This window comes from Coptis chinensis, chromosome 8 (genome assembly GCF_015680905.1).
Source record: "Coptis chinensis isolate HL-2020 chromosome 8, ASM1568090v1, whole genome shotgun sequence".
In the NCBI taxonomy this organism is placed as follows: domain Eukaryota; kingdom Viridiplantae; phylum Streptophyta; class Magnoliopsida; order Ranunculales; family Ranunculaceae; genus Coptis; species Coptis chinensis.
The window spans coordinates 2,365,254-2,437,342 of NC_141463.1; the positions used below are offsets into that span (position 1 = coordinate 2,365,254).

The window sequence follows — 72,089 nt, forward strand, 5'->3', positions numbered from 1 at the left end:
TGTGTTGAAACAACAACACGTTAAAGACAGAAGGAACAATAACAACCAAGGCGTGTATGACACTGTCCTTAAGGAAAAATTTCTCCCCTTCCAACGGTGCAAAAAGGCTATAGTGGCGTCTTCCTCACTGGATACAATGGTTAAAAGAAGGCTGAATTGCACTAAACAGATTTCTCTTTAGAACGGCGGATAACTCTCTCTGGCGGCTAATAAGGAAGAAGAGAATAAGAAGCTAGGGTTATTTACAATCTTGTAAGTGAATAGATCTAGATGAAAGTCCTGTTCTTATACCAACCCGATTTGTCATGGTTAATGTCAAAATTTCATCGTATTAAAATCCTATTGTAATTAGAACATAGAAACGTGGAGAAGCAGAAAACACTTTAGGGAATTGGCCAAGCCCACTACCCACTAACCTATCACACAATAGAAGCCCAAGCCCAATCCCATACATGAACCCGACCCGAACGAAACTTGATTCGGTTGTTGTCTTTGCTGCTCCAAAAAGTCTGTGGCTTTGTGTGAGTACCCCCTCCTAACACAAAAGCCTTTGTACCCTAAAGGCACACCCTTATGCTAGTGGAAGTCCTTAAATACTTACAAAGTTAGTGGTGGCTTACCAATGTGGGACTATCAAGAAAGCACAAAAGTGGAGAGAACACTCAATGTTCTTCTCCTCCACTTTCCACACACATAAGTAACTTGAAATAACTTAAAGAGATTCCAACAGCGTATACTCTATTTGGCGGACAAACTCGGTTAACAAATTGATCATGTCGTTATCGCGGTATGCCGTGGATGTTGTATACGACCACAAGTAATCTTGTATAATATTCAACTGAAGTGCCCTCAGAATAGGCATTTAACTTCAAAGTCTTACAGGAACATACAGATCCTAGTTGAGCTTCTGTTGTCCATGGACCCACTTGATTCCATGCCGAGCCACTGAGCCACAATGCAAATAGGGAGTGACTCTCCAGGACAGATTAGGGGAAAAAGTAACTCTTAGAACCATTTTTTTTTAATCACTCACAAATACTGGATAGATTAAGGTTAAGTATACCCTTGACGCGAAATTAAAAATGGCTCAGGTAGATGAAAAGTCAAGTATACCCCTAGAGCGAAATAATAAACGACCCGGCCCAACCGAAATGATCCGGTGTATATAATATAAAAAATCACTGTTCATACCTATTTGGGGTATAAATAATCATTGTTCATACCTCAACATAAACTATGAACAATCATTGTTCGTATGAACAATCATTATTCATACGAATTTGGGGTATGAACAATCATTGTTCATACCTCAACATAATGTATGATCAGTAAAAACACTTATTGGAGTATGAACAATTATTGTTCATAGCTGTAAGGGGGGATTTCCCGTCATTGATTAGATGACACGTGTATGGGAAATGAACCAGGACTATAAATGTCCAGAATGAGATGAGGACCATTGGATCAATTCTATGAATAAGTGATCTCGTGTTTAGTAGGCATGTGCTAGACACGTGATTAACCACCTCTAAGCATAACAATTCTCCAAGTCATTAGGAACTGATATGGACAGTTCCTAAACAGAAGGAAACTGAAGAGGGCGATCTTTGATGATAAGGAAGGAATCAAAATGACATATCTTAAGAGTTACCTTTTAGATATAATCTTCCCATATACGATGGGACATTATGATCAACAAGGAAACCTACCTCTAACAAGATATGGTCTAGATTCAGACTTCCATAAAAAGAGGATTCCTAATAGGAAGGTAGAGTCCAAAGATGGAAGGGAACTCATAAGCGGTGAGGTTCACCCTAACCCTAGGACTCTCAAAGCTCTTCCTATATAAACCATAGGAATTCGCTCTTAGGAACTACGTAAAATAGGGTTTGATTCTCTTAAATAAACAAGGAGATACGTAGGCAACCGCTAGGCGGTTCAACCCTGAACTCTATATCATCTCATCCCTTCTCTATCAAGAAAAGAGCTCCTAAATCACAAGGCACAGAGGAAGATCAGGGGATACTCAAAAAATCCCCTACATCTTGCGGCGCCGTCAGTGGGGACGAAAGTAGGTAAACATTCGTTTCAAGCAACTGATTTCATTTAAAAACTCTTACCATTGTAATGGCAGGAGCAAAGAAAACAAAGGGTGGCGCTACCACACGCGGCCTGCCACCACGTCGGAAGAAGAGCATGAGTGCCGAAGGGGATAATGTCGGTCACCATGATGCGAATAATCCCCTCCAAGGACCTGTGACTAGCACGGACTAGTTGCTCCCCCATGCAGGCCCCTAGGAATAATGCTCAAGAGGAACGCGTCAAAATGGTGAGAATGCCGTTCTCACCAACCTAGAAATCTGTTCGAGCCAGCGGTGCGCTACGGAACAAAATAAAGAAGCAACCTTGAAGCGAGTTACACGATTCTTGAGGCATTTTAATCAATCTGACACAGGGAAGGAGCCACTCATCGATCTCGATGATGATGGCCTTCCAGAAGGCGTTCTTGTTAGGAACCCAAGGCGTGGGGATCAGTTCAACACGAACCATCAGAGTCAGAATACAGTAACTTAGATGAGGACTCGGATACAGCATTAGAGCTAGACTCAACTGACCAGGATCATGATGTCGACCCTTGACATCGAAAAAGAACCCAGAACAAGAAACTTTCTACCAAAGAAAGTGCATAGAAAACTGAGAAAAATGATCTGATCCGTCAGATGCATCGGATGATAGGCAAGGGGAGAAAAATGCAAGACTCCCTTGTCCAATCCGCCATAATGGAGGCAGGCAGATCTCCTTTCGCATCACGAGTAATGAGAAAGCCATAACCCCATGGTTACAGACAACCGAAGTTCAGTGTCCTCAGTGGCAAGTCAGATCTGGTAGATAACGTATTCAGATATCATGCCACTATGGGACAATATGAAAGGTATGACCACGTCATGTGTCAGGAGTTCAAAACTTCCCTGTTTGAATCTACGCTCCAGTGGTACCACATGTTACCTGAGCGACATATAAGGTCCGCAGAAGAACTATTTAGGACCTTCATAGATATGTACTCGTACAACAAGCACCAACCAAAATGGATCAATGCACTGTTCAACATCAAGAAAAAAGACAGAGAGGCATTGAGGTCCTACATGCAACGATTCATGGAAATTTTAATCCAGATAGAGTCTTGTGATGAATAGACTGCTATAATAGCTTTCAGACAAGGGTTGGATGAAAACAACGCCTTATTTGGGTCCCTCTCCAGGAAACCACCCCGTGATTTGGAGGAACTCTTAGACAGGGTTGAAACTCATGCAGGGTGGGAAAAGGATGTCCTGAACAGATGTCAGGAAGCAAAGAAGACTAATCGGACAACCCATGTGGTCCCACGAGAAGGGAATGGGAACTCTTCACCTCAAAAGCCAAAGAGAGACCGTCATCGTGGTCGCCAAAGGGCTGAATCCTTATTAAAAAGACGAATACCCAGAGGGCAGTACCAAACTGTAGCTAGCAATGGAGATGGAAAACCATAAAAGAAGCCCTAGATAGAAGGAGTTGAAGAAACACTTCCCTCGATGGATAGAAACTTTGCCCCTCTGAACAAAATGCCAGACGAGGTCCTGGACTCGATCAAGAACCAGAGCTACCTCAAATGGCCAGCTCCACTCAAACCAGGCTCCCTGGGTACCAGAGACCAGAGGACCTACTGCAAGTTCTATAAGAGTAAGGGTCACAATACCAGAGCCTGTAGGACCCTGAAAAATGAACTATAGGATTTGATTGAAAAAGGTAGTATTTGAAGCAGTTAGTAGCACATGAACAGGCAAATGCAGTACAACCCGAGGAGATCAGCACGTCAATTCAGGATCCCCCAGGTACTGAACCACTCAATGGCCGGCTCTAGATAAACATGATTTCAGGAAAGGCAAGCAAATGAAGTGGGCAGGTCACAGAAAAAGGGGCGCGATATCAAATGTGCATCGCCAAGCAAATGAGGATCATTAACAGCGAATTGACTATGGGTGCTCAAGTCAATGCATTACCCTAGAAAGATCCACTCATCCTCTTCACTGAAGCTAACTGTCTCAGCATCCAGAGTCCACATGAGGATGCATTGGTTCTTACACTCCCTTCTGGAGATTATGATTTGCATCGTATATTGGTTGATCCAGGAAGTTCAGCAGATACGTTATACTTTGACATATTAAAAAAGCTACAGATTCCTGACGCTGAGATGGTCGCCACCAACTCCAACCTGTATGGATTTAGTAGGGACAAAGCTCTAACAGTTGGGGAGATCCAACTACCCATAGCTACTGGTCCGGTAACTCTCATCATAAATTTTGTTGTGGTAAAACCTAACATACTCTATCACATGATCTTGGGCAGGACCTGGCTGCACAGACTCTGCGCTGTTCCCATCACCTATCACCAATGTCTAAAATTCCCACATAATGGGAAAATTGAGACAATCATAGGAGATCAAGTGGCTGCCAAAACATGCTACTTTCTAGCGACAAAGCAGTCCCTACTCCCTTTTGAACCAATGGAGGTGGGGTAACCTACCAAATAGCAATTACAGTTGGATACCCCTCTCTCGGACCTAGTCCCAAGAGAGAAAGAGGATCCCCCCTCACTGGAGCCAATAGAGGAAGTGGAAATTGTGGGAGGTAGCTCGCCAAAAACCACTTTCATCGGCACCTTATTGAGTTATGAATAGCGACAGGCTCTAATAAACTTCCTCCGAGAACACAAAGATGTGTTTGCTTGGTCATTCGAAGAAATGCCAGGAATTGACCCCAATGTGGCATGCCACCGGCTCAATGTCCGTAGTGATGCAGTAGTAGTCAAGCAGAAACCGAGAAAAATAGGTGTTGACAGATCCAAAGTGGTAAAAGTCGAAGTTGAAAAGCTAAAGGCAGCTAATTTTGTCAGGGAAATCAATTTTCCCACTTTGATTTCTAATATTTTCCTAGTACGTAAGAAGAATGGGTCATAGAGAATCTATATCGACTTCACTGATCTGAACCGCGTGTGTCCAAAAGACAGTTATCCTCTGCCACGGATTGACAAATTAGTAGTTGCAATAGCTGGACATGAACTGTTATCTTTCACAGATGGGTTGTTTGGCTACAACCAGATCCCATTGCATGAGGGTGACCACAAGCATGCTAGTTTCACAACTGAGGATGGCCTGTACTATTATCAGGTCATGCCATTCGGACTGAAAAATACGGGGGCCACGTACCAACGTTTGGTAAACAAAATGTTTGAACGATTGATAGGCGACATTATGGAAGTGTATATTGATGATCTCTTGATCAAAAGCCTAAGATGTGGAGATCATCTCTCCAACCTGAAACGTGCATTTGACATTCTCCGAGAGTATCGCATGAAACTCAACCCTATGAAATGTGTTTTCGGTTTCTCATCGGGAAGTTTTTAGGGTATCTGGTTACTAAGAGAGGAATCAAGGCAAACCCATATCAGATTCGTGCGCTCATAGAAATGCCTTCAACTAAAAACATGAAAGAGGTTCAAAAAGTTACGGGCATGTTAGCAGCTCTAAACAGGTTCATCTCCAAGAGTTCAGATATGTGCAAACCTCTGTTTCAGTTACTGTGAAAGAATACCTTATTTGCATGGACATAAGAATGCCAAAAAGCACCAATCCTTTCCAAACCAGTTGAGGGAGAAGTTTTGGGTCTTTATCTCTGTTCATCTAACTATGGTATCAGTTCTGTACTGATACGTCTGGACAAAAATAAGGTTGAAAAACCTGTCTATTTCTTGAGCCGAATGCTCCTACCAATAGAAATAAGGTACCCTAAACTCAAAATAGTCGCTTTAGCCCTTGTTTTTAAGACAGAGAATTTACGACCATACTTCCAATCCCACACTATCAGAGTAATTAAAGAGTACCAGTTACGATCAGTTCAGGAAAGGCCAAACAGATCAGGAAGGTTAGCTAAATGGTCCGTGCAACTTTCAGAGTTTGATATTATCTACGTCCCACGAATCTCAGAGAAAGGTCAGGCACTAGCAGAATTCTTGGGAGATTTCCCAATGACTTACACTGGGTATGACTCAACAATCCCCAATTTCGATGATGGCATCCTACCTGAATTCCAGAACACTCGTCCAGACCCTTGGGAGCTGAGCTCTAGATGGCGACTATTTGTCTATGGATCTTCACATGACAGAGGTACAGGAGTTGGAGCTATGTTAGTTACTCCTGACAACATGCGACTGGAGATATCCATCCGGTTAGGTTGGAATGCCTCTAACAATGAGGTAGCGTATGAGGCGACACTTGCTGGCCTCACAATGGCTCTCGACCTAGGCCTAACATACCTCACAGTTTTTAGTGACTCACAACTAGTTGAGTTTCAAGTTAATGGAGGATATGAGGCCAGGGATGAACGAATGGCCAAATGCCTGGAACTGGTAAGGGGTATTCAGGGCAATTTTGAGAATATTCAGTTTTATCAGTTGCCTCGATAAGAAAATTGACAAGCAGGTGCTTTGGCATATGTTGCCTCAATGTTGGGCAACAGCGAGTCTCGTTCCATCCCTATAGAGTTCCAAGACAAACCTAACATCCAAGCACTCACTGTTACAACAATTTATGTTATTCTAACCACTACACCAAACTGGATGGATCCATACAAGTCTTACCTCAAAGACAGAACACTCCCGACGGATAAGAACACAGCAAGACATCTACTTGCAAAGGTACCAAGATTCACCTTCATTGAAGATGATCTCTACAAGAAGTCTTTTTTGGGACCTCATCTCTAATGTCTCTCCCTAGACCTCGCTGAACAGGTCATGCGAGAATTTGTGGCAACCACGCTGGGGGCAGAACACTAGCTCTCAAGATCCTAAGGCAATGATACTTTTGGCCTTATATGCAAAAGGATGCACAAGTTTTTGCCTGCAAATGTGAAAAGTGTCAACGATATACCTCCACTTATCTATGCTCTACCAACAGAGTTGCACCCGTTGGTTAACCTTGGCCATTTGCACAGTGGGGAACTGACATTGTGGGACCCTTTCCATGAGCTCCCGGCAATGTCAGATTCTTACTGGTCATAACGGATTACTTCACCAAGTGGTTAGAAGCAGTTCCCCTTATCTTCATTCGGGAATAGGATGTCAGAAAGTTCATTTGGAATAACATTGTCTGCAGGTTTGGCATACCCAAAGTTATCATCTCATATAATGGGCAACAGTTCGCTGGTGGATTGGTCACTAAACTCTGTGAGGAGTTTTACATTACCCATCTGTTCTTAACTCTAAGGTATCCACAAGGCAATAGCCAGGCTGAAGCCTCTAATAGGATTATTTTGGATAACATGAAGCGCAAATTAGATGACGCAAAGGGTTTATGGGTCAAGGAACTACTTAAGGTCATATAGGCATACCGAACTACACCTAGACGATCAACTAGTGAGTCCCTATTTTCACTGACCTATAGAACTGAAGCGGTCATACCTCCCGAACTAGTAGCTCCCACTCAGAAGTCAGACATTGTGCTCACCCTGGACAATGAGGAAATATTATGCAGAGAAATGGATCTCCTATATGAAAAGCGAGAAGGCGTCGCACTGCGCTTGGCCGCCAACCAGCAGATTCTGAAAAGATCATACGACAAGAGAGTCCAAATTCAAGCTTTCAAATCTTGCGATCTAGTTCTGCTTGAGATCCCAGAGCATAACCGCAAGCTTGGCCCCAACTGGGAAGGACCATACATCATCGACAAGGTTGGCCGAACTGGTTTTTACTATCTACGTACTGTTGAAGGGGACGTTCTTGTCAAACCATGGAATGCACATCACCTTCGCAAGTACTATCAGTAAATTGTTATTTCATGTTTCTTTATGCATTGTTTATTCTCTCTAGTTATCAATAAAGTTTCTCACCTTGCAATCAAATTTATTCCTTGCGTCAGTTCTTTATTTATTATCCACAATAGACTAAGCCTTTAGGGAATTATCTTCTCACTATCTGGTCAAGAATATTGTATGCCAATTTAGAACCAGTGATACTGATTTTTGGGAAGTTGAACTGTATGCCAGTTCCTTTTCCATCCCCTTGCAGCCTGAATTGTACGCCAGTTCTTTCAGACTGCGATTATCCTCGATAGGTTAAGTCTTTAGGGAATCTAACCATACTAACTATTCAGTAAACTGTATGCCACTTTGACTTGGAACCAGAGATAGTGTTCTTGGGAGCCCAAATTGTATGCTAGTTCGTTGAGCTCTCATAACATCAAACATGGGGGTTTCTAGGAAGATCTGGGTTGGATCCAGATTCTAGCACGCAATCATTTGCCTGGAACTATATTGACATGATGGCACTGAGGAAGACTCCCCCACTATTGTTTTGGCGATAACCTATTTATTTTTGGGATATTTAGACTTTGGTCCTAACCATAGTTGGTTTATTAGGGTTTGGTCCAGAAAAGCTTGAATATTAGGGTTTAGTCCTAGTTTTGGTTTTTTACCGCCAGTCAACTGAGTTGACTGTGGTCAATCAGCTTATATTTTCAAAATGGCAATAATACCCCTCATGTGCAATATCACGTGTTTCTATTTATAAAATTTAGTCGACACATGTCAACATCTGATTTTGACTTTCGGTGTGGCCGTCAGATCTTAAATTTGCGCATCTCGAGAATACTGGTGTACTACAAACACATCTCAAGTTTCTTGCTGTTAGATGATAAGTCTACCTGAGGTATGCTTTCTGTCATAGCTTTTTTATATTCTGTCGAATTTAATCTAAGAGTAGAGTTGATATCTTTCACAGCATTGCTGAAGACAATATGGAATACTTCTGCTCTGATGAGATTTTCAAAGTTCAAACCAACTACAGAATTTCTCCATCCCCAAATCATTTCACGAAAAACAATTTCTTGCACATCCTGCTCTTTGAGGCCCTCCAAATTTTGGAATTGGTTGGAAGGAGAGTCTTCCATAAGATTGGCTTCATTTCTTCCCATAAGATACACTTTTGAGGCAAAACCACCATTTGCATCTTCTCTAATGTGGCTTTCAACATTATAACTTTCTATTTTATGGTTCCATTCCTTGACCATCTCCCTGAAGAAAACTTTAGAAACCTCATTCCTTATTTTGTTCATTATTCTTCAGAAACCTCATTCCTTATTTTTTTCATTGTGTCGTACTTGTGCAACTTGTAATGCAGGTTTTTCACCAAACTTTTGTGAAGTGTGACTGAAATATCATTCATTATAATAGATCTCATATCCGAATCTTCTTGTTCTTCTTTTAGTTGTCTTACCTCCTCACTTAAGGGCCTGCTGATTGAAGCGTTCTCATCAAAACATCTACTATCATCACAACTAGTATCCAGCTTAGCATTCTCTCTAATTACACTGTCCAATCTTGAAATAACGTCATCGATCCATTTCTTTATGGCATCACGACCCTTATCTTTTTTAAATTAAAGATGAACACCCATTTTATCTAAGAAGTTCTCCTTTCAACCAATTCAACTCTTCACTTTTCTGTCATATTATAGACTCATGATTCCTTATTATTGCCGCAATGAGACTAGCTTCCTTGCCCTTCTTGGTCCTCTTGAAAACCCTCCTCCAAATGGCCCTGTTCTTTAACCTCTGAGTAAGCACATCTGTATTCTCGAGATGCGCAAATTTAAGATCTGATGGTCACATCAAAAGTCAAAGTCATATGTCGACACGTGTCGACTAAATTTGATAAAATAGAAACACGTGATATTGCACGTGAGGGGTATTATTGTCATTTTGAAAATACAAACTGATTGACCACAGTCAACTCAGTTGACTGGCGGTCAAAAACCAAAACTAGGACTAAACCCTAATATTCAAGCTTTTCTGGACCAAACCCTAATAAACCAACTATGGTTAGGACCAAAGTCTAAATATCCCTTTATTTTTTAAATAAATATGACCTATTATTATTAAACACAGTGTTGTGCTCAAGGCACCCAATTACTTTTGCAAAGACACATGGCTCCTCTGGGACGCTGTGTCTCTATTGCGATCAAACTTTCAGTGACAATTAACTTGAACGGCTCCAATGATATCCTGCTCAGATTCTAGTTATGCCTCATTTTAACCTATTTAGCTTATTAGGGTCACCTATTATTGTTCCAAATGAACTTTTGGGGCATCAGGGGTAAAATATGTATAGTAGTACATGTCATTATATGCTATATAACATAAAATGCTTTAAATGCATACATAAGCTAGAAGAGCTGCAGAGCTCAGTAAATAAATAGTATGTTAGCTACACAACTCAATATTACAGACCCATATAATAAATGTTTTCTAAATCATGAACTGAATAGCTAAGTCTTTACTTAGCCTGTTGAGCAGGGGTAGAATCAAACTTTGGTTCAAAGATAAGTACTTGTTTGTTCTTTGCGCCAACTCAAAGAACTCTTGGATCACTTTCTGGAACTGACTGTGTGGATGCACTAGTTGGAACTGTTGAAGGCTGAACAGAACACTCACTTGAAACTGGCACAGGCAAAAATGGAAGTTGAACGGGAGGCATGTCATCATCGGTGTCTTCTTCAGAAGAGGAGGAGGCATTGGGCATAAGTTCATTCTAAATCACTAAGATACTGGTATTTAGATCAGGAAATAAGATGAAAGGGTTGGTCACCCGCCCCTGATCATCTAACTAAGAAACATACCCAGTAGCCTCAATAGTGTCATCAAACTTAACTTGTTTGGCTACATTGAAGGACTCTTCAGAAACATCAAGTACTCTAAGAGCAAAATGAATGGCATTTTCAGCTGACCTCTTCTTTACCTCCTAGACCACCTTGGAATAGAACTCAGAGGTCTTTGCCAAAAGATCACCAGCTTTCTTTTCAGAACGTAGACGCTTCTCCTTGAGAGCGTTCTCATAGCCTGTCATGACTTCATTGGCATGAGTAATGGCTTGGCCAAAGGTTCTCATTTCAGTATTCCTACGGTGAAGCTGCCCTTGAACTTGGTCATTCTTTGCTTACAGAGTGGTGAATTGAGAACACAGTTCCAAGAATTTCACTTTCCAAGAAGCAGCCTCGGTAGCTCCCCTTTGGGCTTTGTCTAAAGAATTTCGAAGGTTGGCAATGGTCTCTCTCATGTTCTTGAAACCAACGTCTGACTTCTTCTCTTTGGCCAAGAGCTGGTCAACCTGGGTTTGTAGCTCCTCAGCTCTTTTTTCAGCAACTTCTTTCGCCCAGATCAGCTCACCAGTAGCCATGTCATCGGCAGCTGTACTGGATGAGGTCGCAAAGATTGGTTCTTTCATGGCTAAGAAGTTATTTACCAAATGAAAAAGAATACAAGGTGTGTAAGTAACCTAATGAGAGAAACAGAACATTATACAGAGAAGGAAGTTTTACCTTAGCAAGATAAACGACAGATCTATGAAAGGACATATATAGACTACCAGCCATATTGGCTTCAACTTTATCAACAGGAAGTCGCACAGCTTCCAAAACTCCAAGCGCGATATCAACATCATTAATAGAGTGCTTGTTGGTGACGGAAAGCTCATCAGTTCGGCCCCAATGCCTCATCTCCACGATCATCTCCCTTTCAGGAGAATCTGGAGATTGTGGCGAGAAGGGAATGTCGTCACTCGCCCCCCTCCTATCTCGAGGAGTGGGGAGAGCAATAGTTACAACAGTTATTTGAGCAACGCTTTTCCCCTTTCGGTCACCGGGGAGGGAAGGATCAATAGTTAAAGGTACAACATCACCAGCCTATTCAAAACCTATGGGAGGGTCTGGAACTGGTAGGGGTACAACTACTTTCTCAAAAGACTTACTAGGATTGGGAATAGTCACAGGAATCTTGAAAAGTGTTTCCTTATTCATAGAGAGAGGATGAAATTTCATTTTCTTACCAGATGGGGCAACATCAGAAGCAAGAGTAAGATCAACTCTCTTCAGTCTTGAACGATTAGACGCACATACTTCCCCCTTAAAATTGCTAGTAGGCAGAAGTTCATGAGGCAGTTCAGGGCCCTCCCAGCCGATAATCACAATAATCATCAGCGACAATGTGCTCTCGAACCGAGCCCGATGTCGCAGCATCGCTGGATGTTGCCACAGAACTCTTCTCCTTGCGGTTTCCTCTTCTTCTAGTACTCAAAGAGGATTCATCTTGAACTGGAGAAGGAAGAAGTCCAGCATCCTGATCCACAGGAGGAGGAAGTACTATGTGCCCAAAATTCACTGTATTTATCCCAGAAGGGGAAAAGTCGGGGGCAAGTACCAGCAGTTCTTTAGCAGACATGTTGAAATTTTCAAAAAGACGGGTGAGGTCAGGAACTATCACCCAGGGCATCCTTTGATCCTTGGGGATCTTCTTGATGAAATCCACCGTAACAGCATCCGTTGCAATTAATTGGTTCCAAGGGGAAAAGTCATCTAAGGAAGAGTAGTAAAAGAACTCAGTCGAAAAAACTCTTATGATGATTGTAAAATTCATAAGAAAATATACTTACTAGTTGGAGCATGAGTGTGTTTTCTGGGAACTAGAATCCCCACTGGCTCACCATCAGCATCTAGAGGACGAACGTCCCACGCATCACCCAACACTCGAAGGTGCTGATCAGCCTAGCCCTTGTCACTCTCCTTTCCCTTGAAAAAGACGATAGGAGAATTCTTGTCTCTGGTCATGAGGTAGTAGTAAGATTGGTCCCTAATGCAGCGGACCTCATAGAAGTATCCAAACACCTAACGATTCAGAACGAATCCATGTTTCTTGGCCAGTATGGTAGAGTACATGACAATTCTGTCGAACAGGGGTGTTGATAAAAGGTAAAATGTAGTTTTACCTACACATAAATGATGAAACTTAAACGCAAGTAAAACTAAAACTAAACTTTACTTGTCTAATTTATCAAATTTTTTACTCTCGATTCTATAGCAATATAGTGGGAATAGAAGATTCGTTCCACTCCTAGTTCTTTAGTATTCAATATTTTCAATGACTATCGATCCTACCAAAGTCAATCAGAGTATGATGGGAAATATACTACGATGTCAATTCAAATACTAAACAAGATACGAATAGCGGAAATACTAAGGTGTGAATCTAGATAAAGAATTAGGGGGAATTGAATCCACCTTGAATCCAACTTAATAAACTAGTATAGATTGTTGTAATCCAATTCTTACGTTCTTACGATAAGAATTGGTCGTGCTAATCCCTAATCAATCATGACAATCTCTACCAAATAATGACTAGCATGTGAGAAAGTTCAACCCATTCTCATGGCGAATCAACTACCTTCTAGAGTGGAATAGACTCTTACAACTAGTTCTACACTACACAATCAAGTTTTCATCAAGGCTTCATCAAACCCCTCTAATGGAGGTTTAGCCTTGATTCATCAAACTATCATTTCCAATCGAATTCAAACAAGACATAATATAAAGATTCTAACTTTACTAATTTGAACTAATCAAGAATTCAAAACTAAATTAACACTAAGAAATGATTAACAACTAAGATATCAATTTAACAATACTAAAACTAAATAAGAATTTAATTAATAAGCTAAATTGAAATGAAAATGAATACTTTATTATGAAACTAATAATTGATTCTAAAATAATAATCTACTTGTTATAACACTAATTAATTGAAAGGTAAAACTAGATCTAAACAAGATATGAAAACTAATTAATGGAGTCTAAAACTAGATATAGAATTATTCTCTAATGGCTACTTGCTACCTAAAACTATGGATTTCTTAAGAGTTAAGTCTTGTGTGTTGAAATGGAGGAGACTTGATCCACATTTTCGTGCATGGGTTGAGGAGCCATGTTTTGGGCCCAAAACCCAATTTCTTCAGTCCACAGAGGCCTTTTCAGCTGGATTTTTCTTCAATAGACTTTTCGTCCACTTATGCTCCTCTGATTTGGTCAAAGCTTGGACCATTGGAAATCTCTTTCTGAGCCGGTCGTTTTGACATAAGGTAGGCCCAATTCCGAGGTCTGAGTCTAAAGATACGGTCTTCGGAAGTTCTGTTGACTTTTGTGCGATGTTTCTGCCCGCATTGACTTTGACTTTTCAACTTTGATCGAGCTTTAAAAAGGCTGTCTCCTTGAATCTTGGTCTTTAATCACAGAACTTCTTAGAAACCAACCCTTGCTCCTTTATCTCGCCAAAGTAACACATTTATGCACATAATTGACTCTAATGCCTGAAATACATAAAAACACGTAATCAGCATTAACTCTTATTTATTACTCGCATAATTGGTCTAAAAGCTAGTATTATTGTTAGAGGGTTTAAACAACAGTTTTGGGCTCTTATCAAACCACCCCCAAACAGCATTTTGCTTGTCCTCAAGTAAATATGAGAAATTAGAATAAGTGACCAAAAATGGAGTTCTAACTACTCTTGTTTCGCCGAGTGCGATTGCATGGACCATATGCAACAAGGTCTTAAACCACTAGAAATTTCCTAGTGAACGAGTTATAGCCTCGTGAGAGTTTTCTAGTGAAGGTACTCACAAACTTCATCTATACTACAACGAATAAGAAATAAAACTATTGTTTCCTTATTTATGCCTCAACTCTCTATACATCTCACTAGCAATGAATTCATAATAATCAAGTTGAAATATAAGCTAATATATGCATAATAATCAATCATCTACGAATAAACATATATACGATGAGTAATACTATGAAATGCACTAGCAGGTCCGTTTCTGAAAACTCGGAATAGTGTCCTTAAGTAGGTCCTCACATAAATGTCAAGACAAAAACAACTCTGATTTTTTCGCTCAAGTTTCGCTACTCCAGTGTGAAATGGGCACACTTTTACCTTACAATCTCAATGACACACAAGGAAGCCGGAGTCGATCAAACACATCTGCCACTTACTATCACACTAACCTATTCATAATTGAGCTAAAGGTCCTTATTAGGTGTTGCGGGGATTAGGAGATGGTTTAAGAAGGAAGGAAATGGATATTCAAAACGGACAAGTATGAGATAATAGAGTCTTCATATTATGTAACTAGAGGAAATCTTATTCTTTACTTTTGCTTCTACACTTTGTTTCCATCCTTAGCCGTATATATATTTTTTCTTTTTCTTTGGCTTTTGACTCTTTTGATTCTATTTTTTGGAGTTCTAACTCTTTATTTTCTTTTATTTATTTATTTATTTTTATTTGGATGGAAACTTTCTTTTCTTATCTGTAGCGACTAACAAATTCTTGATTTCAAATGTCTTTCTCTTTTCTATTCTTCATCTCTATTCTTAGACTCATTCAAAGAATGGGTAGGCTAATTTTTTTATTTTATTTTATTTTGTTTTGTTTTTGTAACATGATAAAGGATTTGCGGTTTATGAAAGGCTAAAGAAAGGCTCAAAAGGGGCGACTAGCGTAAAATAATTTCATAAGGTTTGAATTTTTGGCTATATCGATCCAAAAAGGGCCTAAATTCTCGCTTAGGATATGGTATAGTAATCAAGCAGATGGACGTGTGATTTCTCTATCCGGATTTTACTTCTCCCTTGTGTCATTTCTCAAATATTTCACTCATATAAGGCTTTAGGCTATATTCTCACAAGATTTGTAGAATAAGTACTCTAGCCTAGATTTCAAAAACTTACTGCCAAACAATCATAGATACTCATATAATATATTTATAGATAGATGCAAGGATTATTACCTACATATTAACCTAAGTTTCTAAAAATTATTCTAATGTAAAAGCTACGTGAGACTTCTAGATAATTTAGAGCATAGAGAAAGAAAACAATACCAGTATTCCTAAGTGTATAGCATAACTTTTTATTTATTTATTTTTTTGAAATTTTTAAATTTTTACTAAAAAACAAGTGCATACTATACATATATATATCCTAACAGATGCCTTAATTACACATGTTTCTATGCCCCCCCCCCCCCCCCAAAAACAAGAAGCATGCTTTGTCCTCGAAGTGTTTAAATAAAAAAGGTAGAGAAATACCATGGAAACGCGTGAAATTCTGGAACATCTGCAAAACAAGGTTAAAACATACTAATATCGAAAAAAAAAAACAGACGCAACTCTATATGAGTTCCACCGTTATGGGGTTAACAAGAATCAAATTGCTTGGGACATAAGCAGACACTAACTGAACTAAAAACTTACCTTAACTCCTGTTTAAGCGTCATCCTCCTCATCTTCCTCTCCAAAGAGATGAGGTTCCTTTGCGTCCTACCATGCCATGATAACTTGCCAAGCATGTCGCCGTGTGTCATCAACTTGTGCTAATTTGTCGAGTGTTACTATGTCTGATGGGATGTAAGGGGAAACCAAATGAGGCTGCACCTGCCATCCCGGCCAAGTCATAACTCGAAATGAACGAACCACCCAATTGGTGGGTCTCATGACTTCAACCCTTTTCTAATCCGTGAACTGGGTACAAAATACAGGTAAACAACCATGCATGATGCGGCAAACCAAAACAGGCATAAGAAGATATTTATGCCTCATGCTTTGGGCTCTCTTAAGACTAGCCACTAAAACTCGGGGAATGTCATATTGGCGACGTCCTTCAGCTAAAGCAAGGAAAACGTCACCAGCGGTACTATTTGTAGAAATAAACTGCCACTCCCCTAAAATATTCATCAGGATGAATAACATGGTGGTGCCTACATTTAGGGACATGCTACCAAGGGCTATGCTATATTGCCCTTGGTCCATTACACGAAACACCCCTCCCCTATAATACTCATGGAAATATGTATAGTCATAGAGGTATGCATTATCGGTCATATATCCCCACGTGTGAATAGGATCAGGTATTGGTAATCCCGAAACTAATGCTACCAAATACTTATTGAATTCTAGTGGCGTGCCATAAACTACAACGGAGAATTTTTGTTCTCCATCTTGGTTACAATGGAAACTAACATTATTGTAAAAATATGCAGTAAGCTAAGGTGAATACGAGTCATCATCACTTACCAGTAGATGCCTCCATCCTAACTACAAGATCCTGTCGTGGAACCAACCTCCATAAGTCTCGCTTCCCAACAAGTCTTCGAAATACTGCTCCGGTATCACTATAGGAGATGTCATCACAAAACTACTCTCTAGAACAACTGCAAACGATCCCTGTGCCTACAGATGTCAGAGCGCAGGGGGCGCTCAAACTATGCCTGGGTAGGGCGCAGGGTGCGCTCAGGCTATGATCGAGTTCTAGGTACTTAGGCGCAGGGCGCGCTCACTTTCAGCTTGGGATGGGCACGGGGTGCGCCTTGGTGAATTTCGAGTTCCATGCACTTAGGCGTAGGGTGCACTCACTTTTTGCCTTGGATGGGCACGGGTCACGCTTTGGTGAATTTCGAGTTACAGGTGGGGAAATGTAGGTGGCGCTCAATTGAGGCACAGGCGCGCTACGTGCAGCTGAAGTGCTAAAGTGAAAAAGAAAAGAGGGAAACTTGGGAGTGAAAGGCGAGAGATGAAAGTGGGATGTAGTGTGGTTGTGAGTATAGAATGAAGGAAGTTTATATAGGCTGTGAGCTCCCAAAACGAATCGGCAAGTTGCTAAAAAGTTTTAAGGCAATTGCCGAAAACAAAATATTTTCGAAACCGAAAATGGAAACAACCCATATTCTTGATTATAAAACAAACCTAATATCTTTTAGATTGAATTTAGAATAGTAACTTCTAAATTCTTTTAGATTTCATCCTACCACCATATCTACTAATAGCCTGTCAATATCGGCAATATTCCAAACAATCACTTTAAAACAACTTCTAAAATTGAGGATCATATAAAAATCATGCTATAATAAATAGTACCACCCCCAAACAATTCGGGAAGGTGAGATTAACAATAAAATCAACGCACAATTTGAAAAGAACCAGATTACATTAAAATTCAAATTCAAATACAATTAACTACCGAATTCAAATTTAACTACGGAATTCAAAAATTAACATCCGACCTAATAAAAACAAATAAAAAACAACATCAACTCATAATATCCCTAAACCGCGCGTTGCTGGTAGAGGATGAAGCATGAGATGAGGATGGGCTCTGAGCTCCCGATGGGCCTGAGCCATCCGCCCTTCGACGACGACGCTCGTGCCTCACAGACGCCTCCTCAATAGAAGAACCCCCGTGGGGTGGGAAGCGTTCAAGCATATCTTCTCGGAACTTGCACTGTGCATCCATCTCTGTCTTCATCTGTTCCCAACGCTCATCCTCGCGCTGGGCACAAGTCTCATAGTTACGATGTATGATAGTCTGGCGAGTTCGAAGATCTTCACAAATAGTATTGAGAGAACGCATGCCACGATGAAGTACCATCATGCGTTCTGCATCAGACGTACACCTCTCCAAGGCATCGGCATCAAAACATGTCGTGTCCTCCTCATCATCATCCGAATCAGTCTCTTCTACGACCCTCTCTCCAGGCAACCTCCAAACCTTCTGAACACAGTTCGTATATACTATGACATTCGTATGCAATTTAATTATAGTACGCTTAGTTTTTGGAGTTACTCTCACAGTCATCATGATCTTTGTTATCAAAACGGGGAGAAGTGCAATACTCTTCCCAACTCCCCTAATCATATTACTCAAAAACTCGAGAATACAAAATTCATACTTTTGCTCCTAGAGTATCCATAGAATGTGAAGGCAGTTCAGACTGATGTCACTGACCTTCTCCTACCCGATGACATTCCTACCAATCCACTAAACTACAGCCAGCTGGTTGGTTCATAGAGACGACTGGCGAACACAATGCGAGCTCGCATTATAGTTTCCCTCCAACACCGTCGCGTTCATCAAAGGCTCGATCCCACCAAATTCTGCAATGTGGCATCGAGATGGCGTCTAGGCGGAATGCCTAAAATCTCAACCAGCAACCTCGCAGATACTTCCCTCCTCGTCCCGGCCACCTTAACAAAAATTCTATTCCCATCCAACTCCCTCGTCCTATAAAATTTTCGGACCAAATCTTCGTGATAAAAATCGTTCATTGAATACCACAAATGCCTCCAATCTCTCCTAATCATCTTGTCACTGTAAAACGGCGCGAAGTGGTCGGCCGTAAAAACTTGTTCTGGCAAAATTCTTCATCTTTGAGCCATTGGAATTTTGATAAGATTTGTCGGTTTGAATAAGGTAGGGAGACGAGTTTTGAAACAAACTCACTAAAAATAATGGGAGGAAGCGCGGTGGTGGTGGTGACAGTTTGAAATTTGTTAATTTTGTATGTTTTCGGTGGTGGGAGAGGTTTTGAGGAGTTTTGGATTTGGTTTAACTTTGGGCGTGGGTGAGTTTAGGTTTTTTTTTTTTTTTTTAGGTTAGGGTTTATAAGCTTTGTTAATGGTAGAGGTGAAGGGGAAAACTCGTGATCTATTTTGGGTTGAAGAAAGGGGACGCACGTGCGTGACACGTGCATGCGAGATTTGGGCCCAAGCCCAATTCGATTTTCGAAATCTGCCGATTTTTCGCACAACTTCAAACTAAAATTGCTGCTTCGTTACCGGTCCGATTTTTTCGAATGAGTTATGGAAATGATCAGGAGAGAATTTCCAATCCAATGATCCATAAAACACTCTATTCCAACTGTGGGTGATATATAAGAAGATGGAAATGCCTCGAAGTACGTGTGTGATGTAAGTTATGCGAACGAATGAAATCTAAATTCATAGATAATGTCGACCCAAATTGAAATATGATTAAATGGCCTAAGCAACAAAAATGGTAAGTTGAGCAATCAAGGATGGAAAAATGAACACCCCACCCCAAACAAATTTTAGATAACAGAGTTTATAAAATTTGTTTTAAACGTGGGTCTTTTAAAGTCAGATTCCCGAGACTTCCTAAATTACTATTTTTATGGTTTTGATATATCTTTTTATTTTTTATGAATAAGATTTAATATAAGAAAACGAAAAATAATAAAGACATAATTCATACCATAGAGAAACATGACTAAAAAACTGAGAAAACATGCAAGAGTGGAAAATGTGAATTATGTTAACCGTGGACTTAGAATCTGGTACTTACAGCCACACACTCCATAGGGAGGGCCCGGTTACCTGAATGGTGCACTAACCAATATATGGAATTGTAAGAAAGTACACCAAACAACAAAATGAGTTGTTTAAAGTCAGATACTCAAGACTTTAACAAATAACTGATATATATATATATATATACCCTGCATTTTTCCATAAATCAACAACCTAAAGAGTTGTGGGTCTTTCCATAAATAAATAACATGGAATGCACCCCCAAACAGAATCAAACACCAAGATTTTCTACGACATAACTTAGTGAAATGGAAGAGAAGTCTGATAGATCTAGAACGTAACCGCGCATGCACATTCTTTTTCATCTTTGAACGAGAGGGTGTCCAAGTGAATGATCATGAGAAAATGGATGTTTGTGGAAGATATGGTGGATATGGATGAATTTTAGACGTAAGGAATGGAAGAAATGAGAATGTGGGTTTAGCACAAAAATCATTCATTGTGTAGGTGGGAACTATCTCAATTCTGAAAATGAAGGTGTCAAGTGTCTTTCCCTTGGGAATTATTTCTGTATTAAGAGGATTTAGAAAAATCATTAAGCACAGAAAAAGCAAGAGGGTCAAGCGCAAACTTCAGGTTTCTTTGAAAAGATGGAAGGTGGGGAAAATTGGTGATGGAAGATGAATTAGTGTTAGCTAGAGCTCTCAGGTCTAGATCATTAGAAGCCTTGAGATATGCAAGACATTCCTCAATAGGTGGGTCTGGGTCAAAAGAATCACTGGGATAGAGGGTGAAAACTTCATCTTCCGTTATAGTGTCAAGGGATAAAAGAATGTTGGCAGGGTGGGACTTGCGAGGTAGCAAGGAAGAGTTGCAAAAGAGATGAAGGAAATCTTCCTCGACTTCCAGGGAGTTCTCGTCAAAGTTGGAACTTTCAAAAGAAAGGAATTTGTGCATCTGATCATCGGGAAACATGGTTTCGAAATAATCATGAGCTAAGCTCTCGATCATGCTAACCTCTCCATCGATATTCTTGTCAGGAAACTGTTTCCTCATTTTAAAAACATTGACCTCAATAGAAAGATGGACAAAGGATAAGGACATCGAACTATCGTGACAGTTTATAAGCGCGTTGGCAGTTGCCAAGAAAAGGCGCCCTAAAATGATCGGAACAGAATCGTTAGCGACTTCTGTATAAAGGATAACAAAATCCGCAGGATAGTAGAAATCCTGAACCATAACCAGCATGTTTTCCACTACACCCTTAGGATACTTTATAGACCTATCAGCTAATTGCAACGTCATTGTTGTAGGTTGCATCTCCTGTAGACCTATTTGTTTATATAAATAATAAGGGAGTAAGTTAACACTCGCCCCCAGGTGTAATAAAGCAGTGGTTGTGTGAGTATCCCCTAAGGTGCATTGTACAGTAGGACGACCAGAGTCTTTGCACTTAACGATTCCATTATGTTCCGTTAAAGTTGGAAATTGTTCAGTTAAAAATGCGTCTTCAGGAATCTTTGTCTTATGCCTAGTAGTGCACAACTCTTTGAGAAACTTAGCATGGTGAGGTAACTTTTTAATTGCTTCAAAAAAGGTAAGTTTATCGTTAGATTTTTAAAAACTTCCCTAATCTCGTCAAAATTTGTATCCTTGTTTAACATAGCTAATCTCTGAGGAAATGGTGGTTTCTCTCTATATTTAGCATATGGATCAACAAGATGTTTAACCTTGGTTTTCTGTTTCTTAGGTTGTGGTTTAACTGGTACCTCTACAGGGGTATGATCTTCAGTTATCATTTCGGTATCTAGTTCGATATCCGGTGTAGGGACTATTGGTGGGATAACTATATGCATAGTTACGGTGTTATCAACCACTCTGCCAGACCGGAGAGTGGTGATGGCATTTAGCTCACCTGCGTTTGCATTTTCAGTACTAGTATTACCGTTTACCTCAAAGGCTGTGTTTGTTGTTTTAGGATTAGGTATCGCTTGACCTGGAAACACACCTTTGGGTTGTACTTTCTCTTGTGCTAACTGCTGTAAGGAAAGTTGGATGGCTTGTAAAATCTGTTGTTGGGTTTGCATAAAGGCATCAAAATGTTCCGATTGTGGAGGAGTGTTAGCTATAGGTTGTGTGACAGGGACCATGTCACGTTGATTATTAATGGGTGGATTTTGATAGTTATTATTTACCGGAATGATACCTCTATTATCATTATAATTATTATTGTTATAATTATTATAATTACCTTGACCTTGTGCTTGACCTTGTCATTGTCGTGGTTGAGCTTGGTTGTTATAATTATTATAATTACCCTGACCTTGTCCTTGACGTGGTGGAACTTGGTTGTTATAATTAATGGGTGGATTGTAATTGTTTGCTGGCCTAACATTTTGATTATTATACCCTAGAGGTGTTACTTGTTGATTATTTCTCCAACTGAAGTTGGGATATTGTCTCCAAGGGGCGTGAGGAATAGGATAACTATTTATTGAGCAAACGTTATCTTGTTGTGATGTTTGTTGTTCATAAGCGAGAGGACAATAGGAGTCAGGATGCTCAGGACTCAAACAGAAATTACATGGATTGGTGTTGACATTCATGACGGGAATATGCTTTTGTTGAACAGAAATAGTGTCTACCTTTTTAGTGAGAGATTCAATTAAATTTTTAAGTTCAGGATCGGGTTTCATCTCAAACATACCAACGGCCTTAACTGTTGTAGAAGAACTAGCGGAGCGGGAGATATCGTCACTACCCCCCCAGTTATTATTACGCTTAGTTTGATCTTCTAAAAATTTATAAGCCTCTAAGGCTCCCTTACTGAGGAAACTACCCCCATTCATTATGTCAAGCACCTCTTTGTGGTGGTGCAACAGTCCTTTTAAAAAGGCACAAACTAACGTGTCTTTCGCGAGGTTATGGTGTGGACACTTTATAAGAAGATTGGTGAAACAATTCCAAGCCTCTGAAAATGATTCATGAGGATTCTGTCGAAAGAAATGAATCTTGGAAAGCATTTTATCGGTCTTCAGTGGTGGGTAAAAATGTTCTATAAATAGTTGAACAAGTTTGGCCCACGAGTCCACAAAATTAGGTGCTTAGACAATTAACCAAGACGCCGCCTTATCGGCTAAAGTGAAAGGAAACACCCTTAGTTTAATTTGTTCAGCACCAACTGTAAGATGGTGGAATGTAGTAAGCACTTGGTCAATCTTACGCATGTGCAGATAAGGTTTTTCATGGTCTAACCCATGAAAAACGGGTAACAAATTAAATATATTTGGGGGATCGAAAATCCCCATCGGTCCGATAGAGAACGATGCAAGATTTTGGGCTATCGTTCAAGGCTTTGTAAAAGTCAGAGAGAGGAGACTTTCTTTCTTCAGCCATTATTTCAGGTGTGGTGTGTGGTATATTAGCTAGATGTGTAGTGAGTGGTATACTAGAAAGGCGTGTTTGTTGACATTGTCGGTTGATTACGTTAGGCGCTTTTCTTCTGCCTGACCTTAATCTCATGTAAGGCGAAGACCAATCTTAACTAAACCCGACAACACTCAAAACAATCCTGATATGCTAGTATAAACCTCTAACAGGAGATGCGAGGTAAGGAAGAAAGAAGTACCTGAATGCCTCCTTGCTTCGCTTATGAATAACGACTTGTATACGCGAGCTCAGTGTGTTTAACAAGTTAGAACACTGAATAACTTGAAGAAATGGAAGTTTGAACTAACTTGTGGAAATCGGGTGGTTCAGTAGAAGAGCGGCGGCGCGCGAATCAACCTAGGTAGGCGCTGGTCGCTCAGTCTAACTTCGAGCTCCAGGCGCTTCAACGCAGGGGGCACTCGAGTTTTGCCTTGGCAAGGCGCGGGTCATGCTTAGGTAAAACTCAAGTTCCAGGCGCTACAGAGCGGGGGCGAAGTTTTTCCTTGGCAAGACGCGGGTCGCGCTCAGTTAAAACTCAAGTTCTAGGCGCTTAAGCTCGGGGGGCGCTCGAGTTTTGCCTTGGCAAGGCGCGGGTCGCGCTCAGGTAAAACTCAAGTTCCAGGCGCTTAAGCGCGGGGGGCACTCGAGTTTTGCCTTAGTAGGGCGCGGGTCGCGCTTCGTGTATTCCTGCGAGGAAAAATTCAGTTATGAAACAAACAACCACAGTTAGAATCAAACAAGGGTGGGTGGGTTATGGGAAACTTTGGAAGACTAACAATACTAAAGAAAACAATACTAAAGGGAACTAAGCCGGCAGCGACGCCATTTGATAAAAGGAAAAATGTAGTTTTACCTATGCATAAATGATGAAACTTAAACGCAAGTAAAACTAAAACTAAACTTTACGTGTCTAATTTATCAAAGTTTCTACTCTCAATTTTATAGCAATATAGTGGGAATAGAAGATTCGTTCCGCTCCTAGTTCTTTAGTATTCAATGTTTTCAACGACTATCGGTCTTACCAAAGTCAATGAGAGTATGATGGGAATTATACTACGATGTCAATTCAAATACTAAACAAGATACGAATAACGAAATGATGGAAATACTAAGGTGTGAATCTAGATAGAGAATTAAGGGGAATTGAATCCATCTGAATCCAACTTAATAAACTAGTATAGATTGTTGTAATCCAATTCTTATGTTCTTACAATAAGAATTGGTCGTGCTAATTCCTAATCAATCATGACAATCTCTACCAAATAATGACTAGCATGTGAGGAAGTTCAACCCATTCTCATGATGAATCAACTACCTTCTAGAGTGGAATAAACTCTTACAACTAGTTCTACACTACACAATCATGTTTTCATCAAGGCTTCTTCAAACCCCTCTAATGGAGGTTTAGCCTTGATTCATCAAACTATCATTTCCAATCGAATTCAAACAAAACATAATATAAAGATTCTAACTTTACTAATTTGAACTAATCAAGAATTCAAAACTAAATTAACACTAAAAAATGATTAACAACTAAGATATGAGTTTAACAATATTAAAACTAAATAAGAATTTAATTAATAAACTAAATTGAGATGAAAATGAATACTTTATTATGAAACTAAAAATTGATTCTAAAATAATAATCTACTTGTTCTAACACTAATTAATTGAAAGGTAAAACTAGATCTAAACAAGATATGAAAACTAATTAATGGAGTCTAAAGCTATATCTAGAATTATTCTCTAATGACTACTTGCTACCTAAAATTAATGATTGCTTAAGAGTTAAGTCTTGTGTGTTGAAATGGAGGAGACCAGATTCACATTTTCATGCATGGGCTGAGGAGCCATATTTTGGGCCGGAAAATCGAGCCTAAAATCCAATTTCTTCAGTCCACAGAGGCCTTTTCAGCTGGATTTTCCTTTAACATATTTTTTGTCTACTTTTGCTCCTCTGATTGGATAAAGGCTTGGACCATTGGAAAGCTCTTTCTGAGCCGGTCGTTTTGACATAAGGTAGGCCCAATTCTGAGGTCTGAGTCCAAAGATACGGTCTTCGGAAGTTCTGCTGACTTTTGTGCATTGTTTCTGCCCGCGTTGACTTTGACTTTTCAGCTTTGACCGGGCTTTAAAAAGGTTGTTTCTCCTTGAATCTTGACCTTTAATCACAGAACTTCTTAGCAACCAACCCTTGCTCCTTTATCTCGCCAAAGTGACACATTTATGCACATAATTGACTCCAATGCCTGAAATACATAAAAACACGTAATCAGCATTAACTCTTATTTATTACTCGCATAATTGGTCTAAAAGTATTATTGTTAGGTGGTTTAAACTACAGCTTTGGGCTCTTATCAGGTGCTACTTGACTTAGATCAAGATTGAAGTGAATAAGACATTCTCTTAACAGTGGGTGGAGGGGAAGAGTGAGTCCGGCCCTTAGTTGACTGATGGTGATAAGCGATACTTCCTTGTAGGCCAACTCATCAAACAATCTCCCCCACTCAAGACCAATTTCGGCAGGGATGTAAAATTTCTCTTGGATCAGTTCCAGGGAGGAAAGATCTCCGAAGTTTATAAGTGACTAGTTAGGATTCATGATTAGAAAAAAAAAAGAAATTAAAGTTTGGAGTTTTGGTTAAACCCTAACGGGAGATCAAAGGGTTCAGTATACAAGGAAAATATAGCAGAAGAGATAATTAGGGTTCTCTCACCAGATCCTTTTTATACAGATATGATGGACGGTTACAATTAGCCCAAGCATTGCATTTTTTCGGGATAAAACTGTCATCATTACCTTTTTTAGGAAACGGCGTGTCTGTTCATGTCGTCTTTTCAGAGCCTTAATTAGTTGAGTACGTAAGCAGTTCTAACAACTATTTATGAAAGAGATTATCGCGCCAAAAGCAATGTCACTTCAAGCACCCATGTGCTAGATGGCACGATAGGGGGCATCTGTAAGGGGGATTTCCTGTCATTGATTAGATGACACGAGTATGGGAAATTACCCAGGACTATAGATGTTCAGAATGAGATGCGGACCATCGGATCAGTTCTATGAATAAGTGATCTCGTGTTTAGCACGAGTGTTTAGTATGCATGTGTCATACACGTGACTAACCACCTCTAAGCATAACAGTTCTCCAAGTCGTTAGGAACTGATATGGACAGTTCCTGAACAGAAGGAAACTAAAGAGGGCGATCTTTGATGATAAGGAAGGAATCGTAATGACATATCTTAAGAGTTACCTTTTAGATATAATCTTCTCATATACGATGGGACATTATGATCAATAAGGAAACCTACCTCTAACAAGATATGGCCTAGATTCAGACTTCCATAAGAAGAGGATTCCTAATAGGAAGGTAAAGTCCAAAGATGGAAAAGAACTCACAAGTGGTGAGGTTCACCCTAACCCTAGGACTCTCAAAGCTCTTCCTATATAAACCATAGGAATTCGCTCTTAGGAACTATGCAAAATAGGGTTTGATTCTCCTAAACAAACAAGAAGATACGTAAGTAGCCGCCAGACGGTTCAACCCTGCACTCTATATCATCTCATCCCTTCTCTATCAAGAAAAGAGCTCTTGAATCACAAGGCACAGAGGATGATCAGGGGATACTCAAAAAATCCCCTACAATCACTACTACAGAATGACACTTATACCACTGTTTCTAAGTGTGGTATAAATATATTTACCACTGTTATACAACCGTGACAATAGGTGGTGTGGTATATAATAATAGCAAAACTGTGGTATATATGTTTAACGGATACCACGGTTTTTCAAAGAACCGTAGTTTGTATGCCCATTATATACCACGGTTGTCAACAGAACCGTGACATATAAGCTATTGAAACCGTGGTTTATATTAGTGTATGAGTTATAATACCGTGGTATATAGTTATACTAAACACTACAATTTATGCCAAACCGTGGTATATATATATATATATATATATATATATATATATATATATATATAATAATGCTAGTAAAAGTCTTCCACTTAAAAACCGAACCTGCATAACAAAATTTATACAGCCTACCTACATACAACATTTCCATCTTCCCAACAAATTTCAAAATGTACAATAAACTATCAAACATTGCAAAAAAAGATAATAATAAAAAAAAAAAAACTTCCATTAATTTTTTGAGTGCACTAAGAAAACAAACTTCAAATTTCTTTTCATAAATTAAAAAGGTAAGACTCATAAATTAAACTGGAAGGGTCCGAACATAGCTAAAACTCATCCTCATTCACTTCCGGCTGAAACACCCCATTTTCCTGGATGAACTGAATAATGTCGAGTCGAACACCGTCAAGTTCATCTTACGTGTATGTCTCCTTCAGTTCTAAATTTTTCATCTGGATGAGTCAAAGCACAACATGTGGAGTGACTATATAAGAATAAGGCGAAGTCTTTGAGCCAAATAAAGTGTTTGTCAAAACTTTCGAATACCTTATTTTCAAATGATCCAGTTGAACAAGCTTCTACTACTTCCCTCATAAACTTAATTGTATAATACCCACACTCTGTGCCACCTGGTTGATATGGGCCCTAATGATAAGCACCCAAAAGTGTATTATGAAACCCCATTGAGACATATAAATTTGGTTCATTATGTGTTTAATAATCATGAAATAAATATGTTTTCATACTTTTGCAGGTATTTATAGTAAACATGGAAATATTGGTTAAACCTGCAATAAAGCACGAGGAACGGCGTATATATGAATTCTCCCAAATCCACGTAGAAGCATCAAACTTCCAAAGCTCCTACCTCTCGAACCAGGGACTCGAATGCAACAAGAGAGCTCTTTCGACAATAATCGTATGATGAATTCTACGATAAAGGGAAGTTGTAAAAGCTGCCCAAAATACCGGATCGCCATCGATCTGCACATGGACCCACTATGCGGGGCCACAAGATTGGATGAGTCATCAATCATGGAGCATGTCAAGACAAAGATAACAAATTATTGGTGCAAAGTTGACACCTTGCATGTAATAAATTAGATTAGGTGTTAATAGTGAAAAAAAAAGGCAAGGTGTCACTTTGTTTTAATGTGGTAGATAAAAATGAATCAATGTGGTTTGATAATTCACGTGGGAGGAAATGAGATTTCTCTCAAATGGAGAAGAAATTAGACAAATGTGGGGACACTCCAATTACTCCCTTGACTTATTTTCCTCACATGACATTATTTTAGTTCCTTAGTGAAAATGAGTTTTTAGTTTTGGATTTTATTAAAAAGCTTGTAATAGTTTTAATGGAGGAACACTTGTTCTTCTAGGAAATAATAGAAGTGAGTTTGGTTGTGGATTTTCTTCTCTCTCTCTCTCTCTTCTCTCTCTCTCTCTCTCTCTCTCTCTCTCTCTCTCTCTTTTATTAGTTCATCTCTCTCTCTCTTTTGAGTTTTATTAGTTCATAAGTCCTTGTCCCAAGGATCATGAGCTAACTTCCCTTTTGGGGAGTTAGTCTAACTCATGTGAGGGTAAACCAATTGTTGGTTTGGTAGGTTTAGGAAGAACAACTAACTCTACATCCTACCCCAAAATGGTAGTTGGTGTAGAGTTTAGTTAGAAATCAAGCAATGAGCTTAGAGATAAGTCATTGTTTGGTTTCACTTGCTAGCATGTATGAGCTCTTTAGTGAGCCATGCATGCTAGGGATCAAATCTATTTTTCCGCTAGGAACTTGTCTATGAGTTTAGGAAGAATCAAAACCTATTTCAAATCAACACTAATGGTAGTTCACATGAGGAGGATTAACTCTCCAACTTCTCTTTCAAATTTCTATTTCGGTATTAAGTGCATGTTTTCATTTTAATGTTTTTGTTAATGTTTGTGTAGGAAGGAAAAAAATCTAGCATTAATAATTACTCCTTACTCTTTAGTTCCCTTATTCTAAATTCTAATTTGTAGTTGTTCTAAGCTTTAGTTTAGTTCGAATCTTTATTCCAACTCTACGAAACGAAGATCGTGAGTAAGGAACCTTGATTGCTTTTTCACCAATTTAGAGAGTTCAAAACTCTAAGTAGTGTTCTCCAAGCTTATATCAAATGGCGCCGCTGCTGTTCTAAAGTCATAGAACGTGTGCTAAAGATCGGAAGTTGCATCAAGGGGGAACCCCCATTCTCTTCAATCCTTTCCTCTTTGTTCGTTTACGTTTTTTTTGTTTTTTTTCGTATTTTTACCACGAAAAAGACCTGTTCGCTAAAAAATTTTATGTTCCACTTGCGGTACCAAAAAGTTAGGACTGGGAAACAAAACTACAGAAGATTATAAGACTTCGAAAAAATTTGGGCGTGTTCAATTATCGGACAAGCGTCTTGCGGGTGTAGAGTCGTCTTGTGCTGAGTGGGACCCGCGTCCGCGGGTGAATTTCGTCAGTTTTTGCTCCTGTTCAACCACCAGCATATACAGATCTACATTGATCCATTTCCAGGCCTAAATATCATACCTTGTACCTGAAAATATCGATAATCCTTTGGGATTAATCGCGTCGACAAATTGAAACGTTTGTAAGACGGGCGAAAACGCGGGAAGCTACAGGTTCCAATTTTCAGTATTATTGTAATTTATTTTTATTATTATTATTATGTTTTTCTGCATGTATGCCATGTATATAGTATTAGGAAAAATTTATGGATTATTATTTAAGTTTTAGCCTCGAATTATGCATGAATCAAGTTAAGTATACCCAGAAATATTTATATCACGATTACGGGTCATGAATTGCATATGAATGTATATTTACATATTAATGGTTCTGTATTGCATGGGTATATGTCTTTCATTATATAAATGTTGCTTGTTACATGTTTGATATTTCTCTCGATATCACATTACCTGTATTGTCTAATATGTCGATTTTGTCAAGAAAGAGGAGAACATTCCAACGAGAGTTAAAATCTTAGTTGGGTAAGTTGTTTCTAAACCCTACGGGGTAAAGCTGCTCTCTATAGGACATTCGCAATCTCAATGAGTATTGTCGAAATCGATTTATTATGCAATACAAGAGTCGATTTTTTAGTTTAGGTATAAAACTTTGCATGTTTAGTTTTGTCATCTATTCTGCATTATGTATCTTGTATTAGATGCTGCTAATGTATTTAGATAATGCGTATGAGTGATTCAAATTAAGCACATTCGTTGATATACATTTACGTAATATCGATTTACAAATTAAGCGTATATATAATTTATTAATTGATGTATATTTGCATGTGCGTATGGAAATATTTATCGATGACACAAGCTTGCCTATTCAGATATAGCCATATCATTATGAGTAGAGTACCTTCACATGCTACTGCACCTAGTATTGTATGAGTAGATCGTATTTGTATGTTTGTATTTTAAACCTTGCATAAATCTTAAAAAAATAATAATAATAATAATAATTAAATTAAATTAAATTAAAATTAATTTAATACCACCTTTGCATAAATTTTAATTCCATAAATCTTAATCATATTCCAATGGTGTCTAGGAAACTTGAAAGATTGAGGTTACTTAATTAGAACCGTGCTTGCACGGAAATCCTCCCTCATATCTATCTTGTGACCTGGCTGTTGGTTTATGCACACGTATTCCTAGCTTCATCAAGCTACGTTAGCGGCCCAGGCATATGTTGTTCAACCCTAATGCTTAAGATAATAATAAAATTCGAGTCCTCATAATTCCTTACGTAAGTTAGATCTAATTTTATGCTTGCATGAGATTAAGGTCCGGTTCCACTAAAGAAATTGAACAAACCTATCGTCGAAAAAAAATCGATAAGCAATTCGTAAGTTCTCACATAAAAATTGTTCTTCTTCCGCTAATTACCTTCATCACAATCCTTCGTTAGCCATCAACTTCGTCATTATGGCCGGCGATCCTACACCAGCCAGAGAAGCCCCTCTCGGACTTCTATCTTTGCATTACAGGGAAGGACCTTCCTCCTCGCATCAAACTTGAGGACATTGTCGGTGATTTTCGTATCCCACCAAACGCGTCTTCGGTTTGTTACCAATATATCATGGTTTGGAGCACGAAAACCGTATAATCATCTTCGTAGACTTCAACAAGTGGCAACAACATTTCATCATCCAAATAGCCTCTCTAAGGAACAACTCTTTTGCTTCGGGCCGTTTCCATTCACTTTAGCGGAAAAGCATCAATCGGCTAGCGGGGACAACAATCACAATCCATAGACACATGGAATAAACTAGTTCAAGCTTTTATGCTTCAGTTTTACACTCAGAAGAAAACAACTGAAATGCTTCAGAAAATTCAATTCTTCCGTCAAAATCCTCATGAATCCTTTACGGAAGCATGGAGTCGTTTTACTGATCTTCTGTTAGAATGTCCTCACCACCAACTAGAAAAAGCATCCTTGTTTGTTCATTCTTTAATGGTCCGCATTCGATCATCAAAAAGAAACTCTTGATATAATGAACGGAGGTTGCTTCATGGACAAAGGAGCTACTGAAGCTTATACTTTTCTTGAAAAACAAGCGAAAAAAGGTACACACTGGGGTAACACTGAGCCGTCTAGATCATCAAAGGATACTGTTACAAAAGCCACATCTATTTTTGAGGTAAAACCCGATCCTGAAATAAAAAATTTGATAGAATCCCTAACTAAAAAAGTAGATGCCCTTGCAGTTCAAGTAAACGATCAACTACCAAAACCAGTCATGAACGTTGACACCACTCCTTGTGTCCTTTGTCTTAGTCCTGATCATCCTGATGCATATTGTCCTTTGTTATATGCTTCCCCTACTCAACAAGCGGAGGAGGCATGTGCATTCAACATTCCCAATGCACCATGGAGACAACATCCGAATTTCGCTTGGCGTCAAAATAACCAACAAATGGGGGCTCCTCCTGGTTTCGCTAATCAACCTGTTCGATCTACCAATAATTTTATTCCATACCGCCAAGGAAATAATCAACAATACCAACAAGGTCAATTTCAAAATAATTCTAATGCTAATTATCGGACCAACGCAACCTTGTTCCAAATTTTAATCCAAATCCCAACTATAATCAACAACTTCTAAGCAATAATCGAGAACTACTACCTGTTGCACAACCTGCGCCAACCATTACGGATAGGACAAATGAGACTTTCCTGGCTTACATGAACCAACAGTCTCAAATTTTAAAGTCTATCCAACAATCACTTCAGTAATTGGTGCAAGAAAAGAGTCAGAAAGGCGTGTTTCCTGCACAAGCAGTTCCAAACCCTAAACCAGCAAACACAGCCTTTGAACTTACCAATGCCCCTGGTACAAGCACCCCCAACCAAGGTGAGGTGCATGCAATCACTACTTTACGATCTGGAAAAACTGTCGACAATCAGATACGTATGCCAGATAATCAACCAAAAGAACAGGAGGGTTCCAAGGAATCTATTTCTAATAATGAACCTACGGAAGATTCCCCAGATTCAACAGAGTCAACACCTCCGAATGTAGGAACCAAGCAAGTAGACCCTTTTGCCAAATTCCGCCCTAAGGCACCGTTTCCAGCACGCTTAGCAAAGAATAAACCTGATGACAATTTTTCTGAAATTCGAGAGACTTTTCAAAATTTAACAATAAACTTACCTTTTCTCGATGCCTTAAAATTATTACCAAAACATGCAAAATTTCTGAAAGATATGTGCACCACAAAAAGAAGAACTAACGTTCCTCAACAAGTGTTCCTCACTGAACAGTTTCCCTCCATTACCGAACATAATGGTATAGTAAAATACAAGGACCCTGGTAAACCAACGGTTCCATGCACTTTAGGTGACAAATACACGGCTACTGCTCTACTAGACCTAGGAGCTAGTGTGAACTTACTTCCATATTATTTATTTAAACAACTAGGTCTTCATGAACTTAAACCTACCACCATGACTCTACAGGTTAGCGGTCGTTCCATAAAGTATCCAAAAGGAATTGTGGAAAACGTCCTTGTAAAAGTCCAAGATTTCTTCTATCCTGTAGACTTTGTTATTTTGGATACAGAAGTTGCATGTGATTCCATTCCAATCATCTTAGGACGCCCGTTCCTCGCCACTGCTAATGCTCTTATTAACTGTCGAGATGGTTCCATGACCATGTCCTTCGGAAATCTTTCGGTCGAGGTGAATGTGTTCAAGTTGATGAAACAACTTCCAGAGCCTGACATTGATGGTGAGGTTAACAGGGTTGACAGCATTCCGCAAGGAGTATTTTACAAACTCTTTTCTTGAAGATGAAGTGTACCAATTTCTTTCCTTTAGCGACTCGAGTTTGAGGACGATGATTATACACAAGAAGTAAATGAGTTATTAGAGTCCAGTACCATTATTTGACCCTACAACAAAAGGTCAAGTAATTTGGATGATCATCAATCTGTTTACTACATGGATGATGACCTTCCTCAAGAATCTTTAATACCCACTCCCCACCCCCTGAATTAAAACCACTTCCTTCGAATTAAAATACGTCTGACTTGATCGATGGTGGTCGTCACCCGTTATTATTTCTTCACAATTAACCGGCGATCGGGGAAGCTCGTTTAATTAATGTCATTCAACAACATCGTTACGCTATTGGATGGTCCCTAGATGACATTAAAGGCATTGAACCTAATGTGTGCACCCATCGCATACACACGGAAGAAAATGCAAAGGCGTCGCGTGAACCAAAATCGCTAAACCCTACCATGAAAGATGTGGTCCGGAGGAAGTGTTAAAATTACTAGATGTGGGTATTATTTACCCTATCTCGATAGTGTTTGGGTGAGTCCTGTACCGTAGTTCCAAAGAAATCGGCATTACGGTTGTGCGAAATGATAAAGATGAATGCATTTCGCCAGATCCCAAAAAAATGGCGAATATGCATTGACTATCGCAAACTTAATGCCGCCACTCGTAAAGATCACTTTCCACTTCCATTCATCGATCGGATGCTTTCGAATGTTTAGCGGTCATGCCTATTATTGCTTTCTTGATGGTTATTCGGTTATTTTCGGATAGTCATAGACCCTGGCGATCAAGAAAAAGACAACGCGTTCACCGTCCATTTGGTACATTTGCATATAGGCGAATGCCTTTTGGCCTTTGCAATGCACCTGGTACTTTCCAACGCTGCATGCTTCATATTTTCAGTGATATGGTTGAACGGTTTATGGAGGTATTCATGGACGACTTCTCAATTTATAGAGATTCTTTCGATAGCTGTTTATCAAATCTTGAAAAAGTATTTACACGTTGTGAAGAGAAAAACCTTGTTCTTAATTGGGAAAAATGTCATTTCATGGTTACTAAAGGAATAGTTTTAGGACATATCGTTTCAAAGGATGAAATCGAAGTTGACAAAGCTAAGATAGAAAAAATTGCTTCACTTCCTATACCAAAAACAGTTCGAGACATTCGCGCATTCTTAGGACACGCGGGTTTCTATAGGAGATTTATTCAAGATTTCTCAAAGGTTGCTAGACCTTTAACCAATCTCCCTAAAGATGCCGCTTTTGATTTCGGTTTCAACAAAACAAGCCTTTGAGGTATTAAAACCGCGATTAACTACCGCCCCATAATTCAACCACCTGATTGGTCTAAACCTTTTGAATTAATGTGTGACGCGACGATGCTATGCTATTGAGCTGTACTAGGGCACCGAGAAGATAAGCCAGTTGTCATTTACTATCGCGGTAAAACCCTTAATGAAGCTCAACGAAACTATACCACCACCGAAAAGAGTTTCGCCGTTGTATATCGTTAGATAAGTTTAGATCCTTACCTAGTGGGTTCTCCAACTATTGTCTACACTCGACCATCGCGGCGCCGTTATCTATTAGCGAAAAAGATGCAAAACAAAGGTTGATCCGATGGATTCTCCTTTTGCAAGAGTTTACTCTCGAAATTAGAGATAAAAAGGTAAGCGAAAATGTGGTTGCGCACCATTTATCAAGACTTGTCGATGATGTTGATATCGATCTCTGAACCTATCGTGATTCCTTTCGGATGAACACTTGTACTCTATTTTTTCGTCCCCTTGGTACGGACATAGTAAATTACTTAGTTACCGAGGAAGTTCCTTTATCTTGGTCTCAGTAATGACCGGAAAAGTTTTATCCACTGTGAAATTCTATTTACGGGATGATCCCTACCTCTTCAAGTATTGTTCGGACCAACTAATCCGCCCGTTGCATTCCGGTAGGGAACACAACGATGTGTTATCCTTCTGCCATGAACAATCTTGTGGTGGTCATTTTAGTGGTAAGAAAAACTGCCCAAGGTTCTACAATGTGTAGTTTTTATTGGCCAACACTTGTTTAGAGATGCACATGAGCATTGCAAAGCATGCAATCGCTGCCAGCCGATTAGGTCGCATTACTCAACGTAATATGATGCCCTTAAATCCCATTCTAATTGTAGAAATCTTTGATGTATGGGGCATCGACTTCATGGGTCCATTTCAAATTCTCATGGCTTCCTATACATACTTGTAGCGAGTTGACTATGTGTCAAAATGGATTGAGGCATTGGCATGTCGTGCTAACGATCATAAAACTGATCGTTTTGTTTGTAAAAGAAAAATTTTTTCTCGATTTGGTGTTCCAAAAGCTATAATTAGTGACGGGGAAAACATTTCTGCAATAAAATTTTTGAATCATTAGTAAAGAAATATGGAGTCACGCGAAAAGTGGCAACTCCGTATCATCCTCAAACCGATTGGTCAAGTAGAAGTCTCTAATCGAGAAATAAAATCCATTTTGGAAAAAAGCATCAATCCATCTAGGAAAGATCGGTCTCTACGATTATCGATGCCTTGTGGGCATCTGAGCGACTTTTAAGACACCTATAGGGATGTCTCCGTATCGCCTCGTTTTGGAAAACCATGTCATCTGCGGTTGAACTTGAGCACCGCGTGCTCTATGGGCCATCAAAAGCCTCCGATTATAACACTAAACGTGGCGGGCGAAAAGAGAAAATTGCGGTTAAATGAGCTTGAGGAAATTCGAGTTGATGCCTATGATCTCTCGAAATCCTATAAAGCCAACATGAAAAGAGTGCATGACAAGCACATATTGCGAAAAAGAGTTCAAAGTCGGTCAAAAAGTTTTGATGTACAACTCAAGATTACACATTTTTCGGAAAAATTAAAAACTTCGTTGGTGCGTCCTTTCATTGTCTCTGCTTTGTCACCCCCTTATGGGGCTATCTCTCGAAAACGTAAATGATGGTAGCGAATTCCAAGTAAATGGCGGTTAAAACATTATCATGAGTTAAGCTCTCTCCGGATGTCGAAGAGACTCTTCTCAATGATCCAGATCTACCGACTAATAGATTATTTGGTGTACTTCTTTCCATGTATTTAAGCGGAAAAAAGTATGCCATTAGGGTAGCGGGCCCTCTTCTATTTTCTTTTCTAAAATTCCCTAGAGTGTGTGGTTGCAAGCGCAGGAACCTTAGTCCACGAAAACTCTACTTCAGAGCGAGTATAAATATCTTCGATAATCGAGCAAGCGTGCCTCCGGGAAAACAATGGGTACCAAAATTTCAACTCTTTCTTTCTCCTCCCTTTTTCTATTCTCTTCCTCGCGAACTCCAACTCATCATTTGGTCCAAATCTCACCCATCTCGATTGGTAATGGTGGTAGTACTTTTGCTTTCAAAGCGGCGGCGAAAAAGGATGGGGTGGTGTATGAACCTATCAAACTCCTTTCTGTCCGGTCTTGATCTTTTATCCGAGATGAGCGGTATAAGGTATATTATTATCGACACCAGCTCAACGGGATAAACTTCGGTCGTCGTCCCCCCTTGCTCCCCACTTGGTTGGGATTAAGTCTTGAGGATCGGCGTTAAAAGACTCACATTCGTCTTGAGGATCGGCGTTAAAAGACTCAACATGTATATACCGCGTTTTGTTTTATTAGCACCCGGCATGGTGCCCAAAAGAGTCGTGATATGCACCATCGGACATTTCATAGTTCCGTGCGGGCAATGGATTCCCCGAGCCAACCCGTTCAGTTTTTCTATGTGGTTTTTTGGGCGGTTTGAGGCTATACCATATGTACTAAGGGTAATATTATTATTAGACCATTGCACATTGGTCAAGGATGGTACCGTCCTAAACCCTAGGCCCCAAAACATAAAGGATAAGCCCGCGGTCACGGGCTGGATTGGGTTCACCCGCAGCCGACATGAAAGTTACTGAGTTAAAATTTGTTTGTGATGTGTTGTTTTATTTGGATTTCGGTGTTGTTGACCGTTCTTCTCGACTTGTACATTTGTATATAAAGGATAAATAAATAAAAACCAAAGTTTGGTTGAAAAAAAAAATATATATATATATATATATATATATATATATAAATAAATAAAAAAAAAAAATTGATGTTTGAATGTGATTTTTCATATTCTAGTGGATGGCATTTTTAATACTGATCGTTTCGATATCTCATCCGTTAAATTCGGAGTTGAAACGAATCGAATTTCCACGTTTGAAATTTCGGAACTTTTCGGGACATAAGAGGAATTTCTGTAATTCATTTGTACTTGGGCCAAAAATTTGACCCGACCCAAAAACCCAAGATCCGGGTACAAAGCCCACGCGCGGGGCACCCACGCGTCCACCCCCCTCACTTCTTCTTCCACAAAAAACGGATCTTGGTCCCCTCACCATCCACTCGCGCGCGCGGCATACCAGCAGTGAATTCGACCCGCGCACGCGGGCCAAACTCCACCAACCTCAACCCCCTTCCTCCAGCACCACCTCCTCCACCTCCTCTTGCTATTTGCACCATCAAAATTTAAATTATACTGCGCTATGGCAGCACGAAGACGAATTACAGTCGAGAGAAATTTCACAAATCTCTATAATTCCGGGATGTTTCACCCATTTTTTGATGAGGAAATTGAAAGTAGAGAGTGGGAATATCTATTACATCGAATCCCAGCTCAATATTCCGAAGAATTGGTGTTGATATTTTATAATAATGGAGGTTTCCGGGGTGACGAATTTTGGATTACGGCGGATGGGATGGAACGTGAACTCACGCCGGGAGTTGATTTCAAATACGCGCAGATTCGATTAACTCGATAGCCCGACCACGGTATTGTCGAGTATCCGACCACAAAGGGATTTGATGTTTGACACGCTTCGAGGGGAGTACAACACTGGCTCGAATCTGCGTGTACCAAAGTTATTTCGGGCGTAACCAATTAGCCGTCACTTTCGATGGTTGGCGCAACGTCATTGGAACTTCAAAGGCGTCGGCGTGAACAAGACTTTCTTGCACCTCTTTGTGGATCCTACGGGAGAGGAAGCACACTTTTTCGTATGGTCCACTTCACGGGCCATATTCTTCGACCAGCGTCAAATGGGTCGACTCCTCTTCTTTACTTTGTTACTCGGCTTATGCTTAACTTAGGGTTCGGTCTGCTACTCCTTTCATTGAAACAAGGTCTTTCGAGAATTTTGGAATTTTTGAGACTTGTGTTTTAGACCATTGGGACCCGGTAGCTAGAGATGACATTGAGCATGATAACGTACCTCCTCCTCCTCCGCCTTCACCGCTTGTTTTTAATGAAGATACCATCGCCCGAATCAATACTCCTATGGATGCCTTGAGGAACATGAATTCTAGTATCGCGGGATGTTTCTTCGCCAGAAGAGATGATTACTTCCCGAATGAATTCGGCAAAAAGAAATGAAAATCGCCAAGGCCAATTCGAGAATGATGATGGCTAATCGGCAGACAATTCAAAGATCGGTTACTTTCTGATCTATAGGCCACATTCACCCCCGGTCATTTCGGCTGAAGTTAAGTTAAGTGGCGAAGGCGTAGAAACCGGGTTCATCTTACGCTAACCCGGAGGATTCCCATAAGATGTTTATTTTCCTTGGTTTTAGAAATGACTATGTCATTTATTTCCCTAATGCATCGCATTTTTATTTTTAGTGCTAAATTATTATATATCGGTTGATTTCTCATAATTTTGTATTTCGAACGGTTTAAATGAGAAATTATTTATGTTATCGCGAATATAGTACTTTCAAAAATATGAGTTTGCTCATTGATTCATTGGGCCTACTCTCAAAGCCCAAAGGTCGAACCAATGGATGATCAAAACGGTCACATGCCCAACGGTCGAAACCAAGTTATAAATACAACTCTCCTTTCCTCTTTCACTCATTCCCTTCTCTCAATCTTCACAACTTCTTCTTCACAAATTTTCAATTTCTTGACAATAATGAATAAACTAGAAGCGATGGAAAAGGAGCAACGAGAATGGGCTATCACATTAATCGTGATAACCGGTGTTTATCATTATTCTCTTGTCACTCATGCATAACTTGATCGAACATCTAGATCTATGTAACCGTCCTTTTTCTGTTTTTCATTTTGTATATTAGTATGGTGTGTTAAATAATTCTCACACATTTTATGCGGGTTCACGTATTAAATGGAGAAGTTCAAATATTAATTAGTTGTGTATATTAGTTGTCTTTTCCTCTAATAAATAAATATATATATATATATATATATATATATATATATATATATATATATATATATATATATATATAACAATAAAAATTAAATAAAAAATAAAAATAAAATAAAAAATAAAAAATAAAAAAAAAAAAAAAAATATATATATATATAAAAAATAAAAAAAAAATAATAATAATAAATAATAATAATAATAATAAGTAAATAAATAAACAAACCATAACAAAGAAAGGCCATCCGAACTCACGAAATAATTAATGGATACACATAGTGTTCGGAGAAAATCGGCATGCGCTACAAGGTACACATAACACTTGTCACACATGCATTTCGATTATTCTATCCATATTCTATTCTTGAGTTATGATCATCATTCTGAAATTACGTGTAAGTCTAACTACCACTGTGAAACTTTCCTCCATTATTTTCTAAACATTAACCCATCTCATTAATTGTATTTGGATATCGACATGACAAAGACTTCTTTGTGGATCCCCATGATGATGTTCATAATCACATGGGTCATTAAATACACTTGGACTCCATTGGTATAGCCTCATAGATTGCCTATAAATCTCTTCTTTTTAAGCCATTCTTATTCATACAATTTTCACTATCCTTCCCTTTCGAAGAATGGCTCAACCAAGAAAAATAGCAAGAGAAAGACTACCTAAAACTTTCGAAGAAGGCGGTTTTCTCCTTATTTTGACAATTGAAATCATCGTCGAGGATGGGCGCCTCTTCTATATCATTCAGCAGACTAGTTATTCCCGAAATTGGTTTTGATGTTCTACCAATTTAGAGGTTATGAAGATGGAAAATTCTACTTCAATGCCTATGGACAATTGGAATTGAATAAGGAAATGATCTCCGACATACTTCAAATCCCATAAAAACCCGGGGAGTCCCTTGTTCAAGAGTCATCATTCGATTCCATAAAACTTTCTTGCGAGCTACATTATCTCATGGCGGCGTCGAACATACACATCACATGGTTCTTCAACGCTCTTTGAAACGAGAATCAGCGTGTTGTGCTCCACTTGGTTGGGGACATAATGTGGTAGGTACATCACACCAAAACTGAAGTCCACAAAGCCTCAACTTCACCTACTTTGGATTTTGCAAACTCAAAGAGATGATTTTTGTCGATCCAACACCTGCGGAGCGTAATCACCAAGAAAACAAGAAGGTCGGCGGTTCTACCCACTTTGGTTCGCATGATTATGATTAAGTTGGGGTTATCCAATAATATCTCGAGACACCCGCTTCAAAGAGCATATATAAAGGTACTTCAAACAGATTACTCCGTTGGTTTTGGACCCACGATACTCGATAGATGAAGCGAGAACACCTCAAGCTCAAATTCGACAATTTATTTGATGAAAATGCCATCTTTGAATATTATTAATCCCATGGAAGGCATTAAACTTCTTCATCGGGGTTTGAGGGAACTACTGCGCTCATCGAGAATATCATCATCACAACTCTTGGGATTTCCAAGATCGTCAAAACAGCATGATGTTGAACAGGAGGAGATCTTGGAAAATCATTCTCAATTCTTGCAAAATCATGCTCTCTAATGGAAAATCAAAATTGTACTCTCTCTCTGCCGATGAGGGACATTCGGATCTGCATTTCGGCCAACAAATAGATGACCTAAAACGATGCGGTGCAAAATATGCATCTCCTAGATCAATATCGGAATCCATGATATTACTAAGTCAATAAGTATATAATCATATATGTTATTACGTTTTTCGTCGTACTATGTATTTTATCTTATCTTTTTGTTTTATTTTGTATGAAATGCTTAGTAGGATTGTCATCATTTCCATTGTGACTAATATAATTTTAACATGTCTTCTCTGGGAGGTCTATTTTCTTACATACTCATTTTTCCATCCGGTTGCGTACCCTAGTTTATTACTTCATCCACTATGACATCTTCATCAAACCACAACATCTTCATCATCCATGGTCCCTCCCAAAATCATTCACGAGCAATCCTTTTCGATCTATGATGGATTCCATGCCCTATGGCCATCTCTTCCATGATTACATCACAAACATTGGGTGGTCTTCCCTAATTCTTCAACGACCAAACTTATTCTCCTAGTTTGGCTGCATACTTTATGCTAATATGGATGACACACCAAAGATTCAACCATGCGCATGGTTTCTACTTAGACGGATTCACAATCCGAGGTTGGTGACACACCTATATCTTTTCTAAACAACAACTTGCTCTAACTTTGGACCTTCCATATCACGAACTTTCTTTGCATCTTGGCATTACATCTATCATAATTCTTACCGTTCTTTTCGGTGGCAAGCATTTGGCGACTCTTATGGTGATGGTCTTGAGATCAAAGCGAGAAGGAGATGGCCATGTACCATGGCGCAACATCACCATTCCATTAGCAAAGCATGACCATGAACATAGGGACTGCAATGTTATTTATACTCACGAACATTATGGGAGATTGGCATTTCTCTACTTGAATGAGGCTGCGCTTAATGTTATTATTCAATTACTAGCTCGAGGTCATGCTTTATTTAACATTTTAGGTTGTGTTGTCTCGGCTGAAGCGAGCTCGCGCTTTTCGGGATAAGTATATACTTTTACCGATCACGCTTGCGAATCATGAAGACACATTTCCCCACGGTTTGCGGCTACTTTTCATGGTAGGGTCAAGGTGGATTCCATGTGCCCGACAAAGCAGAATCATTAAGCTCATTAAGGTTTAAATCAATGGAAGCGTCCATTTCGATACGAGGCATGTTCGATGTTACCCAAAGGACGAAAAGATGAAGACCAATTTGAGGGAATCGGAGACAAAGAATGGGCAGAAATTTGGCGGACTATTATCTATTGGCGTGATGCTAAGGAAATGCATTTCCTTAAAGAGGGCCGCCCGAACCTTCCGCGTCTATTTGGATGGTAAACTTGAGTTTGCCATTGTACATATATCTAGCTAAACCTTCTATTTGGTGTGCTATTGTTTTCATGTTTAGGTATCTTGTGGTTTATTATATGGTGTGCTATGTTTAGTGTGCTATTGAACATTTTCTTGTTCTTTCTAAATAATATATTATGATCTCCAACCTCTTTGTTCCGGCAATCTAGCCACTAATTTTGCTCCACGGTTCTCGGTACTTTCTCTCTTTAATTATTGATCCTTCGAGGACTAAGCATCATTACGTTTGGGGTGCTTTAAACCTATAGCAAAAATTAGGCATCTTGTAGCCTATATATAGTTTTATTTTCATATTAATAATTGTACTTAGTGACAAAGTCTTGTTTCCTTTTCAATGATGAAAATTGTCTAGAAATCTCACATTAGTATCCAGAATTAGGTTTGTTTTTAAGAAACTTTAGATATCACGTGCTTAATAGTTTATACATCTTTTCATGAATATTCATGTATTGAGTATCATTGATTGTACATAGCGGTAAGTTTACGGAACCAGCGGTTAGTTACTTAAACTATAAATCCTGTGAGAATCTAACCAAAAGCCTTGATATGAGTGATTTGTGTGTGATGACCACGGAGGAGTAGTTTTTCGATTAGAGGAAATTATGCATCTACTTACTTGATCACCACCGAACCACTAGAGAATTTAGGCCTTCTTTGGATCGACATAGCTAAAATTCTTACCTGTACAAATATTACTAATCTAGTCACTCCGGAACCTTTCATCAAACCTTTCACTTTCACCACAAAATTCCTTACCCATCTATTAAACCAAATAAAAGAACCTACCTAAAGTGATGAGTATGAAAATAGGATGAAATGTGGAAGAATAAAGAAAAAGACTTGTCCTAAATATAAGTTCGGTTACTTGCTTCAAGAAAGGAAAATAGAATCATGTTCTTAAGCTTTTAAAAAAAAAATCTTTAGTATCCAGAACTTAAGAACAAGGTTGGAAAAACTTCGGTTAGAAGAAGGAAAGGAAACAAGGATTTCTCTAGTGTAAATATATGAAGACCCTATTCTCTCCATACATAAATTTTGATTATCCATTTCCATTTTCTTATACACTATTACCTAAGCCCCACAATACCTAATAAAGACCTCTAGCTCGATTAGGAGTAGGGTGGTGTGATAATAAGTAGTAGGCGTGATTGATCGACATCGGCTCCTCGACTGTCATTGAGATGTAAGGAAGCGTGTGCCTTGCACAAATGGAGTTAACAAAACCTGAATGGGAAAATTTTGAGTGAATATGTGTTTGAACACATACACACCCGAGAACCCGTTTAGGTATGCTCTCCAAAGGATCGAAACAACCACTGCTAGTATATTTCAATGAAAAGTTCACTTGCATGAATAATCATATGTAGATGTTTTAATTATTGAATACATATTAACTTGAGTTTCAAAGAAATAAATCCTCGTTCCCTGCTAAGGAGATGTATGGATATCGAGATTAATTTAGGAAACAAGTTTACGTCATTTGAGTCGTTGTAGTATAAATGAAGTTTGTGAGTATCTTTTTCTGGAAAACTCTCCGCGATGCTATAACTTCGTCCACTAGGGAATTCCTAGTGGTTTAAAGGCCTGTTGCATATGGTCAATGCAATCGCGCTCTGCTAAACGAGAATTAGTTTAGGACTACACATTTTGGCCACTTATCTATTTTAGTGTCTCTTCTTTGCTTGAGGACAAGCAAAGTCTTTGTTGGGGGTAGTGTGATAAGCACCCAAAAGTGTTATGAAACCCCATTGAGACATATAAATTTGGTTCATTATGTGTTTAATAATCATGAAATAAATATGTTTTCATACTTTTGCGGTATTTCGCGATAAACATGGAAATATTGGTTAAACTACGATAAAAGCACGAGGAACAGTATATATGAATTCTCCCAAATCCGCGTAGAAGCATCAAACTTCCAAAGCTCCTACCTCTCGAACCCGGGACTCGAATGCAACAAGAGAGAGCTGCTCGGACAATCGAGGCGATGAATTCTACGATAGGCGGAAGTTGTAAAAGCTGCCCAAAAATACGGGACTGCCAACTGGACATGGGACCCACTATCTTGGGGCCACAAGATTGGATGAGTCATCAATCATGGAGCATGTCAAGACAAAGATAACAAATTATTGGTGCAAAGTTGACACCTTGCATGTAATAAATTAGATTAGGTGTTAATAGTGAAAAAAAGGCAAGGTGTCACTTTGTTTTAATGTGGTAGATAAAAATGAATCAATGTGGTTTGATAATTCACGTGGGAGGAAATGAGATTTCTCTCAAATGGAGAAGAAATTAGACAAATGTGGGGACACTCCAATTACTCCCTTGACTTATTTTCCTCACATGACATTATTTTAGTTCCTTAGTGAAAATGAGTTTTTAGTTTTTGGATTTTATTAAAAAGCTTGTAATAGTTTTAATGGAGGAACACTTGTTCTTCTAGGAAATAATAGAAGTGAGTTTGGTTGTGGATTTTCTTCTCTCTCTCTCTCTCTCTTTCTCTTTTGAGTTTTTATTAGTTCATAAGTCCTTGTCCCAAGGATCATGAGCTAACTTCCCTTTTGGGGAGTTAGTCTAACTCATGTGAGGGTAAACCAATTGTTGGTTTGGTAGGTTTAGGAAGAACAACTAACTCTACATCCTACCCCAAAATGGTAGTTGGTGTAGAGTTTAGTTAGAAATCAAGCAATGAGCTTAGAGATAAGTCATTGTTTGGTTTCACTTGCTAGCATGTATGAGCTCTTTAGTGAGCCATGCATGCTAGGGATCAAATCTATTTTTCCGCTAGGAACTTGTCTATGAGTTTAGGAAGAATCAAAACCTATTTCAAATCAACACTAATGGTAGTTCACATGAGGGAGGATTAACTCTCCAACTTCTCTTTCAAATTTCTATTTGGTTATTAAGTGCATGTTTTCATTTTAATGTTTTTGTTAATGTTTGTGTAGGAAGGAAAAAATCTAGCATTAATAATTACTCCTTACTCTTTAGTTCCCTTATTGTAAATTCAATTTGTAGTTGTTCTAAGCTTTAGTTTAGTTCGAATCTTTATTCCAACTCTACTAAACGAAGATGCGTGAGTAAGGAACCTTGATTGCTTTTCACCAATTTAGAGAGTTCAAAACTCTAAGTAGTGTTCTCAAGCTTATATCACCTAACATATAGACTCACAACATATGTAAACATATACTTTTCAAAGAAAAAGACAATAATGTGTAGGATTTGTTTACCTTGAAAAAATGAACATATTACCTTTACTTGAAAAAATATATTCTATCCCAATCATGTGTAGGATATGTTGAGTTGTTACAATAGACAACATATTTTCAATAGATTAAAAAATGAAAAAAAAAAAAAAAAAAAAAAAAAAAAAAAGGAACTTCCTAGCTTGTAACAATGCAGTACCACTTGTGAACCTAGATTCCAAATTTTCATGCACAGGTATTGCAAAGATTGACTACAAAATCAACCCCATATAGTAACACTTCGTGAAGTTACATATAATATTGTGTTGCTTTTGACTTGATAAATTTCAACTAACTGTATAGGAAACATTAAATTGCATGTAACTACCTTCATAGCATTTGTTGTGTTCTCCCTGAAAAAGTGATTAATAAGCTCATGACGTGACTAAACTTACAAGCCATAGAGCTGCAAAAGAGAGAGAGGTTATTAATCAATTATCACAAAATCATCAGTGAACACTTCAACAATACCAAAGCCAATTCTAGCGCCACTATGAAGAGAAACACAACCATAACATGCCTGATTGGGAGTATACAACTTACTGCAAACATTTGGGAACTTTTAGCGCAGTTGCAAAGAACGTCGGGTTGGGAGTCTCCACTTACTCTTAACCAAAAACAAAAGACTATCCAACTTACTGCAAAACATTGGGAAACTTCCGGCCAGCAGTTGTAAGGAATACCCACTTCTCTGTCAATTTTTGCTCAAGCCCTTGCTAAATAGTTGTATTAACTTGTATGCTTGCTATCATAAGCCCACTGTCCTACCTCCTCCTAACACAAGTGTATACAATTATCAAAACATCAACTATCAAACAACCAGATGAAATAATTTAATTTCACGGAAGGCTAGAAAAATAATCATTCCAATCTAGTGTACAAACCTGCTGGACTAGTCATGAGCCAAGGACCTTCTATACTCCCAAAAAAAACTAGTCAACGAATACATACCACATTCTTATGGTTATAAGTCAGGACCGTATTTTGTAAACAAAGTTTAGCAGTACTCATATAGGTAACAAGCAAATCCATGACCTATGGCTTGGCAACATGCCCATGCTGAAAAAAATAACCTCACAAAGGTCAAACACAAGTGTTACAGAGAAATGAGTGATGATACCTACCACTTACCTTAACCAAACGTATTTAGTGTGCACAATTTTTTTTGGTAACCAAGAAATGGCTCAAGTAGTTGATATCGTAACAATTAATTAATAAAAGGTGAATACATATGTTCATCCTAGAATTGCTAGGATTGCATGAAAAATGATAAAAAAAAATAAGTACCAACAGATGATAAAGTGAGAAGAAGTGTCAAACTAGCTTCCCCTCGATGCTCAAGTTACAAAGTAAAATCACGGACATCCGTGATTATTTGCTTTGGTCTTGTACTAAAACTAAAGCAATAATCTAGGATACCCTATGTGTTATGTTCGTTTTCGAGCGGACTTCAATACCGGGCACTTTAATCTCCAACAATCTCCCAATGCTTCTAAACACTTGAGCACCTTCAGAAAAGCCACTAGAAGCCCGTGTTATTCACATGAAGGCTAGAGAAAACTAAACACAAATACCACATATCTAGTTTTCACCATTGATTATATATCAACTACAAAGCCTGCATTCCACTTCTCTTAACACTTCAGACCCAACCATTTTTTAAACCTTTGTATTCTAAAAGGTGAGAAAGCAAGATTTATAACCAACTGTTAAATCCACACAATCCATGAAAAACTTCACCGCCAATTTGATTTCAACAAAGAGAATTTGCAATTTTACTGTTGAGAGCAACAAACGGTTGAACACTATAGATCGGCGATTATTAACTTGTTGTTGCTCATTTGTTGATCTCATTTCGATTCTCTTTTATTTGGAGAGTAAACCAATAAATTCAAAACAAGTAAAAGGGTGGAATAATCAATGGTGCAATGGTGTTTTGCGACCATCAAAAGAAGATCGAGTTATAATGGAAAAGGAAAACTAGCTTACCAAATTGATTCACGTTGAAAGATGAAAGTATGAAGTAAATCCCCTAAGACAAGAATGCGAAGAGAGTTGCAACTTGATTGTAAGATGAAAGGGAAAAGGGAATGAACTAGCTGCAATGGCGGCATAAGAAGATTAATCCTATTCTATATTCATGAACTCCTCAATTCCCATAGAAAAAACGGGGCGTAGATGACCTACACTTGGGTTGGAGGATAGAACGAGGATTTTTCTAATTCCCCGTTTCTCACGAGATAAGGTGAGACTTGAAGTCCCACTGAGTGTGGGAGTCCAAGTCTGACAACAATTCTAATTCTAGTAGTTTTTTTATCCAAACGGGTCAGAATGGGTAAAACCCACCAATTTCAGTTATGGTGGGTTTTCTCCTTATTCTGAGGAATCCTAAAGAGTCGTAGAACCGTAGAAGTTGTGGGGAGAGAAGAGAGAATAGCAGGAATCCAATTTGAATGAGTTTCGTACGTGTATTTTTTTTTCCGTGTATTTGACTATTTGGCATAAACCACGGTAGAAAGTGGAAAATTTATATACCACTGTTTATGTTTAAGGTAGTGGGGATGTGGAGTACTCTCATGCTAAAAAAAAAACTAACCATGGTATATGACCCAACTTATATATCCCCACGGTTTTCATGTAACTATGGCATATACTAGTAAACCAATGACCAAAGAAGTTTCCGCCATGGTATAAAAGTATTTCCCACGGTTTTTGGAAGAACTGCGGGTATACGCTCTTATTGATTGACCGTGGTATATGTGTCGATCTCAGTAGTAGTGAATAGCTATGAACAATCACTATTCATATCTCAACATGAGCTATGAACAATCAATGTTTATACCTCAACATAATGTATGATCAGTAATAACATCTATTGTTCATATGAACAATCATTGTTCATACTTATTTGGGTTATGAACAATCAATGTTCATAAATTAGTGATTAATATATTGTATGAGGTACGTTTACCTATTTGGGTATGAACAGTCATTGTTCATATATCAGCATAATGTATGATCAGTAAAAACACATATTGGAGTATGAACAATTATTGTTTATACCTTAATATGAGGTATGAACAATTATTGTTCATACATTAATATGTTGTATGAGGTACGTTCACCTATTTGAGTATGAACAATCATTGTTCATATATCAACATAAGGTATAAACACTCATTGTTCATAGCAAAACGACAGAAATGTTAAAATCGGAAAATATTTATTTCAAATCCAGACTATTTGTCCTTATGAGTTATTTTCACTCGAAAATTGGTTTTTAGGATTATTTTCACCCGAAACTTGTCCTTGAGAGTGATAAAAAAAACTCTGGCTGTGAGAGTTATTTTCACTCGGGCCTTGGACCAATTTCTTGCAATGCAAAATCATGTTCCATCTTACTGTTGATGTCGCCATAAAACCACTCAGGGAGATGTCTAGTAATGACCGAGTCAGGTATATGTACTAAAATCATTTTCCGATTGAAGCATTACATTTGTAGAAACATAAATGTATGAATCTTCCACGATGTAACTGATAACTTTATTCTTTTGATAATGCAATTACCCTTCAGCGAAAAAACAAAAGAAAAAAAGAATCCTGTTTAAGAGCTCAAGAAACAGTTGAGGCGGTGGTTTAATAGATATATCTCAAACGGTTGTGTTAATTAAGGACAGATTGGTAGTAATCAGTTCACGTTTAACAACTTTTATACCAAATAACAATCAGCAAATTTTTATTACCTATACATTACCACAAAAGGAATTGACAGAAGATACTCAAAAGACACAGTCCGTAATTGATTCATCTTCGAACTAAAAACTAGAGAGAAATGGCCCGACAAAATACCGTAACAGAAGTGAAGGTGGAAGATATCACTTTCTCTCCAACAATAATAAAGCCTCCTGGTTCAACTAACACCTTCTTCCTTGGCGGTGCAGGTCAGTGCTTCAATATTAGCACTAGTGAAAATCTATTTACATTTTAGTTCATTCTCTTCTAGCATTGGTAATGTTATTTTGCGCATGCAGGGGTGAGGGGTTTGCAGATTCAAGATAAATTTATTAAGTTTACAGCTATAGCCGTTTACTTGGAAGAAGAAAAAGCAATTCCGTTCCTTGCTCTTAAATGGAAAGGCAAAACTGTTGACGAGTTGGAGAACTCTGATGACTTCTACCTCGACATCATTACAGGTAAGAATATATAGTACTACGAAGAGGCCTACCCGCTACAACTGGAAGTTGAAGTTAGAACTAGTCAGTCGAAACTAAATTTTATTATTAGGGATATATGGATGATTATTATGTTGCGCTATATATTCGATCTAGCTCAAGCCTCAACGAGACTTTTCTCAGTCCAATATTTAATCACCAGCTTCGCTCTCTCTACTGAATCTTTGAAGTAAAAAACGGTAGTAGAAATTTTAGTCCTTGATTTGTGTGTGTAGTATGTAGCTGTGAGCCTATGAGACTTGAGTAAACAGAGAATCTGTTCCTCTTTCTAACGGGTTCTATATCTACTATCACCTCTCTCTATATTAAAGCAGAGTACATCTTATGTGGGTTTAGCGTTTAGGGTTGTTTAGGGAGACCTCTAAGAGAAAATTTTCTCTCTCCTAACTAGGTGGCTTTCTACCATGCTTTCTACATGATGTGGAACCTCTTTAGAGAGTTTTACGATTACTACAATAACTCTCCCCCACTTCGCTTCATATTTCAAAGCAACTCTTACTATATATTAGGACAACTCTCCCATCGTAAGTCTCTAAGAGAAAATTTTCTCTCTCCTAGGTGGCTTTCTACATAATGTGGAACCTCTTTAGAGAGTTTTACGATTAGTATAATAACTCTCCCACTTCGTTTCATATTTTAGTGCAACTCTTACTATTAGGACAACTCTCCCAACGTAAGTGCAATTCAAATTAGTGGCTTCATATTTCACTACTCAGCTAGAAGCTACACCAAGATGAGACATGTTTTGTTTGTATTCATAGACAAGAAAGAAAGCTTTGTGCCTTTGTGCAAGTATAGCTTTCGTCGTTGTTGAGAATGAAGTCGTAGAAAACAGATGAATGGTGGGATGATCATGGTGGTTGAATTAGATGCATTAACTTAAGGAAAGGTAAACAATCACGGAGCCGGAGAAAACATGCATATATACTCTATGAAAAGGAAAACCCTCGAAATTGTTTCGAGAGACCATCAAATCTACATATAGAGGTTCAATACGATGCTCGATATGATGATCAACAAATTTTCACCCAACTTCGGTTTCTTTGATTATCTAACAAGATGTGCTAGCAAGCATGATAGCTTTCGATCTCCATGAAAGGCAACATTGGGATTTGAAGGATACCAAACAATACTTCCGTTCTATTTGATTTCCCTGGATAAACTTTTCTCTAAGCACATTCAAAGAGATGAGAACCGGTATGGATGTTGGCCCAAAGTGCTATTGTGTGAGATATTTGGAAAGGTGAAGCACCCTAAGAAAAATGAGGATTCAATCCCTACCGCAGAATAATTTTTTTTTTTAGTCAAATAAGAAAAAACCAACTCATCTTTAAACCCGGCCTCATCTTTCACTTCAACAGGAACCAAATATAGTGCATATAAGAATTCCATAGTATGTATATATAGATATAAAAAAAGTTTCGAGGTTTCAAAATTAGATTCTATTGAATTCAAGACGGTGGAAGATGATAATCTTGGTGATATTGCATTATTTGTGGGATTGAAATATTGAATAACTCATTTTTCCTTTCCTCGCATCTGATTTCCCTAGATGTGAAGGGAATTGCATTTATTTATTCACGACGACCAAAAAGGTGTCGATCAATTTGGAAGATGGTACTATCGAAATAATTTTGAAAAAGATATTCCAAGTGATTCTCAACATGTCTATAAGTTGTTGGAAAGTGAGAAGAAATTGATTATATTGTGCGTTCATGCTTTTCTTGGCACTATGATTTTCCTTTTGTAATCTGTTTGTTGCTTTAGTTTTTTAAAATCACGATTATTATTATAATTAATATATAGGTCTTGCCAATGATCCATTTATTTTTTAACACTTGCCATTGATCCATGAGTGAAAATGAATTGATATTGAAAGTCCAAAACAAGTATGATAATCAAGTTGGGAACCTCGATTAATCCCGGCCCTATTCCAACTGGTACCGCCACACCAAACACCTTGAGGGAATCGAACTAGTGACCATTGGGGGAGCAAACCCAAGACCGACCAGTTGTGCTACCCCTCAAGGATTTGATGTTAATATCTATCTATACTATCATTAGCTTAGTGTTTTCACCATGAGGATTCCCAATTGGCATCTTGAACATTTTGACCTCAATTAAAAAGGAGATGAAGTGCCAAACTTTGATTTTTCATTCTCTATTTTGCCTATCCCTCCCTATTCAAAGGGAAATGAATTTAGGTAGGCAAGGAATTTTGACTTTCATTTTCATGGTCCAGTTTGTTTCTCTAGTTTAAATTCATAATTTTACTAATATAATAGTCTAGATTAATCGGGTCTCTCGGCCTGTGTTCGTCTACCATACCATTTTGCAAAGGAAACTTACAAATAGATAGATAAGAAGAAAAATTTAGAAACTTACAAATAGATGAGGACGAAAATTTGGTAAGATGATAATGCATATATCTTTAGATCAAGTACTACTTGCACGGATTTTTTAGAAGATGAGAAGACATATATAATACTAATTTGGTAGTTGAGATTGAGACTAAGCGACATAACCACATTCTTAAGCCGAGTGTTAAGATTAACATGTTCCATCGCTTGCAAACATGTGTTGTATTATGTCCTCCCAATTTTTTGTCCATTGTAATATTAACTAGCTAGAAACGCATAAAGGGATATTCTGATTACATTTTATGGTAAGGCAAGTATCATAAAGGGAGGTTCTTACATCGTGAACTAATAAATACTATCATGGGTTGGATTATTAGGTGAGCTCAAATGAGACTATATATTGACAATTAGATGACTTTCTTAGAGCACTCAAGATCATAAATATGTGATTGAGCACATATATGAGTTTCTGCAGAGCATATTGTGTTTGGGGTTTGACATAAAAAAGGGGTGACATATTAGGGGCGTAATGATTTTTCCGGAGGAGCAATGCAAGTCACAAGAATAAGCATAATGGTTTTGATTTTTTATTTTTGAAAACTCCAATAACTTGAAACAACTAATTTTTGGCACACAACTAATGATGCAAACAACATTGAAGTTTTTGAAGGGCAGCCACGTATAGGATGATAAATCGAATATGAAGGAATGTAGTTGTTTTTTTTTTTTATGGTTTCTTACTAAAGCATTGGTCAGACATTCTAATTTTAAGAGGTGAAATATTTAAAAAATCCCAAATGCATGCCCTGGTCCAAAAATCTAGTATACTACTAGTTATGTAAGTACTTCAAATTTCATATTGTATCCCAACCTTAGTGCCCAAGTATACAATATGAGTAATTGTTGGAATTAGTAAATTTAGATCTAGCTATTTTGGTTCAGTTAGAGTTGCAGTTAATTAATTAGAAAAGTTGTGTGGATTAGCAAGTATGAGTTGCTATTAGGAACCAAGTTGATATTGGTAATATAAGTAAGATTAGAATTGGGTTGGTATTAGAAGTTTCTAATTAATTAGTAGTTTAGTAGGAATTAGTAATTGAGAAGCTTAATATATGTGTGAGTGCCTAGACATTAAATTTTAAGAAGAAGTATATAGAGAATAATAATAAGAGATGCATTGTTGAAGTGGTAAGGTCTTTTGTTCATGAAGTTTAATATAAGTGGTTGAATTGATATAGTAAAGTTATTTAGTTCAAGTTTGTCTTCCATATTATTCAATTTTGTGAGTTTGAATCAAAGTTTATTTTTACATATGGTAATGAGTTTTACTTAAAGATCCAAAAGTGTTGAAATAATGGAAGATAATATGGGATGGTCTCCAAAGTGGGAAGAGATTATGAATTTTTGGGCATTGGAGTTTTTTTTAGATAGAGATAAAAGATTGTGTTTTGGTATTTGAATGTATGGGAAGTTGTTGATCAAGGAATTGAAGAACTTTGAAGATGAATCATTACGGCCGAGAAAGAAAAAGATACATTAGAAGAAAACAAAAGAAAGAGATAGTCTAGCATTGTATTTGTATTCATAGAGTAGTAGGTGCTCAAATTATATAAGAAAGTTAGATGGATAAATGAATATGTAAGAAAATAGATCCTCAGTAGCACATGTTAAAAGTATACCGATCACAGCGTAAATGATGACAATCCTAGGAAGCATTTCTTACAAAAGAAAGACACAAAGATAAAACAAAATTCATAATACGACGAAAAACGTAATAATATATACGATTATTTATTTATTGACTTAGTAATTATTAGAAAATCATGGATTATTATGTTGATTTTGGAGACACATGTCGTGCACCGGCCATTTAGTTCTTCCATTTGTTCGCCGAAAGCATCGAGGAATGTCCCCTTAGGTTTGTGATAGTGTAGTTTGATTTTCCATTAGGAGAGCATGATTTTGCAAGGACTTAAAATGATTTTCCAAGATTTCCTCTGTTCAACATCATGCATTCCTTTGACGTTCTTGGAAATCCAAGAGTTGTAATGATGATATTAAAGCGTGTAGTTCGCGATGCCTTGATGAAGAAATTGAATGCCTTCCATGGTATTAAAAATATTTAAGCATAGCATTTTCATCAAAGAAATGGTCGTGGTTTGAGCTTGGGTCGTTACGTTTCATTTGTCGAGTATCGTGGAGTCCAAAACCGATTGGAGTAGTCTTCGTTTTGGGTACACTAATATATGCTCTTTGAAGTGGTGTTTCTGGAGAAATGATTGGATAACCCCAACGCATCATAATTTGCGTGACTAAAGTAGGTAGAGGTGCTGACTTTCTTGTTTTCTTGGTGATCACGTTCCAGAGGTGTTGGATTAGACAAAATTCATCCCTTTGAGTTTGCAAAATCCAAAGTAGTTGAAGTTGAAACTTTGTGACTTCTGATTGGTGAGATGTACCTATCACATTGTGTCCCAACCAGTGGAGCACAACTCATTGATTCTGTTTTCAAGAGGCGTTGAAGAACAACGGATGTCTATTTCCCACTTAAAAGCCATAAGATACGGTAGCTCTTAGTAAAGTTTTGATCGGAATCAAATGATGACTCGACGAGAAAGGAACTCACAGGTATTCATTGGGATTTGAAGTATCGGAGATAATTTCCCTAGTCAATTCCAATCGTAGATCCATAGGCATTGAAGTAGAATTTTCCATTCTCGAGTCCTATAAATTGGTAGAACATCAAAACCAATTCGGGAATAACGGTTCTTTGAATGATATAGAAGAGGCATCCATCCCTCGCATTACAATTTTCGTGTCAAAATAAGGAGAAAATCGCCATCTTCATAAACTTTTAGGTAGTCTTTCTCGGGCATTATTTTTCTTGGTTGATCCATTTGGTAGTATTCACGGAGGGAAGGATAGTGAAGAATGCTTGAAATGAGAATGGCTGAAAAGAAGAAAGTTATAGCCAATATATGAGTCTGTACCAATCTGATTCCAAGTGTAGTTAATGACGCATGTGCTTATGAACAGCAACAATGGGGATCCATAGTAAGTCTTTTCATGTCAGAATTCCAAGAACAATTAATGAGATGTTTCAATGTTAGAAAATACGGAGGAAAGTTTCACAGGGTAGTTAGACTTACACGTAATTTCAGAAGTGATGATCATACCTTAGTAATAGAATATGGAAAAATATGGATAGAATAATCGAGCTGCGTGTGTGACAAGTGTTATGCTTACCGTGTAGCGTGTGCGATCTTCTCTGAATACCATAAGTAGCAATTTAATTATTTTGGTGAGTTTTGGATGGTGTTTTCTTTGTTATGTTTTTTTTTTTTTTTTTTTTTTTTTTTTTTTTTTTTAATAAAACAACTGATATACACAAATATTTAATACGAACTTCTATTTAATAATGTCTGCACAAATGTGTGAGAATTATTTAACACACCATACTAATATACAAAACGACGGAGGGAAATATATAGATATTGAGATTACATAGATCTAGAGATTCTGGATCATGTTATGCATAACCAACAGTAGAACGATGGTAAACACTGTTATCACGAATATTGTGATAGCCCATTCGCGTTGCTCCTTTTCCAATCGCTCGATTGGATCCATTTGAAGAAAATGAGAATTTGTGAAGAGGAATTTGTGAAGAGTGATAGAAGTGGATGAGTGAAAGTGGAAGAGGAGAGTTGGATTTATAATTAGATTTCTGACCGTTGGGCATCTGACCGTTTGGATCAGTCCATTGGGCTTTGAGAGTAGGCCCAATGCATCAAGGAACAAACTAATATATTAGGAAGTACAATACTTGCATAACATAAATAATTTCTCATTCAAAATGTCTGGAGATACAAAATTATGAGAAATCAACCGATATATAATTTTTTTTTTTTTTTTCACTAGAAAAATAAAAATGCAATGCATAAGGGAAATAAATGTGGGTCATTTCTAAACCAAGGGAAATAAACGACTCTTGGGAATCCTCCGGGTTAGCGAGAAGATGAACCGGGTTTTACGTCGTCACCACGAACTTAACTCCTCGGGCCGAAATGGGACCGGGTCGGAATGTGGCCTATAGACAGAAAGCAATTGATCTTGAATTGCCGCCGATTTGCCATCATCATTCTCTCGAAACGGCCTTGGCGATTGGCGCATTTCTTCTTTGGAAGTCATTTTGGGAAGTAAGCATCTCTTCCCCGACGGAAGAAACATCCTGCGCATACTAGTGTTCATGTGTCTTAAGGCTTCCATGGGAGTGCTGATTTGGCGCATGGCAGCCTCATTAAAACAGTCGGGTGGTGAAGGAGGAGGAGGAGGTACGTTCTCACGCTCAATATCATCTCTAGCTACTGGGTCCCAATGGTCCAGAACACAAGTCTCAAAAATTCCAAAATTCTCAGAAGATGTTTGTGGAATGAAAGGAGTAGCAGACTGGAATCCTAAGTTAAGCGAAAGTAACAAGTACAATGAAGAGGAGTCGACCTGTTTGACGCAGTCGTAAGAACATGGCCCAGGAAATGGACCATATAGAAAGTGTTCTTCTTCTCCTGGAGGATCCACAGCAGGTGCAAGAAAGTCTTGTTCATGTCAGACGTCTTTGAAGTTCCAATGACGTTGTAAAGCTTTACCCATTGAATGATGACTAGTTAGTTTCGATGCGGCGAATCTTCGGTACACCTTGATTCGAGCCATTATTGTACTCTCCCTCGATAAGCGTGTCAAACATTAAGTCCCTCATAGTCGGATACTCTGACAACAATAGGGTCGGACTATCAGAGTTTATTGGAATCTGTGTTGTATTCGATATTAACTCCAGCGTGAGTTCACGTTCCAACCCATCCGCCGTAATCCAAAATTCATCACCCCGGAAACCTCCATTGTTGTAAAACTTCAACACCAAATCTTCGGAATAAGCAGCTGGAATTCGATGCAAGAGATATTCCCACTCTCTACTAGCAATTTCCTCATCGAAAAATGGATGAAACATCCCAGAATTATAGAGATTTTCAAAATTTCTCTCAACTGTGATTCTCCGATTTCCAGCCATTTAGGGATCGAGTTCGGTTTTTGAGAGCCTATATTGGTTGTGCGGAGTGAAGGGATGTTGGTGGAAAAAAATTTGATGAAACGGTGGTGTTTTGACCGTGTGCGCGAGGCAAAATTGGTGCTGTGATGCCGCGTGTGCGAGGTGAGTTTGAGGGAGACCAAGATCCGGATTTTGGGGGAAGAAATGTGAGGGTTGGACGCGTGGGTGCCCCGCGTGTGGGTTTTTGTGACCGGGTCCGTGATTTTGGGTCAGGTCCAATTTTTGGCCCAAGCCTATATGATTTCTAGAAATTCCCCTTATGTCCCGAAATGTTTCGAAATTTCAAACGTGGAATTTCGATTTGTTTTAACTCCAAATTGAACGGATGAGATATCAAAACGATCGGCATTAAAAATGTCATCCACTAGATTATGACAAAATCACATTCAAACCTTTTTATTTTATTTTTTATATATATATTTTTTATTTTTATTTTATTTTATTATTATTTTATTATTATTTTTTAAGTTTTTATTTATTTACAAATTTATATACAAATGTACAAGTCGAGAGGAATGTGTCAACAACACCGGCAGTCCAAAAAAAACAAAACATCACAACAGCTTAAATCAAGCAACTTTCATGTCGGCTCTGAGGCGAACCCAATCCAGCCAAACTGTGGCTTAACCTTTATGTTTTGGGGGCCTAGGGTTCAGGACGATACCATCCTTGACCAATGTGCAATGGTCTAATAATAATATTACCCTTAGTACATATGGTATAGCCTCAAACCGCCCCAAAATCAGTCACATAGAAAACCGATCGGGGTTGGCCTGGGTGGAATCCATTGCCCGCACGAACTAGGAAATGTTTGATATTGCATATCACGACTCTCTTTGGGCACCATTCTTGGTGCTAAAGGAAAAATAAAAAACAAGTATATACATGTTGAGTCTTTTTACGTCAGATCCTCAAGACGAATGTGAGTCTTTTAACGTCAGATCCTTAAGACGAATCCCAACCTGTGGGAATAACGGGGCGACGATGAAGTTTAACCTGCTGCTGCGGTGTCAGACAATAATATACCTTATACCGGCTCATCTCGGATAATGGATCAAGACTTGGACAGAAGCGTTGTTGACAATTCATACACCACCCCATCCTTCGCGCACGACGCTTTCGAGCAAAAGTACTACGACCATTACCAATTTAAGATGGATGAGATTTACACCAAATGATAAGTTGGAGTTCGCGAGGAAGAGAATAGAAAAGGGAGGAGAAGGAAAGATTTGAAATTTTTGGTACCCATTGTTTTCCAGGAGGCACGTTTGCTCGATTATCAGAAGACATTTATACTTTCGGGGTTGGAAGAGTTTTTGTGGACTAAGGTTCCGGCGCTTGCAACCACACACTCTAGGGAATTTTAGAAAATAAAATATAAGAGGGCCCGGCTACCCTAATGGCGTACTTTTCTTGTTTAAATCACATGGAAAGAAGTACACCAGCGAATCTATTAGTCTGTGTAGACTGGATCATTGAGAAGAGTCTCTTCGACATCTGGAGAGCGCAACTCATGATAATGTTTAAGGCGTTGGCCATTTACTTGAAATTCGCTATCATCATTTGCGTTTTTCAAAGAGATATCCCCATAAAGGGTGACAGCAGAGACAGTGAAAGGACCAGACCATCGAGTTTTTAATTTTCCTGGAAAAATGTGTAGTCTTGAGTTGTACAACAAAACTTTTTGACCTACTTTGAAATCTTTTCTCAATATGTGCTTGTCGTGCACTCTTTTCATGTTGGCTTTATAGGATTTCGAGAGATCATAGACATCACTCCGAATTTCCTCAAGCTTATTTAACTGCAATTTTCTCTTTGCGCCTGCCACGTTAGTATTATAATTGAGGCTTTTGATGGCCCATAGAGCACGGTGCTCAAGTTCAACCGCAGATGACAAGATTTTCCAAAAACGAGGTGATAAGGAGACATCCCTATAGGTGTCTTAAAAGTCTGATTTCAGATGCCCACAAGGCATCGATAATCGTAGAGACCGATCTTTTCTAGATGGATTAACAGCTTTTTCCAAAATAGATTTTATCTCTCTATTAGATACTTCTACTTGGCCACTGGTTTGAGGATGATACGGAGTTGCCACTTTGTGCGTGACTCCATATTTCTTTACTAATGATTCAAAAATTTTATTACAGAAATATTTTCCCTCATCACTAATTATAGCTTTTGGAACACCAAATCGAGAGAAAATATTTTTTTTTACGAACAAAACGACAGTCTTATGATCATTAGCACGACATGCCAATGCCTTAGTCCATTTTGACACGTAGTCAACTGCTACTAGGATGTATAGGAAGCCATGTGAATTTGGAAATGGACCCATGAAATCGATGCCCCATACATCAAAGATTTCGATAATTAAAATGGGATTTAAGGGCATCATATTTCGTTGAGTAATGCATCCTAGTTGCTGGCAGCGATTGCATGCTTTGCAATGCTTATGTGCATCTCTAAACAGTGTTGGCCAATAAAATCCACATTGTAGAACCTTGGCCGCAGTTTTCTTACCACTAAAATGACCACCACAAGATTGTTCATGGCAGAAGGATAACACGTCAGTATGTTCCCAGTCGGGAATGCAACGGCGGATTAGTTGGTCGGAACAATACTTGAAGAGGTAGGGATCATCCCATAAATAAAATTTCACAGTGGATAAGAACTTTTTCCGATCATTACGAGACCAAGATAAAGGGACTTCCTCGGTAACTAAGTAATTTAATTTACTATGTCGGCATACCAAGGGGACGAAAAAATAGAGTACAAGTGTTCATCTAGAAAGGAATCACAGATAGGTTCGGTATCAGTATCAACCTCACTGACAAGTCTTGATAAATGGTCTGCAACCACATTTTCGCAACCTTTTTTATCTCTAATTTTTAGAGTAAACTCTTGCAAAAGGAGAATCCATCGGATCAACCTTTGTTTTGCATCTTTTTTCGCTAATAAATAACGGCGCCGTAGATGGTGTAGACAATAATAGTTGGAGAACCCACTAGGTAAGGACGAAACTTATCCAAAGCATATACAACGGCAAGAAACTTTTTCTCAGTGGTGGTATAGTTACGTTGAGCTTCATTAAGGGTTTCACTCGCGTAGTAAATGACAATTGGCTTATCGTCTTGGCGTTGTCCTAGTACAACTCCAATAACATAGTCGCTTGCATCACACATTAATTCAAAAGGTTTAAACCAATCAGGTGGTTGAATTATGGGAGCGGTAGTTAATGCAGTTTTTAAGATTTCAAAGGCTTGTTTGCAATTGTAACTGAAGTAAAAAATGGCATCTTTAAGCAGGAGATTGGTTAAAGGTCGAGCAACCTTTGAGAAATCTTGAATAAATCTCCTATAGAAACTTGCGTGTCCTAAAAATGCACGAATGTCGCGAACTGTTTTTGGTATTGGAAGGGAAGCAATTTTTTCTATCTTAGCTTTGTCAACTTCGATTCGTCCTTTAAAACGATATGTCCTAAAACTATTCCTTTTGTAACCATGAAATGGCATTTTTCCCAATTAAGAACAAGGTTTTTCGCTTCACAACGTGTAAAGACCTTTTCAAGATTTGATAGACAGCTATCGAAAGAATCTCCATATATTGAGAAGTCATCCATGAATACTTCCATAAAACGTTCAACCATATCACTGAAAATGTGAAGCATGCATCATTGGAAAGTACTAGGTGCATTGCAAAGGCCGAAAGGCATTCGTTTATTTGCAAATGTACCAAATGGACAAGTGAACGTGGTTTTTTTCTGATCAGCAGGGTCTATGACTATCTAAAAATAACCTGAATAACCATCAAGAAAACAGTAATATTCATGACCGGCTAAATGTTCGAGCATCTGATCGATGAATGGAAGTGGAAAGTGATCCTTACAAGTGACGGCATTAAGTTTTGCGATAGTCAATGCATATTTGCCATTTCAGCGGGATCTGGCGGAAATACATTCATCTTTATCATTTTTAACAAGTAATAATGATTTCTTGGAAACAACGTGTACTAGACTCACTGAAAACACTATCGGACGTTGCGGTTCACGCGACGTCTTAGCATTTTCTTCAAGGTGTATGCGATGGGGTGCAATGAGGTTCAATGCCTTTAATGTCATCGAGGGACCACCCAATAGCGAATGATGTTGTTGAATGACATTAATTAAAGCGAGCTTCGATCGATCGGTCAATTGTGAAGAAATGATAACCGGTGGCGCACCATTTGGATCAAGCTATATGATAAGCACCCAAAACTGTATTATAAAACACGTAGAGACATAACATTTCGGTCAATTTTGTGCTTAATAATCATGAAATAATCGCATCTTCGCTTTTGCGAGGGTTGGAGCAACTAATGTAAAAATTATGATAAAGCCGGCATTTCACGGAATAGGGAGTATACACATGCTTTCGATCAAGCCCATGTGAAGCTCAACAAATTAGGACTAAAGCCCAAAGACTCAAATAGTACGAGAATCCAAAGAAGCGGGAAAGCATCAAACTTCGAAGCTCATATCTCTTAAACCGGGACTCGAATCGCGGCGAGTGAGCTGCTCCGACGATCAGTCGCGATGAACTCTACAAATAGGGAAGTTGTAAAATGCCAAAAGACCGGACTGCCAATGGACCATCGGGCCCATAAAATTTGATGAGTCATCATGCAAGTCAAGACAAAGGTGCAAATAATTGGTGCAAATTTGACACCTTGCATGAAGTTAATGAGTTAGTTGGATTTAGGTGATGATTATAAAAAATGAAAGGTGTCAAATGGGGGTTAGTTGTGGATAAGTGAAACATAAATGAGAGGGAGAGTGTTTCGCGTGGGAGAAAGAAAAAGGCTCTCTTATGTAAAGGGGGGGCTGATTTTGGGAGTTGGAAGCTTTTACTTCCTTGACTTTTTACTTTTCATTTACATCCATGTCTTTAATTTTGTTTTTTAGTTCTTAGTTTTTTAGAGAAAAGCTTGTAACTTGTTAATGGGGGAACTCTCTCTAGTTTTTAATAAACTCTTCTTCATTTAGGTAAACAGGTTGTAGTTTTGTTTCATTCTCTTTCTTTTTTTCATTTTCACATATCTTCTTGTAGTTTTAATTCAATCTAGGATCATGAACTAAAACTCTCCCAAGGGGAGGGTTAATGATGCTCATGTGAGGATCATGCTACAAATTTAGGATTCAAAATCACTACTTAAAAAGACTTAGGTTCTATTTTTTCATCCTGTCCCAAAAATGAGAGATTGACAATTATCGATCAATTGTTGTAAAAGTAGAACTAGGAGTTGGAATGATATTTCGAGATGAAATATCATTTCAATTCTACATGCTAGCATGATATGTTTAGAGATAGGTATATTATGTTAGGGATTTGAGATGGTAGTGACTGTTTCTAAAAAGACTTGTAGCTAGGCCTTGCGATGAGTAGGATTAATCCTTCCCTATCTCTCTCTCTCTTTCATTTAACTATAAACAAACTTACAAATTTTAGATAACTTGTGTAAAAAAAATCTATCTATAAAATCCTTCTCACTTAGTTCTCCAAAGTGTAGATTCCAGTTGTGATCATTTAAATTCTTGTCTTAGAAGTTGGATCGAAATCCCTACTCGAACTAGATTGACATTCTCAAAGAAAAAAAAACCAACAATGAGTAAGGAATTATTGAGTTTTAGCACGTAGTAAGTCAACTTCTAAAAAACACTGAAAAGTGCTAAGATCACTATACGTATTTTAATTTAGAAGGAAGAGGTTTTAAGTTAGGGGTGGGCGGAGTGGGTATTAAAGATTCTTGAGGAAAGTCATCGTCCATGGAGTAAACAGATTAATGTTCATCCAAGTTACAGGACCGCACAGTCGTAGGGTCAAATTATGGTATTGACTCTAATAACTCATTTACTTCTTATGTATAATCATCGTCCTCAAACTCAGATTCGCTAAAGGAAAGAAATTGGTATACTTCATCTTCAAGAAAAGAGTTTGTTAAATACTCTTGCGTAATGCTATCAACCCTGTTCACCTCACCATCAATGTCAGGCTCTGGAATTTGTTTCATCAACTTGAACACATTCACCTCGACCGAAAGATTTCCGAAGGACATGGTCATTGAACCATCTTCACAGTTAATAAGAGCATTAGCAGTTACTAGGAACGGACGCCCTAAGATGATAGGGATGGAATCACATGCAACTTCTGTATCCAAAATAACAAAGTCTACAAGATAGAAAAAGTCTTAGACTTTTACAAGGACGTTTTCCACAATTCCTTTTGGATACTTAATGGAACGATCGGCTAACTGTAGAGTCATGGTGGTAGGTTTGAGCTCATGAAGACCCAGTTGTTTAAATAAGTAATATGGAAGTAAGTTCACACTAGCTCCTAGGTCTAGTAGCGCAGTAGCCGTATATTTGTCACCTAAGGTGCATGGAACCGTTGGTCTACCAGGGTCCTTGTATTTGACTATACCATTGTATTCGGTGATGGATGGAAACTATTCGGTGAGGAACGCTTGTTGAGGAACATTAGTTCTCCTTTTTGTGGTGCACATATCTTTCAGAAATTTTGCATGTTTTGGCAATAGTTTTAAGGCATCGAGAAAACGTAAGTTGATTGTCAAATTTTGAAAAGTCTCTTGAATTTCAGCAAAATTCTCATCAGGTTTATTCTTTGCCAAAGCGCTGCAGGAAAGCGGTGCCTTTTAGGTATGAATTTGCCAAAGGGGTCTACTTGCTTGTTTCCTAAATTCGGAGTTGTTGACTTTGTTGGATCTGGGGAATCCTCCGTAGGTTCATTATTAGAAACAGATTCATTGGAACCTTTGGATTCCTTTGGTTGATTGATAAGAGCCCAAAACTGTAGTTTTAACCCCTTAATAATCATACTTTTAGACCAATTATGTGAGTAATAATTAAGAGTTAACACTGATTACGTGTTTTTATGCATTTCAGGCTTCAAAGTCCATTATGTGCAGAAATATGCCACTTTAGTCAGATAAAGGAGCCAAAGGTCGGTTACTAAGGAGTTCCGTGATTAAAGGCCAAGATTCAAGAAGATAAAGCCTTTCTAAAGTCAAAAGCTGAAAAAGTCGATCGGGAAAAACAACACACAAGTCGTGAGAACTTTCGAAGGCGTATCTTTGGACTCAGACCTCGGAATGGGGCCTACCTTAATCAAAAACGACCGCTCGGAAAAGATTTCCAATGGTCCAAGCCTTGACCCAATCAGAGGAGCAGAAGTGGACGAAAAGTCTGTTGAAGCCAACTCTGGTGAAGAGGCCTTTTGATGAAAAATGGGTTTTGGCGATTCTCCGCCCAAAACATGGCTCCAAGCCCATGCACGAATTTGGGATCTGAAAGCATAGCTAGTAAATTCGTGGGCGGCAAAAGTTCGACACGTCAATTATTAGCCTAAGATTGAAATTTTCAACAATAATACTTTTAAATATTAGGTCCAATAAAGCCTTGACGATATCGTGTTTTAAACGGGACGAATATATTTCTTTAAAATTTGGCTATATATTTTACATTTAAAATTTTGATCTATAAGTATATAACGCGTTTTATTTTTATTTTTACAATTTTATTCATGAAAAAATAATACAAATGTCATTTTATTAGCCAAACCTTATAATTAAGTGAATAATTAAAGCGAATAATTGGCAATTATAAGCCCGACCCAACCAATTCGAATTAAAGCTGTATCAAACGAATTGGCAAAACCTTATAATTCGCGAATAATTCGTGAATAATTCGGCGAATTACTAGCTATGTCTGAAAGTATAAAAACAAAAGCTTGACTCTTTGTTAATGGTAGATAGTTAGACCTAGATTAAAGATTAGATTAGTAGCCTCCATTAATTAATTCTATATCTAGTTTTCCTTAGATTTAATTAGTTTAATTTAATTAGTTTCATATCTTGTTTTTATTTAATTCCTTGAATGATTGTTCGTCATTTAATTAGATAAATAAAATAGTTATTATTATTCAATTTCGATTTTTGTCATTTGCATTTATAGATCTAGTTTAAATTCTTGTTCTTATTTCATTCTTAGTTAATTAATTAGATTTCAATTATTGTTTAATTTAGATTAGTAAAGTTAGAATTTTGATATGATGTGTAGTTATAATTCAATGGGAAATGATGGGTTGATGATTCGAGGCTAAAACCTCCATTAGAGGGGTTGATGAAGCTTTGATGAAAACTTAGTGGTATAGTGTAGAAGCATTGTAGAATCTATTCCACTCTAAAAGGTCGTGATTCGCCATGAGAATGGGTGGACGACCTCACATGCTAGTTAGTATTTGGTAGAAATGCCATGAACACTAGGGATTAGAACTCGAAATTCTTACCGTAAGAACGTAAGAATCGAGATACAAGAACCTATGCTAGGTTATCAAGTTGGATTCGAGGTGGATTCAATTCCCCTCTAATCCTTTATCTAGATTAAAAAACAATCATATTTCCATAGCATTCGTAGTTTAAATTCAAATAATCAATTTCATATTGCATCATAGTATAACACCCTTCGTAAAGCTCTCATTAGACTTAAGACCGATTAATTAGACTAGAAAACATTCCATGCTAGAGAACTAGGAGTGGAACAAATTTGTTACTCCACTTTATTTCGATAGAATTGAGAGTAGAAACTTTGATAAATATAGACACATAAATAGTTTTAGTTTACTTACGTTTTGAGTTCCATCGTTCATTTCGTAGGTAAATTATTCAATTTTATGTTTATCATTGATCATCTGGCATACGTATTTGATTGTCTACAGTTTTTCCAGATCATAGAGTAGTGATTGCATGCACCTCACCTTGGTTAGGAGTGCTTGTAGCAGGTGCATTGGTGAGTTCAAAGGCTGTGTTTGCTGGTTTAGGGTTTGGAACTGCTTGTCCAGGAAACACGCCTTTCTGACTCTTTTCTTGCGCCAATTATTGAAGTGATTGTTGGATAGACGTTAAAATTTGAGACTGTTGGTTCATGTAGGCTAAGAAAGTCTCGTTTGTCCTATCCGTAACGGGTGGCGCAGGTTGTGCAACAGGTAGTAGTTCACGATTATTGCTTAGAAGTTGTTGATTATAGTTGGGATCTGGATTAGCTGGAATAAGGCTGCGGTTGGTTTGATAGTTAGCATTGGAATTATTTTGAAATTGACCTTGTTGGTACTGCTGATTATTTCCTTGGCGGTATGGAATAAAGTTGTTGGTTGGTCGAACAGGTGGATTTGCGAAACCTGGAGGAGCCCCCATCTGTTGGTTATTTTGGCGCCAAGCGAAATTTGGATGCTGTCTCCATGGTGCATTAGGAATGTTGAATGCACATGCCTCCTCCGATTGTTGAGTAGGGGAAGCATATAACAAGGGACAATACGTATCAGGATGGTCAGGACTAAGACAAATAACACATGGGGAAGTGTCAACATTCATGACTGTTTTGGTACTTGATTGTTTACTTGAACTGCAAGGGCATCTACTTTTTTAGTTAAGGATTCTATCAAATTTTTTAATTCGGGATCGAGTTTTACCTCAAAAATATATGTAGCTTTTGTAACAGTATCATTTAATGACCTAGACGACTCAGTGTTACCCCAGTGTGTACCTTTTTTCGCTTATTTTTCAAGAAAAGTATAAGCTTCAATAGCTCTTTTGTCCATGAAGCAACCTCCGTTCATTATATCAAGAGTTTCTTTTTGATGATCAGACAGACCATTAAAGAATGAACGAACAAGGATAGTTTTGTCTAGTTGGTGATGAGGACATTCTAAAAGAAGATCAGTAAAACGACTCCATGCTTCCGTAAAGGATTCATGAGGATTTTGACGAAAGAATTGAATTTTCTGAAGCATTTCAGTTGTTTTCTTCTGAGTGTAAAATTGAAGCATAAAAGCTTGAACAAGTTTATTCCATGTGTCGATGGATTGTGGCTGTTGTCCTGCTAGCCAAATTGACGCTTTCTCCGCTAAAGTGAATGGAAACAGCCGGAACAAGAGTTGTTCCTTAGAGACGGCTGGATGGTGAAATGTTGTGGCCACTTGTTGAAGCCTACGAAGATGATTGTAAGGTTTTTCGTGATCCAAACCATGATATATAGGTAACAAACTAAAAACGTTTGGCGGAATTCGAAAATCACCAACAATGTCCTCAAGTTTGATGCAGGAAGAAGGTCCTTCCTGTAACGCAGTATAGGAGTCCGACAGGGGCTTCTCAGCTGGTGGAGGATCGTCGGCCATAACGACAGAAGTTAATGGCGACGAAGGATCTTGATGAAGGTAATTAACAGAAGAAGAACACTTTTTAGGTGAGAACTTACGCAATTGCCGATCGTATTTTTTTCGATGATAGGTATGTTCAAATTCTTTAGTGGAACCAGACCTTAATCTCATGCAAGCATATAATTAGATCTAATTTATAGAAGGAACTTCTTATTACTTGAATTGTATTATTATCTTAAAGCATTAGAGTTGAACGACGTAAGCCTAAGCTGCTGCTAACGTAGCAGTGAAGCTAGGAATATGTGTGCATAAACCAACAGCCAGGTCACAAGAGAGATATGAGGGAGGTTTTCCGTGCAAGCACGGTTCTAATTAAGTAACCTCAATCTTTCAAGTTTCCTAGACACCGTTGGAATATGATTAAGATTTATGGAATTAAAATTTATGCAAGATCGTTCTTAATTTTTTTTTTTTTTTTTTTTTTAAAGTTTTATGTAAGGTTGAAAATACAAGCATACAAATACGATCTACTCATACAATACTAGATGCAGTAGCATATGAAGATACTCTACTTATACGTATAGCTATACAAATAGGCAAGGTTGTATCATCGATAAATATTTCCATACGTACAGGCAAATATACATCAGTAATACGTATATGTACGCTAATTTGTAAATCGATATTGCGTAGACGTATATCTACAGTTATAGGCAAATTTGCATTACTCATACGTATTTAGATACGTTAGCATGTGAAAATATTATACGTGCACATATATATACTAATATGCGAAAACGTAAACTTGCAACGTATTATACATAAACTAAAATACGACTCTTGTATCGCATAATAATTCAATTTCGACAATACTCATTGAGATTGCGAGTGTCATATAGAGAGCAGCTTCACCCCGTAGGGTTTAGAAACAACTTACCCAACTCAGATTTTAACCCTCGTTGGAATGTTCTCATCTTTCTTGACAAAATCGACTTATTAGACAATACCGTGTACTTATATGTAGAGAAATATTAAACATGCAATAATAGACACTTAGACATATAAATATAGATAACCATGCAAAACAGTACCATTGGTATGTATATATACATTAATATGCAATTCATACCCACTTAATCGCATATAAATATTTACAGGCGTATTAACATGATTCATACATATTTCTAGCCTAAAACGTAAATAATAATCCATAAACTAGTACATAATAACTACATACATGACATTCATGCACAACACTTAAAATTATTTAAAAAACTAAAAATTTGGAACCTGTAGCTTCCCGCTAGTCCGCCAAAGAAATGAAACAGACGTTTCAATCCGTCGACGTGATTAATCGAAAAAGATATTCAAAGTTTCTGGTACAGTTCCAGAGAGTTAGGCCTGGATATGGATCACGATTTAGCAGTGGATGTTAGAGCTAGAAGATGAGCAGCAAATGAGCAAAGAAGTGACGCGGACGCGGGTTACACCTGCTGAACGCGAGTTCAGTACCGCGCGCGTGATTGATTTTCCCACAGAGAGCTCAAATTTTGACAGCAACCTTAGATACTCTTGTAATTTACTTTCCCGGTCCTAACTTTTTGTTCCTAGAAGTATTACAAAAAATCCGTTAGTGATCAGGTCTTTTGCGAGACAAAATACGAAAATAAACCAAAAACGTAAGAAAGAAACAAAAAGGAAGAAAGGAAGAGAGTGGGGTTCCCCTTTGATGCAACTTCCAATCTGTAGCACAAGTCCTTGGGCTTTAGAATGGCAGCGGCGCCATTTTGATATTGCCCTTTTACTACTTTAGAGATTTGAATCTCTTCTTTGTCGAAAGTGCGAATTCAAAGTTTTCCTTACTCACGATCTTCGTGTTCATAAAGTTAGAATAAGGATTCGAACCAACCTAAAGTCTAGGACAAACTACAACTTGGTTTTTACTCTTAGGGAACTAGTGAGTAAGTTTAAATATGATTATATTAATTCTAAATATTTGGTTTAGATTTTTACTACACAAAAATTAAAAAAATTAAGTTTCAAAGTCATACAACTAAGACACAATACAATTTTACTAAAAGCAAAGGTGAGGAGTTAATCCTCCTCATGTGAAGATAACTTTTGTTGTTTGATTTTAATAAGTTCATTTTATTCTTCCTAGAACTCATAGACAAGTCCTAATAAAAGAAAACATGATCCCTAACATGTATGGCTCATCTCTAAGCTCATACATGCTAGCATGTGGAACCAAAGCAATGAGTTATCTTTAAGCTCATCACTTTGATTCCTAACTAGACACTACACCACTATCATTTTGGGATAGGATGTAGGTATAGTTGTTCTTCCTAAACAACTTACCAAACCAACAACAAAGATTTTTCCCTCACATGAGTATTATTAACTCCCCAAAAGGAAAGTTAGCTCATGATCCTTGGGATAAAGGATTACAAGTGTAGAAAGTAACAAAAAGAGAGAGAGAAAAAGGAAGAATAAAACTAACTATCTAAACTCACTTGCTTTTGATTTATTTTCCACTTAGAAGAAAACCAAAGTTTCCTCCATTAAAACTATTACAAGCTATTTCTTACCAAAACTAAAAACTAAAAAATAATAAGACTAAGGAACTAAAATAATACAAGGTAAGGAAAAGAAGTCAAGGGAGTAAATGGAGTGTCTCCCCCCCTGTTTTGTTTTCTTCTCCATTTGAGAGAAATCTCATTTCCTCCCACGTTAAACATCAAACCACATTTACTTCATTTTTATCCACCACATTAAAACAAAGTGACACCTTGCCTTTTTTTCACTATTAACACCTAATCTAATTAATTACATGCAAGGTGTCAATTTTGCACTAATAATTTGTCATTTTTGTCTTGACATGCTCCATGAGATGACTCATCTAATTCGATGGCCCACATAGTGGTCCGGTCTTTGGGTCGGTCAATTTTACAACTTTCCTTTATCGCGAGAGTTCATCATACGATTATTTGAGCAACTCACTTGTCGCATTCGGAGTCCTGATTCAAGAGGTAGGAGCTTCGGAAGTTTAATGCTTATGTGCTGATTTAGAAGAATTCATATATACGACGTTCCTCGTGCTTTATCGCAGGTTTAACCAATATTTTCATGTTTACTGCGAATACCTGCAAAAGTATGAAAACATATTTATTTCATGATTATTAAACACATAATTAACCAAATTTATATGTCTCAATGGGGTTTCATAATACACTTTTGGGTGTTTATCACTTTGCTTCCACTTTAGTCTTCATTTCTGTATTTACATACTCTTCTTCTTTTATTCGGCTTGGCAAAGATGAAACTCCTGGGTGGGGCTTCTCACTATTTCCCCCCAAGTACGTCACCAACCCAGAGCACTTTAGCGATGACCAGCACATACCTTTAAGTGAAGTTTCATCTTTCAAATCTTCATTGACCACGGAATAAGAGACATCAGAACCCTTTGAAGGTAGCAACCATAAACTCCTGAGATGTCTTCGATTTGCAAACTCGTCTGGTGAAATCAGTCTAATAAGAACTATTCTTGCCAACTTCAAACTCATAACAAACTCTTCATCCAGGTCAGGGAAGATTCTTCCTTGGAGATTTACACGTCAGCATCTATGGCAACAACTGAGAAACCTAGACGTGCTAATGAAATACCCACATTGGCTATTGTTGTAGTACCCCGAGATACTAATACTGACATCTAATGTAGTGATGCCTTCTCTCTTTCGTCTATAATTTCAATGTAGAACTAACACCTCCAATACTTAAAATTCCTCTTACAACAACAATGACCAAGACAAAAGCAAAATTGCCAAAGGCTTGGAGTATCTTTTAAATCTAACTACTTGAGGAAACCATAACTATTTGACTTCTTTCACACAATCTGTTTGAAATAACATGACATTGGAAAATTCAAGAATACACAAAAAGTACAACAGAAACACTCTTCACTTTTACCTCCTTCCTTTAGATTTGGAATCAAAATGATGTTTCTTCAACTTCTT

At 38.1% G+C, this 72,089-nt stretch overlaps 1 long non-coding RNA gene across 1 annotated transcript; it reads right to left on the reverse strand.

Annotated features, from left to right (window-relative positions):
• Positions 1 to 27,594: 27,594 nt before the first annotated feature.
• On the reverse strand, positions 27,595 to 47,091 carry LOC147479294 (uncharacterized). The gene is made up of 4 exons (XR_015206020.1): positions 46,719 to 47,091; positions 46,504 to 46,581; positions 27,920 to 28,018; positions 27,595 to 27,825 (listed from the first exon to the last, which is right to left on the reverse strand). It is a non-coding gene; the product is annotated as an uncharacterized LOC147479294 (long non-coding RNA).
• Between the last annotated feature and the right edge of the window lie 24,998 nt (positions 47,092 to 72,089).